Genomic DNA, 71,379 nt, shown 5'->3' on the forward strand with positions numbered 1-71,379 from the left:
GGGAAGCACAGAGGTCCCTTCAGATGTGGCTGATCTTCACTTTCACAAGCCTTGGGGGGGAAAGGACACAGGGAGCGTCTAGCCAGAGGATGAGCCAGGCTAGAGGGGGATGCCGTCACTTTCTGATGGTACAACTGTCCCTGCTATTTGGATTTGTGTTGCCCAAATCAGTAACTACTTGGGGCTATTTTATTTATTTATTTATTTTGACATAGCGCTAAGGGGCCTGGGGAGATAGCATAATGATTATGCCAGTAGACTTTCATGCCTGAGGTATCAAAGATCCCAGGTTCAATCTCCAACACCATTGGCAGCCAGAGCTGAGCAGCGCTCTGGTTAAAAAATAATAAATAAAGGGAGTCAGGCAGTGGCTCATCCAGTTAAGGACCCACTGTAAGGATGTGCGAGGACCCAGGTTTGAGCTCCAACTCCCCACCTGCACGGGGGACACTTCACAAGCAGTGAAGTTGCTTTTCTATCTTTCTTTCTCCTTCTCTATCTCCCCCTCCCCTCTCAATTTCTCTCTGTCCTATCAAATGTAAAAAAGAAAGAGAGGACGGAAGAAGAATAAAGGAAAGAGGAAATAAATTGCTGCTGGGATTGGTGAGTTCATGTGCTGGCACAGAGCCCCAGTGATAACCCTGGTGAAAACAAACAAACAAAAAACTAGGGAATAAACCAAGAGCTTCCAGGATGCACAATACTTTCCAAGGGCTTCCCTACTCCAATTTTGTTATATGTATCACCACGGGGCTCGGGGGCAGCACTGTGAATCCACTGCAGCCATTTTTTCCCTTGTATTTTCTCTTTATATTTCATATATCTTTTTAATATTTTATTTGAGAGGACAGAGAGAAATTGAGGAGAGAGAGGAAGAGATACATCTGCAGACCGGCTTTGCCGCTTGTGCAGTTTTCTCCCGCAGGTGGGGAGTGGGTGTCCTTGTACTTGGTAATGTGTGTGCTCAGTCAGGTGCACCACTGCCTGCCCCCCATTTTATTATTTAAAAAAAATCTATCTACTTAAAGAGAGAGGAGAGGGAAACACTACACACCATTCCACCATGCGTGGACTTCCCTTAGTGCTATCCATGATGCTCCTATGTGTTGTCAAGGCATCGAACCCAGAGCCACGCATGTATTAAGATATGTGCTCCACTCATGGAGCTGTCATCAGCCCTGGAGTTCTTTAAGCCGATAAAAATCACAAACACAGTTCCACAGAGCCCCTGTGGCTAGGCTGGCTGTGTGGGGCAGGGCAGATTTGGAATACATTCACAACCTCAGACAGCTCCACCAGGCAGCACTGCTCTGAACCCCAGGGCTCCAGAGGCTCACCTGGTGGAGTAAAATCACCCAGGGAGCTGGATCTCCAGTGACACGTGGGCAGGGACACAGTGGGCAGTGGGGAGATTTTTTGGAAGCTGGGGCCCAGAGTAGGGAGTGCAGGGTAAGGAGGGGGGCGTGAATCAGTGCGTGGAAGCAACTTCTCTTTCTTTTGCAATCCTCTCCGGTCTGACAGGCTCCCGCAGAGTTACATCACTTCCTAAAAAACAGGCAAACACCTCTCCTTCAAGTTCGCACCAACCCAATGAAGCAGGAAACAGGAAACGTTTCTGGGGAGGCTGCAAGCCGGCAGCATCTCAGAGCAGAGTGGGGAGTTGACATGAAGACTCAGGGCTCCCTGGCTGGCGCCCTCCTGCTGGCGCTCCTGCCTGGCCTCCACGCTCAGGGTAAGCTGCCTCCAGGCTGGCCGCCAGGGCCCAGGGGAGGAACCGAGGGCTGGCCAGTGCCTGGGGCTACAGAACTGAAGGAGTGCAAGCACTCAGCAAATGCAGTCCCTTCTGAGGAAGAAGTGGCTGTCTTTTGTGAGGGGCTGAGGGCTGAGAGGGGGGCTCTGGTTGGGAGAATGAATCTGGCTTTCCTGCCCCATCCCTCCCTCCTTGGAAACTCCTTGCCATCTTTTGTCTCCCAAGTTAGGCTGCTCCCTGTAATTTACCCGCTTTAACGGGCATATTAAGAAAACCGTAAATTCCTGGGCAGTTTCTATAGAAGAATTTGCTTTTCATCACACAGGATGAAGAAGTTTGCTAGTTCCCCCTCAAAAGTCTTGGAAAAGCCCCCTGGGGGTGGAAATTTACTGCTGAAAAGAATACAGAAACAAGCCTGACTTTTAAGAAAAAGGAGAGGAGGGGAAAAAAAGCAAACAGGAAACTATCAGAAGAGTTACCAGATATGACTCTGGCTCATCAAGAGAAGTCTTTGATCTGCCTGTCTTTGCTCTGGATACTTTGGTGGTGGTGGGTGGGAGGTGTATTTACATGGATGGCTCCCCACGAAGTGCTTTTTGAGAGCATCAGGGGATTGTGGCCAATGACACAAAAGATAAAATGTTAAATCTCTTTTTGAGCTAAGAGCAGCTGGCCACCCTCTGTCCTTACCAGTTGCTACAACAAGTGAAAATGCCCTCAATAGCCTCTTGCCGTTGTGTTGACTTACCCCGAGGTAAACAAACTCACTGCCCAGGGGCTCGCTCTGGAGATACCACCTGCTTCTACAGCAGGGCAGCCTGGCCAGCAGAGGGAAAGTCCTGGAACTGCCATGACTGACATAGGATTAGGGGGTGGTAGACAGGGCACCAGGCACTGGCTTAGGAAATGAGATCGATCACGTATCCTGGATTTCAGTCAGTACCTTAGCTACCCCCAACCACCCACCAACTCTCTTTCTCTGTTCTCTACCTGGTTCTCCACCTGGGCAACTAAAGTTAGAATTGAAAAGTAAAAGATGAAATATTCCAGCTGGAAAGATATGTTTTAACTGAGATCAAGGGGAGAATGTAGGATCTTGAGGCACAGGGTCTTGGAGCAGGAAGGGAATGTAAAGATGATATAAGCTGTGGTGAGGGTGCAGATGGAGAAACTGAGACAGAGGAAGGTGAGCTGTCTGAGTCCCACTACCTGTCAGACCCTCTGATTTGGCTTCCAGTGTTCTCTCCACTTCCCACACCAGACCACGCTCCTTGCTGACTGGATCCTTTCTCCAGGGGCACCTGCAGCACCTCAGCAATTGAGCCTCGCCACCCCATCTTCCTGTGTTTTTCTAATATGGCAAAGGAAATGAATCAAGAGCTTTCTGAATGCACAACACGTGAGACCTCCCTGGCCGACTTTCCTATCCTGTATCCTTAGAGAGAGAGGGAAAGACACCAGTGCACCATTCATCATCCATGGAGCTCCCATGGTGCTGTCCATGGTGCTCCCAGGTGATAAAGGGTTCAGCCCCAGGGCCTCCTGAGTAGTAAAGCAAGCACTCTGTCCTCTGAGCTGTCTCCCAGACCACGCCATCTACCTCTTATAGACACTCTTTCAATTCAATTACAGGTGCTTCAAATTCTTTCCTGAGAATAATATTTAACCTTGCCCAAGTATCTTCTTTAATTTATTTCTATCTTAAATACACTCAGAGAGAAATGGGGTGGATGAAAGACACCTGTAGCACTGCTTGACCACTCATGAGCCATTCCCTCCACACCCAGCAGGTGGGGACTAGGGGCTTGAGCCTGGGTCCGTATGCATGGGAACTTGTGCATTTAACTTTGGTTTGTTTAGTTTCTGAAAATTGACTGACTCAGGGTGTTTGGAGTTCAGAAGTGCAAACAGATAATCTGAAGGGATTCTGTAAAAGTTCTCTTTCTGAGGCTGGGTCATGGCATAGATGTTAGAGTGTACATGTTACAATGTGTAAGGACCTGGGTTCGAGCCCCCGGTCTCCACCTGTAGGGGGAAAGCTTTGTGAGTGGTGAAGTAGTGTTGCAAGTGTCTCTCTCTGTCACCCCCTTCCCTCTTGATTTCAGGCTGTCTCTATCCAATACATAGATAAAGATAATAAAACATTTTAATTCACAAAAAGGAAAAAAAAAGGGAGTCAGGCAGTAGTGCAGCAGGTGTACAGGTGGCGAGAAAGTGCAAGGTGAAAGGATCCCAGTTCGAGCCCCCAGCTGCTCACCTGCAGGGGAGTGGCTTCAAAGGCAGTGAAGCAGGTCTGCAGGTGTTTATCTTTCTCTCCCCGTCTGTCTTCCCCTCCTCTCTCCATTTCTCTCTGTCCTGTCTAACAATGATGACATCGATAACAACAACAATAACTACAACAACAATAAAAAACAAGGGCAACAAAAGAGGAAATAAATAAATATTTTAAAAATTTAAAAAAAGAAAAAAAGGAAAAAGAAATTTTTAAAAAAAGGTCCTTTTTTCTGATATTGACCCTGCTACTCTTTTCCTCAAAGCTACCTCCCTCTCAGAGTCCCACAGTCTCATTTCTGGGGCTATTCTCTGCCCTCCCCGCTCAGCTATACCTCTCTGGTCACACTGAAGGAAGCTGAATGACCTTTGTTGGAAGTAGTTGACTGGTTCTCTTTTTCTGCTTGATGAGCCCATTTTGCACCTTACAAGCTCACTTTGCACCTTACACCTCCTTTCCCTGCCCTGGTCCCTGCAGCTCTGCTCTTACCACTCCTTGCTCTGCCCCACGGACTTCAACTTCCTACATCTCCGAGTACAGCTGTGCAGATGTTCATAGCTCACTGGGCTTTGTGGGGAAAGTTCTCAGAGTTCATCTTCAGCTTCCACAAACCCTGTAAGGGCCCAGCGTGAAGCAGGAACTCTATGATTGACAGCCTCTGGAGCATCCTGGGACGTCCATGAGCTCTGAGGACAGGGAGTCTGGGCTGAACACTGTTCTTTAGGAAAGGACAAGGGCCAGCTGTCCTGATGTGACTTTTGGGCTCTGTCTGAGTGCCCAGTGGCTGCACTTAACTAAATCAGTATAGTCTAAGCTTATCACCTGGAGATTAGTCACAGAAAAGGCCATTTTAGCTTAAAAACTAAATACATGGGGCTCAGTGGGGGTGCACCTGGTAGAGCACACACGTTGTCATGTACAAGGACCCAGGTTGAGCCCCTGGTCCCACCTGCGAGAGTATGGCGAGGAGTATCACAAGTGGCGGAGTAGCAATGCAGGTGTCTCCTCTCCGTCTTTCTCCAGCACTATCTCTGTGTTCATCCTCTCAAAATAAAAAGCAAAAGTCTTCATATCTATTTCACAGTCTACAGGTGTCTCCTTCTTTCTTTCTCTCTCCAGCACTATCTCTGTGTTCATTCTCTCAAAAATAAAAAAACAGAAGTCTTAATATCTATTTTATAGTCTACTAAATGTATATCCCTTTGAGCTAATGGTGCCTAAGACTCTGGGATTCCAGTGTAGGTGTTACTCTTCTCTTTCCTTGAATTCTTTTTATTTTTATTTTATTTTCCCTTTTTCTTTTCCCCTTCCTTCCTTCCTTCTTTTTTTTTACTTGCCACTAGGGGTATTGCTAGGGCTGGTACTAGCGCTAAGGATCCACTACTCCTGGTGCCCCACCCCCTTTTTTAATTGCAATAAGGGTTATTCGCTGGGGCTTAGTGCTAGCACTAGAAATCCATAGCTCCTGGAGGTCATCTTTTTCACTTTTTCTCTTTCTGATTTTTATTAGATAGGACAGAGAGAAACTGAGAGAGGATGGGGAGATAGAGAGAGGAGAAAAAGATAGACACCTGAAGACCTGCTTCACCACTTATGAAGTGGACCCCCTGCAGGTGGGAAGTGGGTGGCTTGAACTCAGGTCCTTGCACTTGGTAATGTGTGAGCTTAACCAGGTGCATCACTGCCAGCACCCCCCTATTTTTCCTTTCCTTTCTTTCTATTTTTATTTGATAGGGCAGAGAGAAATTGAGAGGGGTGGAAGATACAGAGAGGGAGAGAGAGAGAGAGAAAGAGAGAGAGACATATAGTTTTGCTCTACCATTGATGAAGCTTCCCTCCTACAGGTGGGAATTGAGGGCTCAACCTCAGGTCCTTGTGCATGTCCTCAACTGGGTGCACCACTGCCTACCCCCCCCACCTACCCCCTTTATCTTTTTACCCACAGTGCCAGGGAATGATATAAGGGCCCCACTCCTGCCTCCCTCCTCTTACACTTAGAAAGAATGAGAGAGGAAGATAGGAGAAACAGCAGGGAGAGGGAGAGACACCAAGGCACTGCTCCACCATCTATGGAGAGTTCCCTTTTCTTGATGCTACCCATAGTGCTCTGGAGTGGTGCCAAAGATGGAACCCAGAGCCTCATGCACGGTCAGGTGTAAACTCTACCCTCTGAACTATCTCCCAAACCCTCCATGAACTGTTAAAGAAAAAAAGTAGCTTGGAGAGGTTTGGTGGGAGAATCCAATCTACTGAACAGGCTGACTCCCTGCGAGCATTTTCTGGGCTGCATTCAAGCCCTTACTAACTAACCACAGGCAAGCAGCAGGGTTTAGTCTCTTAGCTGCCTGAGCCCAGCATTCCTCCCTCTGAGTCAGCGTCCCTTCTGTGGATTCAGAGAGAACCTGGCACAGAAGCTACTGCTTTCCCAGGGGAGAGAAACCATCAGAAGGCTACTGGGAGGCAGTGGAGGAATCAGTGTTTCCAGACCATTGACTGCACAATAAACACAGTTAAGAAAACTCTGGACCTCGGGATCTTGGCCAGCGTGGGAGAACTGAAGACGTTCAGCCTGGGGGTGACACTGCACCCCGAGGGTGAAGGAGGTAGCTCCCTGTCAGTCCCCACCCTGGGCCCTGTCTCTGTCAGCTCAGCATTCATCACCCCACAGTTGCTTAAGCAATTTCCCAGATGCCAAAGCACAGGCTTGAGCAGCTGCTGCAAGCAGGGTGGTTGAGGGGGCTGGGGTTGGGGGAGGATGAGCAGCGGGGCATGCTGCTGGGTGGAGAAGGCTGTGACAGCTGGGTGGTCAGAGGCCCACCGGGAGCCGTCAGAGATCAGAGAGCCTTCTGAGCTGCTTCAAAAGAAAAAGAACCGTGTCATTATCAGATGGGCCTTGACTACAGGAGAAAGACTAGAAAACACTAGCAGCATTATCAGCAGGCTGCCTTCTGCCACTGACCACCTTTCAGTGCCCCTGGATGCCCTGTACTATTTTCTGGAACAATCCTAATGTCAGGTGGTAAAAACTGTGACAGCTAAGCTGCACAGAACATCATCCTATGCCAGGAGCTGTTCTAACCACTGAGCTTCTGCTACATCAATGTTACTCTCACAGCTGCCTCCTAGAGGGGGTTGCTCTTCTTGTTTTGCACAGAAGAAAGCAGAGGCACAGAGAGGTTCTGTGACTCTCCAAAGGATACACAGCTAAGTGGTACATCTAAGTAAGGTTCAGGCTCTGGAGTCTGTGTCTAAACATATATTGTCTCGGGGTTTTCAGGCTCTGCCGTCTCCGGCTTGCAAAGTGTTGTCTCTGGTACTTTCTCAACCATGGACATGTCATTTACACTCTTAGCTAAGTTTCTGGGTCACTGTATGTTAGTGAAAGAGCTTTATTTGCCTGATTGGGTCAGAGACTGGCTAACAGAGAAAGCAGGGTGACAGCTGGGTTAGGCTTTGGCCTGGGAAGGGGTGGGGAGGGGCTGAAAGGGAGCACTGAAAAATCTGGGGACTCAGGTTCACTACAGAGGCAGGAAACACAAATCACTGAAGTCACAGGGTCAGAGGTATCAGGGTGTGGGAAGTAGGGAGAGAAAGCAAGTGTGTGTGTGTGTGTGTGTGTGTGTGTGTGTGTGTGTGTGTGGAGAGAGAGAGAGAGAGAGAGAGCCCTAATGAGAACTGACTCCAAGAACCAAACTGTTAGGGACCAAGAAAAGCAGGTCAGGAGGGATTTCTTGAGGCTTAAAGTCTTTCTGTGGCTGAAGGTCAGGATCCTGGGAAACCAGAAATGGCCAGGTCTCATCTGGGAGGGGTGCCTGGCTGTGAGAAAGCAACACAGCCTGTACTGTGCCAACCTGTGCCAACCTGAGCCTGGTCTGCACCACCCTCCAGCACTGGAGAGATGTGAGGTGCAGGGATTCTGGTAGAATTGTGTAGACATCTGTCTGTCTCACTGCTGAGCCCACCCATTCATTTTTCATCTCAGTTTACATAGGTCTCATTTTTCGATCTTTTTTTACTAGAGAATTTTCATACACATATATATCAGCTTGGAGTTTCCGCTTGCTATTTATTCCTTCTCTTCTGCCTTCTGTCTTTATTTAAGCATGTAATTATCTACATACTGCCTTTTTTTTTTTTTTTTTTTACCAGAGCACTACTCAGCTCTGGCTTATGGTGGTGCAGGGGATTGAACCTGGGACTTTGGAGCCTTAGGCACAAGTGTCTGTTTGCATAACCATTATGCTATCTAACCCTGCACTTTGACTTTTTTTTTTAACTCAGCTCTGTTATTTATTATTATTATTTTATTTTTTGGATAGAGACAGAAATTGAGAGAGGAGGAGAGAGATAGCAAGGGAGAGAGAAAAAGACACCTTCAGTGCCATTTTCAATGCTCTTGACCAGGGCCTCCAACCCAGGTCCTTGCACATGGCAGTAGTTGTGCTCAGCTGGGTGCCTGGCCCCACAAATGCTGACTCACATCTTGTTGCTTGCTGTTATCTCTTAATTCCCATTCACAATGGAAATCTAGGAGCAGAGCCTTGTACACAGAACCCTAAATTTCCTGAACCCATCACCAAATTTCTATAAATACTGCCCCCATTCTGTCACCAACCAGTAGGGTTTGGAAAAAAGCAAGGCAGGACCATGCTGAGCTTGACAGGAGCTCTGACTCCAGCCTCAGATGGAACAGCCTCTAGGAGTTTAAGGCTTGCGGAGAGGCTCAAGCCACACCGAAGAAACAACCACCAGACTCAGCCATGGGCTGAAACCAGGAGACAGGGAACGTAGGAGATGGAAGTGACTTAAGAGAAAGATGTAGATGAAACCACATTCAGACTCAGAGGAGGGTCCACAGGGACGGATGAGGTGGTGGGGTGTATCTCACACTGAGGTTGAACTTGGCCAAAATTAGTTCAAATGCTTTGCTTCACCCCTTCCTCCTCATGGTCTGCTATTAAACCTTCAAAATTACACATGCCAAGTTATTTTCACGCAGGAAAGGTAGCGAGACCAGAGCACCACTCCAGTCTGTGTGGTACCAGGGGTCCAACCTGTGTCCTGGTGGTGCTTGCTGGTCCTATATCCCCTTACTGTACCATCCTCCCAACTGTTCAGCTGTAACTATTGAACCAGTAGATAACCAGCCTTCCGCCCCACCTCAAAGCATGATATAATCTTTCACCTCCCTGCAGGGTCATAAGTACTTTTGGTTCTGAATTTAAATTTTCTCTATGGTACTTCCTCTTTTTTTTTTTTCCTTTCAACAACACTGTCACATTATTGAGGAAATGTTGGTTTACAGGATTGTTGCTGTCCTAGGTTTTAGTCCCACAGCTCCCTGAAGTAGGTGTCAACACAGCCCACCCTACACCAAATGTTGCATTCTTTGTTATTTTGTTTTTATGTTTCCTGGATTCTGGGACTTCCTTCTTTTCTGTCTACCTTTAAAGAGTTGCAACTTTATCTATTATGTCTAGGTGTTGGGTACTGGAAGAGATTTTTGGGTTGCCAGGTATATCAGATGACTAGAAAAAGGCATATATATATATATTTTTCTTTCTATGCAACCATTTCAGGGAACAGTCTGGAAATATTTAGTCAACTGAAGATGGTCATACAGTCCCAACAACTTACTCCTCCGTGTATACCCAGCCTACTCACAAATGTGCGAAGAGTCTTGGCCAAGAATGCTAATTGTAGTAGTATTTGTAAAAATAAAATAGAGAAAACAGAAACAACCTAAATGCCCATTAATGGAAGAAGATACACGAAACTTGGCTTAGTCACAGAATGAGGTATCATAAATCAGGTAAAAATGGATGAACTAGAGTCATCATATGTCACAAGATGAGTCAGTCTCAAATAGGATGTTGACAAAAAAAAAAGACCAGTTGAAGATTATTGTGCGTACAATGATCGAATTGATTTTTAAAACACTCCAAATTGTGACATGCATATTGATTAGGAACATAGCCTTATTCGGAGAGTCTGAGGCTGATGTATGCAAACTGTAGGAAAGCTGGGAGAGGAATGAGAGCACAGAGATATGGCAGGGCTTCCTCTCCGTAATGTTTGTGAAAAACTTGGAAGTTCACGGGTCAGTAAACTAAGCATGTGCTATGTGAACACCCTTGAGTCCGAAGGTCAGCTTTCTGTCTTCTCCAACCCTTGAGCTAAGGATGGTATTTCTTTCTTCTTTCCTTTCTCTTTCTTTCTTTCTTTCTTTCTCTCTCTCTCTCTCTCTCTCTCTCTTTCTTTCTTCCTTTTTACCAGAGTATTGCTCAGCTCTGATTTATGGTTGGGGGGGGGGATTGAACCTGCGACTCTGGAGCCTCAGGCTTGAGAGTCTCTTTGCATAACCACTATGCTATCTACTCCAACCTGGCTTTTACATTTCTATGATTATATAATAGCCATTAGATTCTTGGCACAGAAAAATCTAAAAACATTTACTCTCTGTTTCAAGTTTTAAAACTTTCTTAACCTTTACTCTGGTCAATATGGAAGAATTTAAGATGATTTGTGGGGGTGGGGTGGGGGGCTGAGATTTGATTTGACTTTTTCAACTCTTTCCAGAAGGTTCACATTCATAACAAAGAAACAATGAGAGAGCCTCTGAAGTTGCCCTCAGGTTCTCCTGATCACCCCTGCTTCTCCTCTGTCATTCTTTCCCAGAACTCCCAACCTCTTTGAAAGGCAGTCAACATATCTTCATTTCCTTACCTTCCATTCAGCCCCCCCCCCCCCCCCCAGTCTGGCAATTCTGTCATGCCTGGCACGCGGTCTGCTCTGGGTCCCAGGTGCTCCCTACTAGCTCGGCCTAAAGCACCCCTCTTCCATCTCCGGTTCTTGTCTCTCTGTAGCACTAAATGGAATGCATCAATTGTCAAAACTCTCTTCCTCCTTAGGTCTCTCAAGGCCATGGTCTCCTTCCTCTCCTCCCATGACTGATAGCTCCTGTTCGTTCTTCAGTGATGAATTGTTTGCTCCCACCTGCTCATTTCACACAAGAGCTGATCTTATCTTCCTTCACCTCTTACGTTACCCAGGGACCGTGATGGCTTTCTTCCCATTCTTGAGTGATGGCTCTCAAATAATTTTCTCCAGTCAGCCCTCTCTGCCCAAGTCCAGACCTGTTTCCATCATCATATTACAGGGGCCTTAAGCTCATCCTGTCCCAAACAGAACTTAAGGATAGGGAGAGAGAAGCGTCCGAGCACAGGCCTTGCATACTGAAGCCCCTGGGTTCAATTCCCTGTACTGCCACAGGCCGGAACTGTGCTCTCATTTCTGTCTCCCAATGACCATGAATAAATGTTAAAAAATCTTTTAAAGGGAGTCGGGCTGTAGCGCAGCGGGTTAAGCGCAGGTGGCACAAAGCACAAGGACTGGCATAAGGATCCCAGTTCGAAGGCTGGCTCCCCACCTGCAGGGGAGTCACTTCACAGGCAGTGAAGCAGGTCTGCAGGTGTCTACCTTTCTCTCCTCCTCTCTGTCTTCCCCTCTTCTCTCCATTTCTCTCTGTCCTATCCAGCAATGACAACAACAATAATAGCTACAACAATAAAACAACAAGGGCAACAAAAGGGAATAAATAAATAAATATTAAAAAAAAGAAAAAGAAATAATCTTTTAAAAACAAGGGCATGAATAAAATGGGCCCAGATCATCAGCAATAAGGCATTAATTATTGTTGCATGAGCTTTAGGGCCTGCAGGCTGGTGTGACACCCCCTCCCCCATAGCATCTCTGCATCAGGCTCCCATCCTCCTCCACAGCAGGTGTGGGGGAGGGTCCGAGGGGGCGGGGAGAGTGCTGCAACCTGTAGCTCATCTGTTTCTGTTTTGTTCTGGTCTGGTCAGGTCTGGCCTGATCTCTGCTCGAATCAGACTCCACAAACGCAGAACAGCTGATTTTTATTTACTTATTTTTTAGAAAAGACCGCCAGGTGGAAGAACTGGGCTGTCTGATGGGTGCACACTCCTGGGAAGTTTGCTTCCAAAATCTTTCTGGGTGGGTGTCTCTGGCACCTCTAAGCTTCTCAGGACTGTCAGCATGAACCAGACACAGTAACATCACCGGAGCTCTGCCTTCACTCAGTCACCTGGGCTGCACACTACTGGACTCACTTGAGTGAACTGGTTTATGTATTTGTTCATTGAGTCATCTGTTTAGTTAGTTAGTTTTGATCAGAGCACTGCTCAGCTACGGCTATTGGTGGTGTTGGAGATTGAACCTAGGACCTCTTGCAGGCACCTCTTGTGCCCTGCAGCTTCTTCTTCCGTAGCCAGTCAACAGCGTCAGGTTGAGCCTGATGTAAAGTTTCGAGACCTCCTTTGAATCTGGAGAAGTGGCAGTCGTTGACTATGTGGGTCATAGTCTGTCTGGAGCCACAGGGGCAGTTCGGGTCGTCTCTGGCTCCCCAGCGATGGAACATAGCAGCGCACCGGCCATGGCCTGTTCGATAGCGATTGAGGAGGGCCCAATCCTAACGTGCTAGGTCAAAGCCGGGTTGACCCTCGCAGGGGTCGACCCTCGCAGGGGTCTGTGATGAGGTGTTTGTTCTTTACCTCAGCTGACTGCCAACTCTGTTTCCAAGAGTCTGGAACAGAGAAGTTCAGTGTAGGCGTAGGGGACCAGATTGGATGACGAGAGGTCAAGCGTTGGACAGGGTGGGCGAAGATATCCGCGTATATTGGCAGGTCCGGTCGAGCGTACACGTGGGAAATGAACTTAGATGACGTCTCTCCTCAGCTCCTGGAAGCTTTAAAAACACATTTCATTGCCTAGAGTCTCCAGTTGACAGCTTGGGGTGGGGCTTAGACCCCACAGTGGTGTTGGCATGGAGTTCTTGTCAGGAACATCAAGCAGCAGGGAAGGCTTATCATTGATTACAAAGGAAAGAGATTGCTTGGGCAACTAAACCAACAGTTCTCAAAAATTCCTCTCCCTCCACGCTGCCCAAGACTGCGGTGTTTTTCTCAATGTGTAAATTATTGGGGCTCCCTGCAGACCAGCTCCATGGGAAACCTTGGGAGCAGTGCCAGAAATCCGTGCTTAAGAAGCCCTCCAGCTGCTACTGATGTATGCTAAGGGCTGAGGGCCACAGGCTTGAGGCCACAATATCAAACCTGCAAACTGTTCCGTCAGCTATGACCTTGGCTGAAATGTGGGACTCAAATAATCCCGCCCCCTACTCTGTTCATGCTCACTCAGCCAGGGCATCGCAGAGGACTTCACTGGTGCTTTAAAAATATATATTTGTTTATTTTTATGAGAGTGAAAGAGAGAACAGAGCACTGCTCCACTTTGATATAGATGGTTCTGAGTATTGAACTTGGGGCCTCAAGCATGCAACATCTACAATCTACCCACTAAGCCATCTCCCTTGCACAGTGAATTTTTATTTTTTAAATAACTATTAATTAATTTTTTTATTTATTTGCCACCTATGAATCCACTGCTCCTGGTAGCCATTTCTTCCTCCTCTTTCTTTCTTCTTTTCTTTCTTTTTTCCTTCCTTCCTTCCTTTCCTTTTTCTTTCTTTCTTTTCCTGATAGGACAGAGAGAAATTGAAAGGGAAAAGGAAAATATAGAGGGAAAGAGAGAGAGATAGCTTTAGACCTGCTTCACCATTTGTGAAGTTCCCTGCAAATGGGGACTAGGGGCCTGAACCTGGGTCCTTACACATGGTAGTGTGTATGCTTAACTGAGCGTGCCACTGCCTGACCACAGTGATGGTTTTTAAGCTCTTCTGTTCTAGTCAAAGAGTTGGCAGCTGCCAGGCAAGCCTTTGGCACTCCATCCTCTGAACTCTGACTCTTCTCCATGCTACTGAGGTTGGCTCAGAAAGCAGGAGAGGGGTTCAGGGTGACTGGGGAGGGGGCAGCAGAAGTGGGCAGGGTCTGTTACAGTGGTCCTTCACCTTGACTGCTAGCTGCTGCCAACCTGGAGAGCACTACCCCCACCCCCTCTTCCCTGCCATCTGGGAGCAATGGTTGGGGATGTGGTCAGGGCAGCAGGAATGTTCAGATGTCCCAGATGGTTTTTATGTGCAGTGGAGGCCAAGAACTATTGCCTGATTAGTTACATCTTTGGGGCTTGGTTTCATCTTTTGGGCTCCTCACAGTGAAAAGGAAGTTTAAGCTGATTGCAGTGACTGTATCTTGATCAACTTTTAACAGAAAGAAAGAAAGAAAGAAAGAAAGAAAGAAAGAAAGAAAGAAAGAAAGAAAGAAAGAGAAAAACTTACTGGGGGGAGTTGGGCGGTAGTGCAGCGGGTTAAGCGCATGTGGCACAAAGTGCCAGGACTGGCATAAAGATCCCAGTTCGAGCCCCCAGCTCCCCACCTGCAGGGGGGTCACTTGACAGGTGGAGAAGCAGGTCTGCATCTCCCCTTCTCTGTCTTCCCCTCCTCTCTCTATTTCTCTCTGTCCTATCTAACAACAATGACATCAATAACAACAACAACAACTACAACAACAATGAAAAAAAAAGGGCAACAAAAGGGAAAAATAAATATAAAAAAAATTTTAAAAGAAGAACTTACTGGGGTTGGGATATATTGAATAGCTCAACAGTAGAGTGCATACCCCACGTGTGCGAGCCTCTGGGTTTGGTCCCTGGCACCTCTCCAAATTAATCACTGAGTGACAAGAACAGATTTCCAGTTAGACTGGGCCTTTTCAGAGAACTGTGTAAAGACAACTTCTTTTCCTTCTCTCCTTAGTGATCAAGATCAATTTATCTAAAAGCCAATGAACTCTAAAGTTTGCCACCTACCTATCACCAACTTGACTTCTTGCTCTCATCTTTTCCTTTCCTTCCCAACCCCATCATCTACCTTTAAGACCCCCCTTCCCTGAAATGAAGACTTCAGTAGAACAAAATTAGGGTGACTGCCCAAGTTGATGTTCCCCAATTTACAAGGCCAGAGCATCCAAATAATAAACTTATCTTAGCCTCATTTTTCTTGGTCAGCACTCACTTGGCTGTGTGCTGTGTGGAAGTGGGAGGGGAGTGAGAAGCATGCAGGCATCTTGCGTTTGGTTTCTTGAGTTTCCTGAAACCCACAGATCCCAGCTGCTCCACAGAGGAGGACAGAGTCAGACTGCCTCACCCCTGGGCCGTGTCTTCAATCACAGAGTGAATTCCAAACCCCCTTCGAAACGCCATCTGTGGAGTCTGTGAGACAAACATAGAGGGGCCATCAATTGGTTCTGCCTTTGTGACAGGCTGCGTGGCATCACACGGTCTAGTCTCACCCTTGGTTTGTTTACATTGTAAGATTGGTGTGGCAATACTTCTGCTGGCTTGTAACACTTTTTAAAAAAAGCTTTAAAAAAATGGGAGCTTGGCTGCAATATGTTCCACTTTCAAAAAATAGGGAAGTTAGTGAGTCAGTTTGTTTCACTGAGGAGAGAGTCACTTGCATTTAGTTGATGCCAGATTGGAGCATCTGCCAACTTTACTTAAATGTTGCTCCATGTACCCCCTCACAAGGATCACCCCACCCCCCCGGGGTCCTCTCCAGATATGCTAGCTACATGGCCCGGATGTGTTTGCATGGAGGTTGTCAGCAGTTGCTTGTAAGGGACAGTGCCCTACACAATTGATTATCTCATAACTTTAAGGTCTTAGGAGTAAAAAACTGTTGTAACCAGCTTCATCTCCTGCATAACTCAGTCCTGTTCACTTTCCTCCCAAGTTATTTCTTCCCTTTGTGATTAATAGTGGGTTTCAAGATTTTAAAATTATGCGGTGTAGTTACACACCATACTCACCACCAAAGTTCAAAGTTCTGTGCCCTGCCCTTCCAATGATAATCAGCATACATCTTGCAAAGTTTTAGAGACAGTATGTTTATTTCTGTTTTTTTTCCCACAAGTTTATGTGCTTCAATTTTCTAGATTCTACATGTGAGTGAAATACTAATTCAAAGGGACACATGCACCCCTGTGTTCACAGCTGCATTATTCACAATAGCCAAAGAGTGGGAGCAGCCTAAATGGCTGCCGGCAAATGACTAGATAAAGAAGTTATGGGATAAATAGCCCATGGAATATTACTCTGCAATCAAAAAAGGTGATTTTGTGTCCTTTGGGACAAAATGGATGGAACTGGGATTATGCTTAGTGAAATAAGGAGGTGAAAGACAGCTCCTGTTAATTGTCAGTAATGTTCTGCTCTGGTGTGTGGGGGAAGGTGACAAAGAGGCACTCATGTCACGTCCGTCACTTGAGATAACCCTAGCTGGACCCCTTGGGAGGAAGAGACAGCTTTGCCCCATCCCCCCCTCCACCACACCTTCTTTTGAGCCCCCTCCCTAGAAATCCACATGTGCATCCCATCGGGTAGGGGCTGGGCTCACACCTGTAGCCCTCCTGTGGCCTCTGTTGTCTCTCTTGAGTTCTCTCTCTCTCTCTCTGGCTTGCTCACTTACTCTCATGCTTCTTCCTCTTTGCCTTTATTTCCTGCAGCTTCTTGAGTTCTATCCCCCAGGCCACATCCCTTTTACTCAGAAATATGTCCAAACTTAGATGAGAAGATACAATGAGAAAATGAAGACGTTAGAGATGGCAAATCAGTGGCCTGCGGAGCAGCAAAGCAACAAATGAACCTGGAGAGGGGACAGAGGAGGCAGCCAGAGAGCATGTCACCTATGCAATGTCCTTGCTCTTCACTGAAACACTGAGGGTGGGGAACATCTACTGTTTGACCTCTGAGAGGGGAAATCTTGGAGAATCCAGGGGCTCCCTTCACCCCCATGACTAGAGAAAGCAGAGCCAGGCTGCAGCCCTGCTTTTCAGCATCCAGGCCCTTCCTTCCCTGTGTCAGGGTTGCCTGATCCATCTCCGAGCTACCCCTCCAGCTGCAAAATGTCACTTAACCCCAAAAATACCAGCTGATGCCTGTAGGAAAGTACCACTGACTCTGTGGCCTCACCAAGGGCTTCTTAGGTAAGGTGGGGGCCCAGAAAGACTGAACAGTGGTTTGGGGAGGTGCTTCCACCAGGGTAAGAGCTGCCATTAACCCCCAGGCCATGGGCAGAACTGCTCTGAACATCAGTGAAAGCTACCTACTTCTCCATTTGCATTGCACTTTTTTACCGGAGGAAGAACCTTCACATAAATGGTCTTACTTGACACCTTTTCTATAGCCTAGTACTATTTTTTCTTCAATATGCCACATTTAAGTGACATTTAGCCCATGATGAGATGAGACTCTGCTCCCCTGACAGTGATCCCTCTGTAGCAGGGGATGGGAAGGTGTTTCCATTGACCATTAAGCCAGTACTCCTGTCCTCTCCTGCAAGGTGTCACAGGCTGGTTTGCCAGCAGAGGAAACTTACTCAGAGCTTGCTAGCAGGGAAAATGCTGAGGCTGTGATCTATTAAATAACCTAAAATCTTGGTATTGTTTCTGCAATCTCTAAGAGCACTTCCCCTTGAGAATTTAGCAGATGAAATACCAATTGCATTATTTATTTATTTATTTATTTATTTATTTATTTATTTATAAGAGGAGGAGGAGAGAAAAATGAATCAGAACATCATTCTGGCACATGTAATGCCAGGGATCAAACTTGGAAAGCTCATGCTTGAGAGTCCAATACCTTATCCAGTATGCCACCTCCTAGGTTGCCCCATTGCATTAAAAAAAATAATGAGGCCAGGTGGTGGCACACTTGGTTGAGCGCACATGTTACAGCGCACAAGGACCTGGGTTCATGCCCCTGGTCCCCACCTGCAGGAGGAAAGCTTCACAAGTGGTGAAGCAGGGCTGCAGGTGTCTCTCTGTCTCTCCCTCTCTATCTCCACCTTCCTCTTGATTTCTGGCTGTCTCTATCCAATAAATAAATAAATAAAAATTAAAGAGTTAAATAGAAATTGAGAAAAAACGGGGACATAGAGAGGGAGAGACAGAGACACCAGCTTCATTATTCATAAAGATTCCTCCCTGCAGGTAGGGATCGGGACTTGACCTGAACCCACATCCTTGTGCATGGTAACATGTGTGATCTACTTGGTGTGCAGTGTCCTTAATGCCTTTTATCTAGAATTTATACTCCTTATGGGCAAAGTTGGTTCCCTGAGGAAGGTGACCTGTGGCACCGTAATCTCAGCAGTCACTCCAATTTCAAAGAAGTCCCTCCAGCCGACAGTTCCCTTTTATTTATAATGAGGACACAGTATATTCTCTGGTACCTACAGCCAGTTCTTACCTTCCAGTGGAGGTGAATTTAGCGTCTTCAGGCAACGAACGATATAATAGTAAGTTGATATTGACAGGAGGCTGTGCTGGAATGTCACCTGATGCGCAGCAAAACTCCTCAGGGCTCTTTGCTCCGGGTTAAAGCCATCCCTGGAATACAGGCTAACCCACCCGCACTTGTGGGAGGCTTATCTCCAGGCTCTGACCCTATGTTCAATACTCATCACAGGAGCTCCATTTATGCTCCATCAATATTCTGTCACACGAAACTGGAGACTCCCTCTCTGCCCTCTGCAGTGGATCATCAAGGATTGATTTGCTGGATTCATCTCTATGGAGATCTCAACTCTTGTGTGTTTCCACAGGTCTTTCTGAGGACACAGACCAGTCAGGAGATGATATGCAAATTGTGCAAGTCATGGCGGAAGAGACCACAATCCCAAGTACATTGCCTACAGAGACGGTGGAAAGCTTCATGACCAACACAAGCGTGACCCACAAGGATGAGGATTCTGATCAGCTCGGGCTCATGATGATGGTGCTGATCCCCTTGATTTTACTAGCTGTTCTGTTTCTGGTGGTGGTACTCTTTGTAACCTACCAGAAAAAGAAAAGAACTAAAGAAGGTAGATACTTTGTATGTTCCTGTTTCCAAACAGTTCCTCTGTGTGTCACTGAACAGGCAGTCTAACAAAATATTCTCTTGCTTCTTCTACACAGAACCTTCCAGCCAAGGATCTCAGAGTGTTTTGCAGTCACGTGAGTATTCTCCTGGCATTGAGGATGGGGTGGGCAAAGAGGAGATGTTTTTCAAAGATTGGTTTGTTATTTTAAGGGTTGTGTATTAATGAGAGAAGGGAGAAGAGAGTAAGAAAGAACCAGAGTGGGAGTCAGGCAGTAGCGCAGCTGGTTAAGCGCAGGTGGTGCAAAACGCAAGGACCAGTGTAAGGATCCTGGTTCAAGCCCCTCAGCTCCCCACCTGCAGGGTAGTTGCTTCACAGGCAGTGAAGCAGGTCTGTGGGTGTCTGTCTTTCTCTCCCCCTCTCTGTCTTCCTTTCCTCTCTGCATTTCTCTCTGTCCTACCCAACAACAATGACACCAGTAACAACAATAATAACTACAACAATAAAACAACAAGGGCAACAAAAGGGAATGAATAAATAAATAAATATTTTTTTAAAAAAGCAAGAACCAGAGCATTACTGTGGCACATGTGATGCTAGGGCTCACACTGGGGACCACATACTTGAGAGTCCTACATTTTATCCACTGTGCCACCTTCTGGATTGCCAAGGGCGAGGTCTTAAAGTTAAACAATACAAGGCTAGCAAACAGCTCTCCAGAGAGTGTGCCTGTTATGCCTGGTGTGCGACCCAGATGCAAGCCTGGCCCCCACTGCATAGCAGGGAACGTCTGTGCTACAGTGTCTCTCCTTCTCTCTTCTTCTGTCGCTCTTTCTCTGTCTGAAAAAAGCTGGCCCAGACCAGTGAAGTCATAATAAATAGATAATAAACAAGTATATTAATAAATAAGGGGATGAATGGTGGCGCACCTGGCTGAGCGCACATTACAGTGCACAAGGATCCTGATTTGAGCCCCCGGCCCCCACCTGCAAGGGGAAAGCTTTGTGGGTGGTGAAGCAGGATTGCAGGTGCCTCTCTGTTTCTCTCCCTCTCTATCATCCCTTTGCCTCTTCATTTCTGACTGTATCTATCCAATAAATAAATAAATATAATACAATAAATAAATAAAAGGGTAGGGTAGATAGCATGACTCTCATGCCTGAGGCTCCATAGTCCCAGGTTCAGTCCCCTGTACCACCATAAACCAGAGCTGAACAGTGCTCTGGTAAAATAACTAAATAAATAAATACTGAAATAAAAGGGCTAGGGAGATACCAGTATTGGTGTACCAGGTTGGCATGCCTGAGGCCCCAAAGGTCCCAGGTTCAATCCCTGACACCACCATATGCAGAGATGAACAGTATTCTGGCCTCACTCTTTCTCATGAAACCAAATAAAAATTAAAATAATAAAGTTAAGCAACACAGAACCATCAATAATGGAGTTTTCCACAGTTTAAAACTTCCATATTCATTTCTTTTTAAAATTTATTTATAAAATTAAAAATATTGCCAAGACCACAGGGTAAGAGGAGTACAATTGCATACAATCCCCACCACCAGAGTTTTGTATCTCATCCCCTCCCTTGAAAGCTTTCCTATTCTTTGTCCCTCTGGGAGCTTGGACCCAAGGTCATTATGGGGTGCAGAGGTGGAAGGTCTGGCTTCTGTAATTGCTTCTCTGCTAGACATGGGTGTTAAGAGGTCATTCTCAATCCATACTCCCAGCCTGTTTCTGTCTTTCCCTAGTGGGGCAGGGCTCTGGAGAGGTGGGGTTCCAGGGTAGATTGGTGAGGCTGTCTACCTGGGGAAGTCAGGTTAGCATATTCATTTCTTTATAAGGGTGGGGGGAGTGTTGTTCCAGAGATAGATCACCTGGTAAGGCACACACATTACCATGCATGAGGGCCTGAGCCCCTGGCCACCACACGGAGCAACTGCACAGAGAAAGCTTCAGGAGCCGCATGGTATGGAATGTTGTCGTGTTGTCTCTCCCTCCTCTCTCTCTCTCACCCTCCATCTAAAAAAGGAAGCATCTGCAGGAGTGGTGTAATCATGCAGGTACAAAATACCAGAGCAAATTCTGGTGGTGGGGGAAAGATGAAAAAAAAGAAAAAGGAAGGAAGGGAGAAGGAAGGAAGGAAGGAAGGAAGGAAGGAAGGAAGGAAGGAAGGGAGGGAGGGAGGGAGGGAGGGAGGAAGGGAGGGAGGGAGGAAGGAAAAAAGGAAGGAAGGAAGGAAAGAAGGGAGGAAGGAGTCAGCCTACATGGGAGTAGTGACTGACAAAGTCTTGGGTCAGACTGGGGTTTGGGATGGGAAGGCTGGAGCCCTTAGGGGTCCCATCCACCAGAAAAGGGTCCTTCCATCTCTGCCCCAGATCCTGTCCCCACCCTGAGCCACATCCTAGTTTGACCAGGAAAAAGCCCGAGTAAAGTGTTATCCCTGTTGCCACTTAAACAGTGTGACCTCCATAACAAAGCTCCTTATTGGCTAAAGACTACTGTGCTCCATCTTAGCCCAGTCTGGTGCAAGAGTCCCAAGGTTTTGTCTTGAGGGACAAGAACTTCTCTAGTAAGATTCATGTGCACACCCACTGATGGGGCACCACCTCCTGGTGGTGTGATGATGCCCTTGGCCCTGGACCCATGGCCCTGCCCCACTCCTGCCAACTGTCACTCTACGGGGAGAGCCTTTAAGCTGTGTACAGAGCTACCAATGATGGCTGTCCAGTAGGCCCGCAGCCGTGGCAAACAGGACCAGGGAGGCAGCACTCAGTGCTTTGCTCTTTAAGGCAGGAGCTGATAGGACTGAGTCCAGGGGAGTAGGAAATACACAGGTCTCTCTGCTGCTTGACAGTTCAGGGTGACCTAATCATTCAGCAGTCACATGGGAGCTTGTTTGTAAGCTGACGCTGAAGCAATGGTGCTGTCTGGACTCCTGGTCTTTTTGTTGTTGTTAACCTCAGAGAAAAAATTAACTTCCTGTGCAGACCATCGCCCAACGGCAAATGTGTGATGGAGTCATGTGGTTGGAGGGAGGTTGGTCGGGATCCAGTGGTCACGCTTCCAGGCTTGATGCCTACAAAGTGATGTTTCATTGAACTTTAGCGCGAGAAACTCAAAGCTCAAATGCCACTCACAAGCTAGGATGGATTCCACCCTCAACCCACCTTCAAACAAGCTTTGAGCACCCTACTCCATAGCCAGACTGGGAGCTGGGGAGGGCAGAGCTTGGTGAGCACCTTTGGATGCCTCCTTGCCTGCCTGAAGCTCTGCTGCTCCCCCCAGGGTTCCCTGCTGCTCTGCTTGGCAAACTGCCACCCCATTCTTTCACACCCAAGTCTGGGTTTCTGATGAGGCCCTGCGTAATCCCTCCCCAGGCAACATTCCTCAGCACCGCCCGCTCCCACAGGCATGATCACCCGGTGCACCCCATTTATGCCATCCTAGGTTGGTGACTCACCTCTCCTGGGTCCCTTGCCTTTACTAGGTTCCGTTTTCTCTCAGGCCTGAGGGAGCTGGGGAACCTCAGTGGGTAGCAATCGGGTGGAGAGTGGAAATGCTGCAGTCAGACTCGCTGCCTTTCCCACTTTCTGGTGCTGGCCTCTCGACTGAGTTTCCTCATTTGTGAAGTGGGCAGAATCAAGAGCCAGCTTGTTGAGTTATTATGCCAAGTGTTTCACAAAACATAGTAGCTGGACTATTCTAAGTGCGTACTGTTGTTGTTACTATTGTTTTAAAGATTGGTTTTAGATCTTATATATGAGGGGGGATAGAATTTCAGATAAGGCAAAGAGAAGAAAAGCGAGAGGGGTCGGTTGGTGGCACACTTGACTAAGTACACACATTGCCAAGAGCAACAGGTCTGCAAGTATTTCTCTTTCTCCCTCTCTATTTCTCCCTTCCCTCTCAATTTCTATCTGCCTCTATCCAAAATAAATCAATCAATAAATAAACAAATAATATTTTTAAAAGAATGTCTGTGTGTGTGTGTGTGAGAGAGAGGGGGGGGAAAGAGAGAGAAAGAGAAAGAGAGAAGGACTATGATACCTATGGTGTGTGGAATTGAACTGGGAAGCTTGGACATGATTGTCCATCAGTTGAGCAGTTTCCCAGGAAGATGATATTATTATTATTATTTTAATATTTATTTTATTTATTTATTCCCTTTTGTTGCCCTTGTTGTTTTATTGTTGTAGTTATTATTGTTGTTGTCGTTGTTGGATAGGACAGAGAGAAATGGAGAGAGGAGGGGAAGACAGAGAGGTGGAGAGAAAGATAGACACCTGCAGACCTGCTTCGCCGCCTGTGAAGTGACTCCCCTGCAGGTGGGGAGCCGGGGTTCGAACCAGGATCCTTATCCCGGTCCCTGTGCTTTGCGCCACCTACACTTAACCCGCTGCGCTACAGCCCGACTCCCAGGAAGATGATATTATTACAATTATGCCTTCTACTTCACATAATGCCTGGTCCAGCACATCTAGACATCTAGTAGTTGCTCAATAAGTGTTGCGTTAATGAAAGGATGTTAGGACTTCTTGTTTTATCTTCTGTCTTCTCTGACCATTTTAAAAAGAACTAAAGAATTCAGAGGACCTAGTGGGGGTTGTATTGTTATATGGGAATCTGGGGAATGTTATGCATGTACAAACTATTGTACTTACTGTTGCATGTTAAACATTAATTCCCCAATTAAAAAAAAAGTGAAAAAAAAGAACTAAAGAAATAAAGGAAAAAGAACCGCTATTCTATTCTTAAAGATAAAAACAAGTTTGCACATTACCCTTAATATAAATCAGCATATTTTTTAATCTAAATAAGACTCACTTAAAAAAATACACACACAGGACCAGGAGATGGCACACCCAGCTAAGCACACAAATGACCATGCACAAGGGCCTGGGTCTGAGCCCCTGCTCCCTACCTACAAGGGAGACACTTCACAAGTGATAAAGTAGGGCTGCATGCCTCTCTCTCTCTCTCTCTCTCTCTCTCTCTCTCTCCACTCTTCTCTCATCTTCTCTCTGTCCTATTTAATAAAAAAAATACACAGAGACACACACTCCCTGGTCCCCACCTGCAGGGAGGAAGCTTCATAAGTGGTAAAGCAGTGTTGCAGGTGTCTTTCTTTCTCTCCCCCTATCTCCCTTTTCCCTCACAACTTTTCTCTATCTCTATCCAAAATCAATAAATCAAATATATTTTAAAAATAAATATGCAATGGAGAAAACCCAGAACCTCAAAATAACTGCTTACAGCAAAGGTTTTTCGATGGAGACAGCATTTCAATGGAGATAGCATTATTGCTTCTTTTTTCTTAAGCAGAGACAGAGAAGCAGAGAGAGAAAGAGAAAGAGAGAGAAGGAGGGAGAGGCCCAGCATCAAAGCTTCCTTTACTGCATTGGGGGCCAGCTCAAGCTGGGATGTGCACGGGGCAAGGCAACACACTATCCAAGTGAGCTGTGCCACTAGTCCTTGGGCTGATTTTTTAAGAAAAGAGTTATTTAGGAGGCTGGGTGGTGGCACACCTGGTTGAGCGTACCTGTTAGAATGCGCAAGTAGCCAGATTCAAGCCCCCGTCTCCACCTGCAGGGGGAAAGCTTTGTGAGTGGTGAAGCAGGGCTGCAGGTGTCTCTCTGTCTCTCTCCTTCTCTATCTCCCCATTCCCTCTCGATTTCTGGCTGTCTCTATCCAACAAATAAAGATAATAAAAAATTTTAAAGAGTTATTTAGTTATGAGAGAGAGAGAGAGAGAGAGAGAGGAAGAACCAGAGCATAGCCTCTGGAACATGTAACAGCAGGGAGGGAAGTCAGAAACTCATGCTTGAGAGTCCAACACTTCGCCCACTTCACTAGTTTTCTTGACTCCCTGAGTGAATGAAGGTTGAGCGAGGCAACGGCACTGCTGGTTAGCCGCATAGTGCATGAGCACTACTCAGAGAGGCTGAATGTTGAAGAGGTTAGAAGCTGCTGGCCCCCAAGCCCACCCAGCCCTTTCTCCTCTGGGCCTGTCCAGTTTCTTTTCTTTTCTCCTTTTTCTTTTTTTTGGGGGGGGATGAGTGCTCTGTCCCCTGCTCTGTGTCACACTCTTCCTACACCTCCAGGCAGCAAGTCTGCAGTTGTCTCCTTACACTCAGGGGGTGGAGGAAGGCTGCTGGGAAGACAGCCAGCGGGCAGCAAACCTCAGAAACACACGGAGGCCACAGGACACCTGCTCAGTGCAGGGCACCTCCGGCAGGAGACTCTCTCTTGCTGATTCTCAGTTCTGCGTGGAAACGAGAGCAGTCTCTCGCTGGCATCTCTCGCTGGCATCTTCTCCCTGCCCAGCCAGCCCTCTGTCGATGCACAGAGAAGGGGGCTTTCTGAGGCTAAGTGGGTGGACTATGTGTGCTGGAGGAGGAGGACAGCACACGCAATGGAAGGTTCATGGGGAAGGGGGAGAGAATGGAAACGAGGGCTCAAGGGGGTGGTGTAAGCGCTACACTGGCTCCCAGCTGCGCAGGGCGGTGGTGGCTGTTAATGAAGACCAAGGCCAACGCAGGGGAGCAGGCGGGCGGGTAATTGCTCTCCCTCCGGCCTAATGCTCCGCTCCACCCGAGCACTCCCAGATGTTTCTCCGGTTGCCATGGCGGCCGGGCCAGGGGTAATGGCCCTGGAGCCCAGGAGGCCAGGCCACAGAAGGCTTTCTGCTCGGTTTGAATACTGATTCGAGCAGCCTCCCATTTGGTGCATCTGGAGCTAGGCAGTAATGAGGGGTTTTTAGCTTGGCCACCAGCATCTGCTTGCCGCCAGCCTGCGGGCACCCCCAGATCTAAGAGTTAATGCATGCCCCCCCAACAGTGGAGCTGGGGTGTCGCGGATGAGTTGGGAGGCTAGTAAGCCGGAAGATAGTGGGAGCACTAAAACAGGGTGGTCTCTGTGGGCCACCTGCAAAGGAGGTCCCCTCTCCTAGGGGTTTGTTGACTGCAGGAGCCCGTAGGGAAAGAACCTGCAGAATTCACATGAAAACAGCAGATGCATCAAATAGAAGACTACACAGTTCCTGTCCCCATGGAAGTTTCTGAGGAGCCAGGCTCCAGGCTTCTGTCTGAAGATGAAGCCCAGGGTCCCTCCTGGGTGAGCAGTGGAGGGCCCACCTGTGCTCAGCCCTCTCAGATCAGAGGAGCTGTTAGCAGGGGCCCAAGACACAGGCAGCCCCAAGTGCTCAGTTCCAGGTGTCTGCTGGCTCTGAGTCCTGCCAGGGACCTGCATTCCTGCAGGTAGGACAAAAGGAAGTCTCTGGTGGCCATAAAGAGGTGGGGGGGGGGTGTTCTGCAAAGCCGGCTACTTAGTTTTCAGGGCTGGCCACTGGCTCTGTGCCTTCCCTCATTCCTGGCAGACCCCTGCCAACTCAAACACAGCCTGTGCTGGGCCAGCGGGCTCCCACATGGCCACAGCTTCACTTAGTGTCAGATCTGCATTCAAGCTCTTCTGCTAACAGTGCCTGACTCTGGCTTCCACCAAGGGCAGCCAAGGAAGGCTTCCTGGAAGGGCTGCTGTCTGGGTAAAGCCAAATCCCCAACAGCCCCCAGTGCTGGCCGATGCAGAATCAGGTGTGCTGTTTCTTCAGCCAAAGTCTAGGGGGTGTTTCTCAGGTACTGTGCTAGCTGGGGGGTGGGGGGGATGGAGGGTGAGGGCCCCTGACCAACCAGATGGACAGAGTCCCTTGGCCTTAAAGAACTAAGGTCTAGTGGGAGAAACAGGAAGAAAGGATTAGATGGACGAACCCATCACTGGCCCATTGTGGCAAAAATGCCACAGGAGCTGAGTAGGGGACAATCAGAAGTGAAACACCCCCACCCCATTTCTACAACTAGAGCAGAGGCAGGCTTCCCTGAGAGAGTCCAAGCTGGGGCCCCTTGCTCTGCTCCAGGGCAAAGGGACAGTGTGACCATGTTCAGCTCCTGCTCTCAAGAAGCTGCAGCACCTGTGTTTGCAATGGGGACACTTGCAGGGATGGGCCTTTTTTTTGCCCCCTTTTTTTCTGTCCCTCATTGCTGTTTTCCTCTTAGAGTTGGTGACAAACATGAAAACAAAACAAAACAAACAAACAAAAACAAAAAAAAAAACAGAGATAGGACCCAAAAGATGGCTCACTGAATAGAGTACACACACCTTACAGTGCTTGAGGCCCTGGGTATGAGCACCAGTGACCACAGTGGAGCATCATGGGTAACGCCAAGGGAAAGGTCCAGGGATGGTTCTCCAGGAGTGGTGGATCATCCTCTGCTGTGTCTCCCCCCCTTTGTTTGTCTCTCTTGTCTCTATCTCTTTTACTCTCTGATACCCTCAGTACATGTGTGAGGCCCTGACACACATAAAAAACGCAGAGGGGTTAACATCTGATCTGAAGTCAGGCTCATCTTAGCTAAAAGAGAAGCTAGTTACCACTCCTTAAAAATGGACTGGAGGGCGTCTCCATCTCCACGTGAAGGAGATTTCCGTTGATTTGCAACAAGGAGTTGTCACAGACAAGCAACCCTAACATGACCTTTATCTCCATTCTCTTCTAGATGAACTGGGAAGTGAAAGCTTGAAAGTGTAAGTGCTGCTCACTGCTTCCTGTCCAGCCAGGTGTGGACAAGGATGTTAGGGAGAGGGGGTGAGAAGCCCAGCTTCCTTTATTAATATTTTGCCTCTGGAGCCATGGGAATGAGGGCAGTGACCCCGGGCTTAATTTTCTGCCCTCTGATCTGCCTCCTTAGGAGACAAAGGCACTTGGGTTCTGACACCCATGGGGGTTTCCGACTCCCAGAACCCCAGGAGAGGTCCCTGGCTGTCCCAGAAGGAGTGTCCCCAGCCCCCACACTGCTATGTGGGTGGTCAGGATCTGGGCAGGGGTGGGAGGAGCCTCGGTTCAAACAATCTTTTTCTGTCTCCTACCAATTCCAAATGCATCCTGGTTATGTTAACATCTTACCCAGACACCGTCAAGGGCCTGAGTTAATTTACTCTGGTTAAACGTGTTATCATCAGGGAAGTTGCCTTCACTGATGTAAAGGGAGGAGAGCCCTTCAGAGCCTTAAGTCCATTAGATGGAGAAGTTCAGAGGGTGGAAAGCGGGAGGGGAAGGCATGGAGAAAGAGAAGAAAAGGTAGGAGGGAGGTGGAGAGTGGGGCAGAGAGGAAGCCTGGGGATAGGCAGAAAAAGAGTGATGAATAAAAGGAAGAGAAAGGGGTAAGTGGTGGTGCACCTGGTTGAGTTCACAAGGACCCAGGTTTGAGCCTCCAGTCCCCACCTGCAGGGGAAAAGTTTCATAAGTGGTGAAACAGTGCTGCAGGTGTCTCTCTGTCTCTCTTCCCCTCTATATCCTCCTTCCCTCTCAATTTCTGACTGTCTCTATGCAATAAATAAAGATAATAGTAAGGGAATTAGGCAGTAGCACAGCGGGTTAAGCACACATGGCGTGAAGCGCAAGGACCGGCATAAGGATCCCAGTTTAAGCCCCCAGCTCCCCACCTGCAGGGGAGTCACTTCACAGGCGGTGAAGCAGGTCTGCAGGTGTCTATCTTTCTCTCTCCCTCTCTGTCTTCCCCTCCTCTCTCCATTTCTCTCTGTCCTATCTAGTAATGACAACATCAATAACAACAACAATAAAAAAACAAGGGCAACAAAAGGGAAAATAAATAAATATTTTAAAAAGATAATAATAAAAAATTAATTAGAAAAAAGCCCTGGTGGGAGCCTGCCTGGACCTCCTGGCCTCACTCCCACCCTCACATTGGGCTGTACCCCCTCTTTCAGGGGGTCAGGATTTCCTTTAGACCTCGCTTTCTATTGGCATTTGGGATGTTTCATGGGTACAAACACCCCCTCCCCAGTCACTGAATTAAGACTTCCCCAGATAGACACCAGTGTACTTTCTCATTAAGTTTTCTGTTCTCTCGCTTTTTCTCTCTAGCCCCATATTTGAGGAAGACACACCTTCTGTTATGGAAATTGAAATGGAAGAGCTTGATAAATGGATGAACAGCATGAACAGGAACGGTATGTGGTGGCCTAATGTGTTTCAGTTGGTTTGGGTTTAGCTCATGTTTCTGTCTTTTCCAGAGAGAGAAGGCAACCCAGGAGATGGCATGGTGGCAGCGTTCTGGCCTTCAAGGCAGGAGGTGTCAAGTTCAGTTCCTGGCATTGCATCTGTCAGAGTGCTGCACTGACCTCTCTGTCTCATGAGACAAATCAATTAAATCTTTGAAAGAGGGAGGGAGTTTGAGAGGGAGTTAGTTGAGAAATGCCCCAGAAATCCAAGAGTTTGGAGGTGTGAGCCCACTCCTCCTCAGGCACAAGGATATAATCACCTCAGGTCTGCCCTCCTTAAACAGTTTCATTATGGTACTGGGGAAACAGTGGTCACATGAAAGATTTTCATGCCTGGGGCTTCAAGTTCCACCCAGCATATCAAAAGAAGCCAAAGCTGAGCAGAACTGTGGTAAAATAAAATAAATAAATAAATAAATAATAAAATATATACATATATATCTTTTAAAAATATTTTAATGAGAGAGAGATACCAGTGCACTGCTCAGCTCTGGCATATGGTAGTACTGGGGATTAAACCAGAGCCTCAGGCATGAGATAACCATAATAATAATAACCATTATTATTCTGTCTCCCCAGCCCATAAATGCATTTCTTAAACAGCAGTTTAACTATAGCAGTAGTTGTGACCACATAGTATTTCAAGCAATCTTCTTCAAATAGAAATAAGGCCTTTTTTTTTTCAAGCAAGGGAATTAATCTGGTGATGTCTTTTGTAGTAGAGATATATGGTTTTAATTGTATTTGAATGGAAACTATGACCAAGTATAATTCACATCGCTCTGTGCTATCTAGAGTGATAGACAATAGACATGTGTGGCTATTTAAAATTGATATTTAATAAATTAAATACAATGCAAAATTTCCTTCCTCGCTCACTCTAGCCACATTTTAAGCCCACGGTGGCCACTTAGGGGTGTGGACACTGAGATGATTTCCATCTCTATAGACAGTTCCACTGGAGTGGTCCTGGAGGTGGTGCAGTGGGCAGAGTATGACCTCTCGGGCATGAAGTCCTGAATTTGACCCCTAGTGGCACATATACCAGAGTGATGTTTGGCTGGCTCTCTCTCTCTCTCTCTCTCTCTCTCTCTGTCTCCCTACCCCTCTCATTCTTCTTCTTCTGGTGTTTGCCCTTCTTCCGTAGCCAGTCAACAGGTCAGGTTGAAAGCTGTCAGGAGCTGCTTGTTGCTGGCTTTGAAAGTGACTGGGATCCATGTGGATTCAGTCGGCTAGGAAGGATCCTCAGTTTCCCCAATGAATGGGTACTCACGGGATGCACCACAAGAAGGTCGATCCAATGCATCCCACCCCTCTCATTAATTAATAAGATATCTTTTAAAAAAGAAAAGAAAGTTCTACTGGAAAGACTGGGAAAGTAACTCAACTGGGAGAGTGTCGGACTCACTTGCCTGAGGTCCCTGGTTCAATCCCCAGCACCATATGTACCTGGGCTCTGGTTTCTGTCTTTTTTTTCTCTCGTATAAAACCCTCCCTCTTGTAGTAAATAAACTTTTTTTAGAATGTTCCACTGGACAGCATTAACAGATAGCAATATAAGTGTGCCAGTAGGACTTAATTTCTACCTGATGTTCGACATTAATTGTGGTATTTCCTAGTTTTCATACAGTTGGTACTTGAAATACTGGTATTTAAAATGATGACACTATCTTTTTTTGTTCCTTATCGATCGATATTGTTTAACGCTCTGAAATCCACTATATTGTCATAGCATTGATATTTTAACACTTTAAAATATTTTGTCTTATTTATTTGATAGAAAGAAATCTAGAAGGAAGAGGGAGCTAGAGATGAAGATAGAAAGGCACGGAGAAAGACCTGTAGCACTTCTCACAAAGTTTCCCCCCCCCATAGGTGGGGCCTGGGGGCTTGAACCCTGGTCCTTGCACATGGTAACATATCTTAGAAAGGGCAGGTTCATCACTGCTTGGGAGCTCAGGCCTCAAAGAACCCCCCTACTGCTTCTTAGAAAGGGCAGGCCTGATGAAGCCTTCTTTCTGTGCTGTTAGCGTCTTTGCCATTTCAAGAGCCTGGCCCTCATTAATCTTTCCACCTTGGAAAATCCCCAGTGAGGCTGTTTCTGCACAACTTGTCATACAGAGCAAGGCACCAATGATGCTCAGCAGAATAAGTTGTGTGAATAGAAGAAAAAAAATTGCAGTGACTAACAACATACTTGCTGTTCTTCTGTCCTAGCTGACCATGAATGCTTACCTACTGTAAAGGAAGAAAAGGAATCAAACCATAACCCAAGGTACTTTCAGCTTCCACCGTAGGTGGCACGAGGGTGGGGTGCTGAGCTCTGGTGTTCACCCTTTAACCTGTCTGTAAATTTCTTATGGTTGTGTATATGGGCGTATATGTGAGTGGTGTGGAGTAAAGGAAGCATGAGTGATGGCAAAACATGTTACAGTGCACAAGGACCCAGGTTCAAGCCCTGAGTCCCTGCCTATAGAGGGGAAAGCTTTTCTTCAAGTGGTGAAGCAGTGCTGTAGGTATCTCTCTCCCTATCTCCCCCTACTCTCTCTATTTCTGACTGTCTCTATCCAATAAAAAAAGATAATAATTAAAATTTAAATAAAAATAGAAAGTTTCAAAACACATATCCCGGCAACTGGATAGAGAAAGAGAGAGACAGAGACAGAGGGACAGAGAAAGCAGAGAGAATAGAACAGAGAAAGAACGAGCGGTACCACAGCACCAAAGCTTCCTTCAGTGTGGTGTGGACCAGGCTGGCACCTGGGTGATGCATACGGCAAAGCAGCACACTAACCAAATGAGCCATTTCACACACCCATGACTCTTTTTACCTTTAGAAGTCAGTTAGCACTGATACTTTCTTGTCCTCCGAAAGAGATACTACTGAAGGTTTCAGTCATAAGACTTCCTGATGATGACAAACACAGGTGTGTTGCCTTGGATGGATATTAATAGATGTTTGTCATGGAAAACAGATGGAGGTGGCAGTCTCAAATGTAAACGAGGGTGAGTAAAAAGGACATACAGTAAATGCACAACACAACAAAACCTCACCCAGGTGATTAGATGAGAGAAGCTGGAGGGCGATGAAAAAGTCATACCGCATTCTACCACTAGGTGGCTCTGCTTGATAGAACATTTTAGAAAAAAAAAAAATCAGGCCTTGAGAGAAGTTCGATGCTGTACATTCCCCAGCTTTTGTGAGGGTAGAAATGACCAAATCTGGATGCTTTTGATCAGAATGTAGAAAGTTCTGGCAGGAAATAGGAGTAGTGATTCAGCGAGTGGGGAACTTGCTCCACAGAACACCATTGTGATTTAGGGGACATTGAGTTTTTGGTCGGGGTAACTCAGAAATGGCAAGTGAGCAGAGAATTTGAGCCCATGAATGAGAAAAGTCACTGCTGCAGAAGAAATAGAATGGGAATGGTGAAATAGCTCACTTGGATAGTGTGCTGCTTTGCCATGTGCAAGACCCGGGTTTTGAGCCTGGTCCTCAGCATATTGAAGGAGTTTCTGTGCTGTTCTCTGTTCTCTCTCTCTCTTTCTCCCTCTGTTTCTCTCTCTCTCTCTCTCTCTCTCTCTCTCCCTCCCTCTCCCTCTCCCTCTCCCTCTCCCTCTCCCTCTCTCTCTCTCCATCTCTCTCTCCACCTTTCTCACTCTCTCAAAAAAGGATCATAGAAAATCCTTCAGACCAAGAGAAATGCTTGCCCTCTCCCCCCTTCTCTTGGTTAGTGTTGACCAATTAACTTAAAAGCCTACAGAGTGCTGACACTTGTGGGCTGCGCCTGAGGCTAAAAACTACAAGGAAAAAGGATTTTTAGGCAGTGGCTGGGGCTTTAGGATAACTTGTCTCCTAGCACCTTCGGCAACTTCCTCTAAACCTAAGAAGCTGCCTTCCTGCCTCCCAACCATATCACCATTGGGTCCCATTAGAGCCAACAGTCTACAATGGCATTCTCAAATTCAAAGGTTTTTTAAATCGTTGTAACTACAGGCCTGCCCAGATGGGTTTTTTTGAGAGAGAAGGACCTTACTTACATCCACTCCTTATTGTAGATCCCAGGTACCCCTCCTCTCGAGATAATTTACATACTAAAATTCATCACTGGTCCAGAACAAATTCTACCCTATCTAAATGAGGTCACAGATAATTGAAATTTAAAAACAGAAAGGGGGAGTGTTCCAAAGATCTTGACAAAAGAACATTTCCCCTGCATCTTTATCTTAGTGAAAGTGAGCCACTGTGTATGGGCAGCGTGAGGCTCTGATGGCCACAGTCCTGTGTCCTGTGTCCTGTGTCCTGTCTTCTTCTTCTAGCGTTTGCCCTTCTTCCGTAGCCAGTCAACAGCGTCAGGTTGAGCCTGATGTAAAGTTTCGAGACCTCCTTTGAATCTGGAGAGGTGGCAGTCGTTGACTATGTGGGTCATAGTCTGTCTGGAGCCGCAGGGGCAGTTCGGGTCGTCTCTGGCTCCCCAGCGATGGAACATAGCGGCGCACTGGCCATGGCCTGTTTGATAGCGATTGAGGAGGGCCCAATCATAACGTGCTAGGTCAAAGCCGGGTTGACACTTGCAGGGGTCTGTGATGAGGTATTTGTTCTTTACCTCAGCTGACTGCCACTTGTGAAGCTTCCCACCTCCCAATGGGAGCCAGGGACTTGAGCCTGGTTCAAGTGTATGCTAATGTGTACACTCTACCAGTTTGCCATCACCTGGCCCCTTCGAGGATATATATCTTAAAAGATCTTTTTTGGGTGGTAGCGCAGCGGTGCAAAGTGCAAGGACAAAGCCGGGTTGATGCTTGCAGGGGTCTGTGATGAGGTGTTTGTTCTTTACCTCAGCTGACTGCCAACTCTGTTTCCAAGAGTCTGGAACAGAGAAGTTCAGTGTAGGCGTAGGGGACCAGATTGGGTGACTAGACGTCAAGCATTGGACAGGGTGGGCGAAGATATCCGCGTATATTGACAGGTCCGGTCCAGCGTAGACGTAGGAAATGAACTTAGATGATGCCGCATCCCGACGAATATCTGGCGGGGCGATGTTGCTGAGAACTGGCAGCCATGGAACCGGGGTGGAACGGATGGTTCCAGAAATGATCCTCATGGAGGAATATAATTTGGAATCGACCAAGTGGACATGGGGGCTACGGAACCATACTGGGGCACAGTATTCTGCAGTGGAATAGCATAATGCCAGAGATGATGATCGTAGTGTGGAAGCACTCGTGCCCCATGAGGAGCTGGCCAATCTTGCAATGATGTTATTCCTTGCACCCACCTTTGCTGCAGTTTTTATGAGATGTTCGTGAAATGACAGGGTGCGATCGAGAGTAACGCCAAGATAGACTGGCTGGGCTTCGTGCCGGATTCTCGCATCGCCAAGGTGCACATTAAGCTCACGCGAGGCCGAGGCATGGTGTCCTGTGTTTCTGATGAGCTTCTCAAGGGATATGGAGGGACGGCAGTTTCTACGCCTGCTTCCTCTTCTCTGAAATTACTTGCTGCACAAAACCGCTTAATTTAGAGGCCTGAATGGTAGTGAAAGCTTCTTAAAAATCACATTTCTAGGACCAGACAAACAGCTCCTTGGACACATGACCCAGGTTCAAACCCTGTTCCCACTATGTGGTGGCGGATTTGGTGCTGTGGTCTCTTCCCCTGTCTCTCGACATGTCTGAAAAGTCAGCCCAGAGTGGTGAAGCCATGGTGAGGACCAAACAAACAAACCAAAAAAAGCCTACTGATGACATTTCTTTAATAATAAGAGGTTGGCTGTGGATTAGTTGCTTGTGGTGGGGGAATTGCAAAGTGGTTATGTAAACAGAATCTTGTGCCTGAGGCTCCAAGCTCCCTCGTTGAATCTCCCACAACATCACAAGCCAGAGATGACCAGTGCTCTGGTCTCTCCCTGTTCTCTCTCTGTTTCTTTCTCCCTCTATATCTCGCTAGTTAAAAAATAAATACAATACAAAAACAAAGAAAGAAAAAAAAAGAAAAGGGAGGAAGGAAGGAAAGAGTAAACAAGTGCTTGCTGATTTCATTCTGTAAAGCAACAAGACTTAACCTATTAAAAACCTGCTTTAGATGAAATTAATGGAAATTTTCATCTTTTTTATTATTACTGACTTAATATTGGTTACAAGCGACTCCCCTGCAGGTAGGGAGCCAGGGGCTCGAACTGGGGTCCATACACCAGTCCTTGTGCTTTGTTCTGCCAGCTCCTAATCTGCCCAGCTCCCTATTATTTCTGTAATGACATATCTGTCTGTCTATCTATATATATTTGTGCCCATTTTTATGGTCCTGCCTTTTCTTCCTTTCTAAGTCATACCTACTACTACTGTACCTACTACTACTTCTTAATGTCTTTCCTTTTTTCCTCTTTTCTCTGTGGGTCCTGATGAAATTGGGGTTCAGAGCCCTCTAGTCATCTTCCCTTAATAGTTCCCCCCATCTGGGAGTCTGGACCAAAATTCTTTTTGGGGTGAAAAAGGTGGGAGTTCTGGCTTCTGTAATTGCGTCTCCGCTGGACATGGGTGTTGGCAGGTTCATCCATACTCCTAGTCTGTTTCTATCTTTCCCTAGTGGTTTTTATCATTTTTAAAAAAGATTTCTTCGTGTATCTGTTTCAGTGAGAGTGAGTGAGAGAGACTGCAGTGCTGGGCATGGAACCTGGGGCCTCACATAGGAGAGTCTAGCACTCTCCCCACTGAGACTCATCCTTGGTTGCCTAATTCCTCCCTGGTTGCCTAATTACCTTTTGTAAAAAGAAGGCTATTTGCATTTCTCTCTTGGTCCATAGTGACCTGACCTCAGGCAATGGGACAGCTGCTAGGCCTTCACTTTACCCCTCCTCTGTGAAGTCAAAACCAATGTCGTAGAACCAAGGGTGATGAGTTCAAGTCTTTGCTATCATGAGCATTTTCTCATGATTCCAAAGGCTGTTTTCCTACGTACGGCAGGTCAAGATTAGTTTTCAGACCCTGAAAACTCAGGAGTGTGCAGCACATTCAGGGCAGAGCCTGGTACAAAATAAGCTCTCCATAAATATGGGTTATTATTATTAAGTTAAAAGTAATCAGCTGAAGCTCACAGTTTTTTGACTATTGGGCATATGTCCTAAAGTCCAAGGTCATCTAGTGCGTGTGTTTGTTTTGTTTTTTAAGATAGAGACAGAGAAGCAGGAGACCACGGCCCTGAAGCTTCTTTCCGTGCAATAGGAGGCGTGCATGAACCCAGGTTGCACACATGGTGAAGCGGTGCACTACCCCAGTGAGCTCTTTTATCAGCCCAAGGCCAACTATGATAGATTGTGGGTGTGGGGCATTGTAGCCCGGTTTCCCTGGTGGCTGCTTCTCTGAACTTCACCAATTCAGAGAAATCAGGAATTTAATCTAGAAACCATGAGGAGATTGTCAGCTCCTCTCTGTCGTGACCCCATTTATCCTGGTGACGTCAGTACAGCCCCTTCCGCAGTATGAAGTTTTGGAAACAGCTCCAAGATGATGGGATGTGGATAATCCAATAATGGCAAGGAAATAAGATTTGTCTTCTTTTTCCTCTGAAATCAGGTAACTTGTTAGTGTCACAGGCAGAGGAGACAGGCTTGAAGACCTGACTTTGACACTCCTAGACTCTTTATTCTGAGACAAGTCATGTTCATCTCCGAGGTTTGGTTTCTTCATCTTGAAAAAAAGAAACTGTGTCCTCCTGGTTTCAGAGTCACAAGAAAGAACAAACCACTTCATACAATATGAAGCACCGTGCAAGTGACACTAACTCTTATGTTCTGGGTATAACTCTCCCCATTGGCTATTTATTTATTCATTTATTTTGCACCTATAATTTTGGGGTAATATTTTATTTTATTTTAATAAGAGATACATAGAGAAAGATATATAGAGAGAGGCCCAAGCACTGCTAAGCTCTGGCTTACGGTGGTGCTGAGGATTGAACCTGACACTTCAGAGCCTCGAGTGTGAAAGTGTATTACAGAACCACTACGCTGTCTCTACCACCCCTCACTGGCTTAAAATTTTTTTTTTATTGTTATCTTCATTTATTGAACAGAGACAGTGAGAAATCAAGAAGGTTGGGGAGGTAGAGAAGGAAAGAGAGAGAGAGAGAGAGAGAGAGACCTGCAGCTCTGCTTTAACACTCTCAAACCATTCCCCCTGCAGGTGGGGACCAGGGCTTGAACCTGGGTCCTTGAGTATTCTAACATATGCGCTCAACCAGGTGTGCCACCACCTGGCCCTTCATTGACTTTTTAAAAATATATATCTTTTTTTAAAAGATGAATTTTAGGTTCAGAGCAAAATTGAATGGAAAGTAGAGAATTCCCACTGCGCCCCCCCCCAACACACACATGCACAAGCTCAACCTCCTCCACTGTCACCACACCCTTTCCCACACATTCTCAAGGATCAATTAGTCTACAGTGACATGTCATAAACACCCAAGGTCCCCTTCCATTCTTGACCTCCCTGCATTCCTCCCTCCATCAGGTAAATCATCTACAGGTGAAGCCAATAATGCAGGAAGTATTTATCTGTCGATCAATCCATTAACTGATTGGTTGTCTCTTCTCTTGGGCTTCACTACTTCAGGCTGTTTTTTTTTTTTTTTTCAGATAGAGTGATATGGGGGCTGATGGTGGAAGGGATCTCAGAGCACCAAAGCTTCCTTCAATACAGTGGTGGCTGGGCTGGAATCTGGTCTTGCACATGGCAAAGAAGTACACTATCCAAGTGAGCTATTTTGCCAGCCTGCAAAGGTAATACTGATTAGTCACTAAAGAATGGCCTCAGCAGTGAACACATCTACCCATCCTCTCACTGACACAAAATGTTTTAGGATTTATGGTTCTGAACTCAGTGGCAACAACAACAGCACACACACAAAAAAAACCCAAAAACCGAAAACCGATCAGTCAGTTTTTCGCAGAACAGTCCAGGAGAGTTAATGGACAACTTTGTGAATTTCTTACCTTCTCTTTGTTTTGTTTTTTTCTTTCATTACTTTTGAGAAAGTATGACTGCAGGTGTAGGCATTTGAAAGATATCTGTTGCATACCTAATATGTCTCTAGCTCTTTCTCCATCTTGCCAAGATAGAAGAGAAGGAAAGGAGGAGAGAAAGAGAGAAAGAAAGGAGAAGAAAGATTGTCTGAACAAGTCAGGAACTCAGAGAGGTTAAGAGTGTGTCCAAATCCACACAGCACTGAGTGTTATCTGGGATAATAATCAGGGAGTTTCTTTAAAAACATCCTTTTTTTCCTCATTTAATTTTATCAGCTAATTAAAACAAAAGATATTTTATAAATTAAAAGACAAATTAGAAATGGAAAATAACCCACTTAGAATCAAGAAGCCAGCTAACCAGGAGCTTAGCGTGGGAATGTATCTGGCTTCTGATGTCTCCTCCACCCAGTGCTGCTACTGGGAAAACTGACCCTTTCGTGTCAAGAGCACAATTTGTGCTGAACCAGAAATTCTGGCCTCTCCACCAAGTACATCTCTCCGCCTCTTCCAATTAGTTTACATTTTTTCCCTCTTTTCCTTTCTAGTCCCTCCAAAGGAGAGACTGAAAAAGTCAGCAGTTACCCCATAATGAGCCGGGGTCCATGCTCCCAGAGGGTTAAAGAATAGGAAAGCTATCAGGGGAGGGAATTGGATATGGAGTTCTGGTGGTGGGAATTGTGTGGAATTGTACCCCTCTTATCCTATGATTTTGTCAGTGTTCCCATTTCATAAATAAAAACTTAAAAAAAGAAAAGAAAAAAGTCAGCAGTTGGGAGTTGGGTGGTAGCACAGCGGGTTAAACGCACGTGGCACAAAGTACAAGGACCAGCATAAGGATCCAGGTTCGAGCCCCCGGCTCCCCACCTGCAGGGGAGTCACTTCACAGGTGGTGAAGCAGGTCTGCAGCTGTTTATCTTTCTCTCCCCCTCTCTGTCTTCCCCTCCTCTCTCCATTTCTCTCTGTCCCATCCAACAACAACAACAATAACTACAACAACAATAAAAAGCAATAAGGGCAACAAAAGGGAAAATAAATATTTTTTAAAAGTCAGCAGTTTTCTGCTTCAGGGCAGAAAGTAGCTTATCTGGTAGAGTACACACTTTACCATGCCCTAGGACTCTGGTTCAAGTCGCCAGGTATCACATAGAAGCAACATGCAAAGACAAAGCTTCCTGAGTGGCAGAGTGGTGCTGTGGTATCTCTCATCTATGTCTCTCTATTATTTTATCACATTTAATCTATTTATTTTAGATAGAGAGTGCACTATCCAACTGAATTACTTTGCTGGCCCTCTCTGTCTTTCACCCTTCATTGGGGAGAAGGAAGGAGAGCCTACTGTGAGTGATGTCAGTTTGTGTCTCTCAGTCATGAGCTAAGTACTATGAGGGGTACAGAGTACCAGTTTATAATCTTGCAGTTGGTGATTACAAGTAACAGTGTTAAAAAGCAGGTGTGTGTGTGTGTGTGTGTGTGTGTGTGTGTGTGTGTGTGTGTGTGTGTGTGTGTGTGTGTGAGTGAGTGGCAGAAGACGTGCTACATTGAATGAACTACAGTACTGTTTGTAAGGTAGCCCAGGTAGAGTATGTCCTCACTCTGGCACGACCTGTGTGTGCCTCCTGGCCTAATTTCAGGCTGGGCTGGAATGTTCCCTGTGTGACCTCCGCAGCTCCCCCAGGTCAGGCGTCTTTCAGAAAGAAGAAACATCAGACATCAGAGTGATGCAGAGAGAGGTGTCTGATCTCATAGCTACATGACTCTGGGTTCAAGTGAATTCAACAGTCCACCCCCCAAAATCCAGCTAGAGCATCACATCAAGTTCAGACTTAGCACAGGGTTCCTGCCATCTATTGGAGATGGGACATTCGCCATGGTCATAAAGAGGGAGTGTGAGATGAGAAATTGGTCAGGAGAAGAAAGATGGCTGATTCCCTGTGGTGCTCGCAATAGAGACAGGCATCAGGGTTTCAGCTGGCCTCGTTTAACTGTTGGCAAGCCAACGAGATACCATGTGTGTGACCCAGGTTCCAGCAAGGCCCCTACCACATTAATGGAAGATTGTGTGCTACAGGATGGCTCTCTCACTCTTTCTCAAAATAAACTAATAAGTAAAAAATTATAAGAGGATGATTTTTTAAAATTTCTTTATTGGGGAATTAATGTTTTACATTCAACAGTAAATACAAGTTTGCACATGCATAACATTTCTCAGTTTTCCATATAACAAAACAACCCCCACTAGGTCCTCTGAAGGATGATTTTTAATCAGTCCATTTTTACAGTGTTGGGTCTGTTCCTATACAGACTTTGGGGAGAGGTGTCTGTAGTCTTAAAATAGCCCCCCAAGAAAAGCCGCTTGTTAACACCTCCATCATAGATCAGTTACTAGGGCTGCACATCAAGACAAGCCAGAGAGGCTAATGCAGGGCCTCTCATCTACTGTCACTGTGTGGCAATCACCAAGATATTCTTAATAGGGAACTCTAGAGTTCCCCACTGGGACAAATCTCTGGCCTTAGTTGATCATTTTTCAGGGGTGTTAAATAGCTAGGAAGACAGCAAGAACATGTCTAACTAGATCAAAGAATGAGTGAGTGTGAGAGAGACCCAGCTGGTGGGCTGAGCCCAGCTTGTAGGCTTGTTCCCTGGGCCCCTGGTCACAACATTCTGGCAGAAATTTGCAGCTGGGAACTGCTTCACTGTGAATGAGCAGGGTCCCATAGTAGAAGCAACTCATGCCCACACTGGGGCAGGCTCTTTTGGTGGCCATGTCAAGTAGTTCACAGTACTCAGAGCTGTAGCAAGAAGTACCACACATGGACAGTGAAACCTACTGAAGGTTCTAACTGGACCATGGACCTTATTTAAGTGCATCTTTTTATTTTTTATTTATTGGAGGGTTAATAGTTCACAGTTCACAGTAAAATACAGTAATTTGTGGGGGGGAGGGCGAGTGTTAGTGCATTGGGTTAAGCACACAGAGTGCAAAGTGAAAGGACCAGCAGCAAGGATCCTGGCTTGAGCCCCAGGCTCCCCACCTGCATGGGGGTCACTTCACAAGCTGTGAGGTTGGTCTGCAGGTGTCTATCTTTCTTTCCCCCTCTGTCTTCCCCTCCTCTCTCTGTCCTATCCAATAACAGCAGCAGACCTGAACCCTCCCCCACACCCCAGAATCTCTTACTTTGATGCTCTACACCAACTCCAGTTCAAGTTCTGCTTTGTGTTTTCCCTTCTGTTGTTATTTTTCAACTTCTCTCTATGAGTGAGATCATCCTATATTCATCCTTCTCTTTCTGTAAGTGAATCTTTCTAGGGTGTGGCGGTTTGCTTTTGGAAGCCGGTGTCTTTAAGCCTTTTGGTCTTTGGAGCAATGTTTATCCACAAACACTTATTAATGTGGAATCTGCAGACTAAGATGAATGTGTCTGTCATACAGTCATCACATGCATTTTTTTCATGTGTTCTCTATCACAACCCTTTAAGGTATATGGTAATGTAATACAGCATTACAGTATAATGCTATTATAGTGTGTGGGAGGGCAGCCAAGAAAACAGAAAATTTAGGCTCAGAAAGGCAACACGTTCAAGGTCACATAGGAAGGAATTGACTGAGCCCTGATTCAGTGGCTGCCTGACTCCATGCTCTTAGCTGCTCTACTAAGAAGGCCACTTGCAAACACCCATGACCTATGGCCAGAAAAGCAGAGCAGGATGGGAACCACCCAGGCAGAGACAAGTAAAAAGCACGTGGAAGAGAGCTAAATGAACTAGGTCAACTCTCATGAAGGGAGGTAAGAGATTTAAGCAACTGGAGAGACTGTGATCCCGGATGAAAGAGAATAGAGTGACAGATGGTCATTCTGGACCCAGAGCAGTCTCTTACAGAGTATAGTGACGGTTTCAGGAAGCTTCAAGACGCTGAGCTGTGCACAGTTGGCCTTGACAGTTCTAAAATGAAGCAGAAAAGATGCAATTGAGGGGGGAGAGGGTGACGCAGGAACTTGCAGCAAACTTGTTCTAGTAATTAAAACTGTGTATACTCAGAGCCAGATAAGAATTATTAATGACTTGGACTTGGAGATTCAGAAGCAGCCTTCTGTCAGCATCTAATTTATTATAAGAGAAGTATCAAATAGCAACTGTATTCTTCACTAAATAATCTTGGGACAATTAACATTTAGAGAGAATACTTAGAACTCTACCTTCACATAAGAATACACACCAGATAAGTTTCAACATTAAAAAGAAAGAAAAGTAGGTAAATGTTATATTTAATCTTAAATATATGTTTAATCTGGAGATTCGTTTAAAAGTGTAGCATATGAGTGGGGAACCATATTAGAAACCATATACAGGGCAGGTGAGAGAGCTCCCTTGGATAGTGGGCTTCTTTGCATGTGCATGACCCAGGTTCGAGCCACGGCCTCTACTACATTGAAGGAAGCTTCAGTGCCATGGTCTCTCTCACCCTCTCTCTGCCTCTCTGCCTCTAAAGAGAGAGAAAGAGAGAGGGAGGAGAGAAAGAGATAGGAAAGAAAGGTATAAAGAAAGGCACATAATTAACTATAGTAGAGCTCAAAATTTCTACACTTCAGAAAATACAATAACGGATCTTCAGTGGCACAATCGGTTAGCGCGCGGTACTTATACAAAAAATATAATAACAAAAATAAGGGAGGTGAGAATCGGGCAGATACATATATGTTATGAGCAAAAGTTATTACTCTTAATACACAAGCTGGTGAAAAGATAAGTGTCCCATTTTAATCCTGAGCAAAGAATATCAATAAGCAATTCAGCAGAGGAAATGAAAATTATCAAGAGAGCTTTGAGAAAAATGTTTATTCTTCCTAACAACGACAACAAAAACCATAAATACACCATTTTTACTTAATGGATTTACAAAATAATGAAAATAATATCCAGGACTGAAGAACCTGTGTGTATGGCGGGGGGGGGGGGGGAAGGAGGCTGTTTCCATAAAAGAGTGTGTTTATACATACATTGTATAAATGATACCGGAAGAGTGGTAATTTGAAAATGAACTCTTCAAGCTTTAAAACTACACTTGAACCTCCCCTAGGTGTGTATGTAAGGGTGAAAATCGGAAGTGTACACAGATGTAGAAATTTGTCTAATAAATAAAAATAAAACTAGATTTCATCTAAATGTTTAATAATAATGATATAGCTAAAAAAAATCAATCTAGAGAAACAATAAAATGCTCTGGAACCTCTTAAAAGAAGCAACATTAGTAGCCAGGAAAGATAATTATATACCAGTGACAATAAGAAAATCAGATTATCGTACAAGAGGTATACTATGATTCCATTTTGAGACAAAAAAAATTAATGTAATTCATCAAAGGAAAAAAGTTGGGGGAGGAGGAAGAACTCTAAAAACATTCACTGCAGGGCGATTGTCAGTGCCTTTGTTTTGCTCACCTGTATTTTCTATTTTTTTCAACAATAAATATGGATTGGTGTCATAATGATTCATTTAAAAGATCACTCCTCTTATAACTGCCAGACTCAGATCAGTGCTGTGGACAAAAGAAGACTTGTGCCCACTACCACCAGCTTTGTAATAGAGTCGGCCTAGGTAGCTGAAATTTCAAGATAAGGCCACATGAAGGAAACATGAAATTCAGAGGCTTATGTTCTATGGAGATGAACTCCTGGATCTCAGAAATATTATCTTATTACCACCCACTTTCCAAGAAATGAGATGTCGGGTTTTTTTTTTTTTGGGGGGGAGGGCCTTTGGGGCTGCTTTGGTGAAGTGGGTGGTGCTGGCTTTTGTCCCTGTTCCTCTTCAAATAAAAAATAAATTCTTAGTCCTTAATGGGTTTCTAGTTTAAATAAATTTGGGTACGGAGGTTGTCTTTGCCTGCCCTTAAACATGGGCTCTTCATAAATATATTTGAAGCTACATTTATCAACATCACCTTCTTTATTTTTCTTTATTGGGAGATTAATGGTTTATAGTCAACAGTAAAATATAGTAGTTTGTACGTGTATAACATTTCCCAGTTTTCCACAAAACAATTCAACCCCCTCTAGGTCCTCCTCTGCCATCATGTTCCAGGACCTGAACCCTCCCCCTACCCTAGAGTCTTTTACTTTAGTGCAATACACCAAACCCAGACCAAGTTCTGCTTTGTGTTTTCTTATTCTTCAACTTCTTTTTAAAAATTATTATTGATGATTTAATAATGATCAAAAATATTGTAGGATAAGAGGGGTACAATTCCCACCACCCGAGTTTCATATCCCATCCCCTTCACAGGAAGCTTCCCTATTCCTTATTCTTCTGGGAGTATGGACCAAAGATCTCTATGGGGCACAGAAGGCAGAAGGTATGGCTTCTGTAATTGCTTCTCTGCTGGACATGGGCACTGACAGGTCGATCCATAACCCCAGCCTGTCTCTAACAAACATGGGTCCTTCTTACACAATTTCTTCTCAACACAGTAGATAAACACACAGACATAGATATCTTCCCTCTCCTTTCATCTATTGGTTTTCCTATTTCTCTCCCTTTTTCTCACCTACTGATGGACCCATTCATCCATTCATTCCCCCATTCATCCATCTACCTACCTACTTACCTACCTATTTATCATGTTGCTTCAAAGCCTCTTTGGAAATCTGTGGTGTTCAGCTTGAGTAACACTCAAATGAGTCTCTTACAGCCTAGACTTGCTTGTGACCTAAGGATATTCAGTTCACACTGACTGTAACTTTCCAGGTACTTCCTCTGAGACAGAGGTCACTTATAGCAGAGGTGTGCATTAGGGGCACAGCCCTAAAAGAGCAGCAGGTCAGCCCCATTTCCAGGGCATTTGAGTAAAGGTGTGGCCTCACCTGAGAAAACCCGTGACACCAGCTCTTGGGCAAAGGTTGCCAAGTCAGTAACAAAAGCACAAATTAGCCAATAGCAGGGCTGTGTGCAAATACCACATCCATAATGTCCGTCTCCTCAGACTCAGGACATGCCAAGTGGATTCGAAGTGACGCTGAGGAGGCATCTCTTGGTCCTCTGTGGCTTTGAACAAAACGGGCTTTTGAAAGCATGGGTCATAGAATCTAGAGGGAAAACAATATATGGGAAAAAAAATTAAAGGAACTAAAAAAAAAAAAAGGGCAGTTTGGCATATGTTCCTGGAGCAAGGGATTGGATTTAATTAAAGGGGGAACTCCAATTCCATCTGCTCCCTCCACATGGGCCACCCTGGGCAGAGATGTGGGAATGAGAGCTGGGGACTGTTTCTTGGCTTTTGTAAATCTCCTTCTCAGGGATCAGATACAAAACCCACAACTGACTGTTGTCTGGGGGACTGCAACCTCGACATGACAGCTTCCTGACCCTTCTTGTCTGCCACTTCCACCCTGGAGGGGTCAGCTCTCACTCACTTCTTGGAAATACACTATTGTTTCATTTTGTTTTCTTTTCACAGTGACAACGAATCCTAAACATTGAACAATGCTCATGTTTTCCAAGAGAAGCAGCCCTGGAGGGAGCCGGCTGGGCCTGCCAACAGAGGATGAAGAGGATACGAATTTAATTAATTTCAAAGCAACATAGATGCAAGAAAACCTTCTGCTATTTCTTCCAACGCCCACTCTGCCTGGTAATGGCATCACCCTGGCCTGGAAGAATGTGTGATTGAAAAGCACAAGAAAAAGGTCTGGCTGCCAGCCACCAACAGCCTCCCCTCCACACCTGCCTGGATTCCTCTTCTTATAGTTAACAGCACCCACTCTGGCCCTGTCCTGTCCTTGTTACCTGTCCACGTCATTTCTTAGGTCTTAAGTCAGGAGGATGGTTCATCTCTGGTTTCCTTCTGGGACATCACTTACGCAATTCCCTTCTTACCCAGCTAGCTTTGGGTCTTTTTTTTTGGGGGGGGGGGTTCTTCAAAAGCCTCTGGCAGGCCACTTAACCTTCAGCAGGAACTTTTTTCACAAAGAGTGAAGACCAGCGAAAAGACATCCAACAAAGCAATTGACTCACTAAAACTTCTAGACTCTGTGTGTGTGTGTGTGTGTGTGTGTGTGTGTGTGTGTTGTATTAAGCTTATTACTCCCAACAAGAAGACACAGTGCATGACTTGTGGCTCTTGAGTTGACCAGACCCAGTTGGGAAGTTCTCAAAGGAGTAGGAAACTCCTCCACCTTTCCCCAGAGCTTATTCCTGCCTCTGTCACCTCACGGTGTCTCTGAGATCTCTGAGATGGTTTTAGGTAAGCAAGATTTAAATCACAAATACCTGTCCCGGCAGTTAGTCACACTCAGCCTTTCCCAAGAAGGGTATTCTGGCTGAAACATGCCCAGGCCTCCTGTCCCGAGCCCCTCTTTACAAGTACTGGCTGCCAGGAATACGCTGATATGCTTAAAGGCTGAGTTCCAAGCTGAGGAGGTGGGTAGAAGATGGAACTATCTGGTGGGTCTCACCGCCACTGTCAGGCTGTTTGGGGACTGCTGAATGCCTTGGCAAAGGATTGTCTTTGTGGCATCTAGCTTCGACAGATTTACCCGTCAACTTCTCATTAGCACATCCTAATGTGGTGCGTGTTTTCACTTCTGATTTGAATATTCAGATTCAATTTGTGGTCCACAGTGACTCTCAGCTACTTGTGCCGAAGCTGCCTTTTCCTCTGAAGCCATCATTCCTAGGCCTATTTTACTACTTTCACGGTTGTTTGTTTTCATTCTGGAGCTCAGAATGAGTCTCAGCTTGCTTCCCTCTCTAAGACTCTAAGATTTTTTTTTTTTGTCATCAATGGAGTTTCACTGCTCCAGGTTGACAGGAGAGAGAAAGAGAGAGAGAGAGAGAGGACCACAGCCCCAAAGCTTCCTCCAGTGCGGTAGGTGCTGGGCTCCAACCTGGGTGCATACATAGCAAGGCAGGTGCACTGTCCAGATGAGCTATTTTGCTGGCCCAGTCTCTAAGATTTTTGCTGAATACTTTAGCACACAAACTCCACCCAACATGATGCAATAATGATCTTTACAATCCAGAGAGGTCTGAGGGATCCTGGACTCTCACTTTCATGACTCAATGTTATATGTTATGGTTAAAAAAGGAAGAAAGAAAGAAAGAAGAAAGGAAAGAAGGAGGGAGAAAGGAAGGAAGAAAGAAAAAGAAAGACGTCCTTGCAGCATATGTAAAATAACCTCCAGTTCCAGAAGAAGCAACTGTCAGCAACCTGCTACTAACTTGATACCTGAAAAATGTCCTGATGTCTAGCACTGTCAGGTGTCCAAGGCATTTATTTTAGAAAGACAGCTTCTTCCGCCACAATCTATGAAGTTAGCGGTCAAAACAGACAAGGGTCAATTCTAGCATCTTATATCTTCTTATTATGATCCAGTCAATAGGCACCGTATACTAACAGTGATTTTATAAGAATTGATTTTAAGCCCAAACTGAATTCTGCTTTTACTTATCATTAGTTAAAAAAAAAGTTGCATTAATTTGCCCAAGTGTGTGTGTGTGGGGGGGGGGGCCAATCAAGAGCAAAACCTGAATTTAGACTATTTTAAAGCTATGACTGTTTTACGCACTTTAGTACATTTTAAGATACCCAGGTTAATGCTACTGCCTAGTCAAACTCCTCGGGAAACCTGTTTCATATGGATGTAAGGGTCAGCCTGTTCCTTTTGATTCAGTGATGTAATCCTCTGAGGAACTCATTCTTACCCAAACAGGAGCCCAAATAGTGAGAACTTCCACCTGAATGTCTGGGTAACAGAAGCCACTGCAGGTCCAAGCGCTCCTTCAGAAAAAGATTCTCCTCTGCTCTTTGCCTTCAGTTGTCTAAACTCTTCAACCTGGAAGGAAGCCCTTCTGTTAAGTAAGCATAGAATGTAGACTTCAATTGTGTCTTCTCTTGGGATGTGTACAAGTTCTGGAGGTAGTGGAGTGGTGAGACGTGGCTTCACACTGGGAAGACACTGTTGAAATCTCAGTGTGGGACTGAAATTTTATACTGAATTAAATATACATTTGCTACTTTTTTTTTAACTCCTGTGTCTATTCAGAATGAAGTCTAGATTTTTCCATTTAACCATCTGCAACCGGTAAACCAGGGTCATTTCATTCACATGCAGGCCACATTTCTTCACTGCATGCACTAAAAGAGTTAGTGTGGACTGGAATCACTCACCTTGGTTAAAAAATGTATTTCCTGGGGGCCGGATGGTAGAGCAGCAGGTTAAGCGCACATGGCACAAAGTGCAAGGATTCCGGTTCGAGCTCCTGACTCCCCACAAGCGGTGAAGCAGGTCTGCAGGTGTCTATCTTTTTCTCTCCCTCTCAGTCTTCCCAGACTCTCTCACATTTTCTCTGTCCCATCTAATAACAACAACAATAACAGCAATGACAAAAATAACATTAGTCACAACAACAAGAGTAGCAACAAGGGCAACAAAATGGGAAAAATGGCCTCCAGGAGCAGTGGACTTGTAGTGCAGGCACCAAGCTCAGCAATAACCCTGGAGGCAAAAAAAGAGAAAAAAAAGTAGTACCCAAACAACCAATTGCTTCAATTATTTTTAACAGTTGTTTTTTTTTTTTTAACGTATTGTCTTGCATGGCACCAAAATATTTTCTCTTAGTCCTCAGGAAGGTGATTATTTGTAGGTGTGTGTATGTGGGGGGCTGCTTGTTTGTTTTGCTCTATTGCCATTTCAGACATGTCAGTTTCATGAGCTAGCAATCCATACACATATATAAAATAACTTTCTTTATCAACTCTTAATAGTGCTCTAAGCTCTTTTCAAAATGATATTTTAAGGGTAAACATCTCTAAACCAACGTGCCTCCAGTGATATACAGGCTTTCATTTCAATGCTAGATGTTGGTCTGATTAACAGATAAATGGGAGTCCCCCGCCCCCACCCCCACCCCCCGCACAATTAGACTTCAGGTGCTGGGGACTTAGTTGCTCAAATACCTTGGAACTTAACACATTATCATCTCTGTCTATGGCACTTTATGAACAAGTAATTGAATCTTCTACAAAAAAAAAAAAAAGCATTTTCACATTCATGTTTTTGTTTTAAGTTTTTAAAAAATCTAAAATTTTTTTTTTTAATTTACTGATGAGAAAGATAGGAGGAGAGAGAGACAGAACCAGATATACATTTGCTGGTACATGTGCTGCCAGGGATTGAACTCAGGACCTCATGCTTGAGATTCCAGTGCTTTGTCCATTGCATCATCTCCTGGACCACACTTTTTTTTTAATCCCTCTGGAGTGAATGAGATGGATGATTCATAGATATTACAAGCAAGAAACCACATTTCTTTTTCAATATGAAGATCCCAGTTGAGGCCAATATTTATACTATCCTAAGGTGAAACTCCTGAAATTATAAGAAGCATCAGGAATATGAAAAAAAAAAAAAACCCTGTGTGCTGAGTAAATGTCAAATTTCAGAAAAGACATGAACTATATTTATTAATTCGAAAACTATCTGGCAAAACAGTAATGATCGTTTTGGTAACTTGTTTTTAAAGTGAAATGAGAATAATGTTGCTTTTTTTATTTTAAAAAAATGCTGCATTTGAGGGACAAGGAGATAGCTCATCTGGAAGAGTGCACGGCTTACCGTGGGCGAAAGTTCAGGTTCAAAGCCCGACACCACATGCAAGTACCGTGACACTGAGGGAAAGTCCCACATTTTGAGGTGACTGTCCTTTCTCTGTGTCTTTATCTTTCTCTCTTGTGGGGAGCCACATGTGCCCTCAAGGTTGCTATTGGCATGGCCATAGAGTTTATGTTAAAAGATAGTTCCTGGGAATCGGGTGGTGGCGCAGCGAGTTTAGCAAGAACTGGCTTGAGGATCCCAGTTTGAGCCCCCGGCTCCTCACCTGCAGGGGAATCACTTCACAGGCGGTGAAGCAGGTCTACAGGTATCTTTATCTCCCTCTGTCTTTCCCTCCTCTCTCCATTTCTCTCTGTTCTATCCAACAACCACAATATCAGCAATAACAACAGTATAATTATAACAAGAACAACTAGGGCAACAAAAGGCAAGATACAAGATACAAAAAAAAAAAAAAAAAAAGGGATAAGATAGTTCCCGCTTCCCTACACCTTAGAGTCTTTGTTAAAAGATAAGGTCTTTTTCCCCATGAATCACCCAGGACCTTCCAGATAAACGGCTGACTACCATGACAAATAATATAAAATATAATCATAAATGAATAGGAAAGATACATCCCCCAATACTCAGTTGGTCAAGGCACCAAACCTCTTCTTCTATAAAGCATTCAAATCAGATGCCCTGCTAACCACGAGAAGCAGATTGTTTGTGTTTCTTTCACAGGAATCCCGGAAAAACCATCTGAACCCCTGCACACCCTGACGTCACTCACTAGATGGCACGACTACCGTGGCACACCCCCCAAAACCCTAGATGTCACTCAACGCGATCTGAAGAATCTGATTCGCAGACTCCAAGGACAGAACCCTTTTACTGCTTGTCTGCCTTTCCTGCTTTTGCTTTGACCTGTCACGTTTTGGCGGTTCCAGCTCACAATCTACAGAAAAGCAGAATTCCAGAGGCTGACCTTCCTCATGCAGCATTTCATCCCCTGCCATTTCTCCCCCAGTCGCCTACTTTGGACTGAGACTTCTATCGGACTTGCTGGTATACCCTTTGGACACTTTTACAATTTTACAGCAGCTTTTACAATTTTACAGCAGCTTCCTTCCCTTCACGTTGCTGGTTTTTCATAGACTGATCCTGAGTAATTCATAGACTTTACAGACTGTTGCCTTGAGGACTATACAATGCCAAATAGCCCCTCTGTTTGGTGGGTCATGCCTCCCGCCTCCCCCTCATTATGTACCCTTGCCCCTTTCCCCACCCAAAGAGGGAATGCTCCTTTACACACCAATCCTTCCCTTCACACCACACTGGCTTTTACTTCTCCCCTACTTATCTCTTCCTATTTTGTTATGTCATTTAGGCTTATGCCCAAAAGGTTTCTGCCCCATGATAGTCTTTTATAGACTTTGTACATCTTATGCTATTACTAGGTAGAAAGATAGAAAAGATGTAGAGATATTGTGAAGAGATGGTTGAGCAGGCTGCGCTTAAACCTATGAGATGAGTCTCTCCAGGTAAGTCTCTCTCTCTAAAGAGGGGTTGAGCACAGGAAGACGCATAAATCTCACAAGGTTGGCAGCCATTTAAGCCTTCCCTCCTCCACAGAAAGTCCTACATCTTCCCACCTGAGCATGGCATTCCTCTAAAACATTTAAGCCTGCTCCATTCCATTTTTCTTTACTGTGTCCATTTAGATATAAAGGGATAGGAGGAGATGTTGCTGAGGACTTATTCTGATGCAGTCTCCGCCCCCAGGTTTTTCTATGCTCCGCTAAATCCTAGAGTGCCCCCTTTCAACCAATCCTGGCTCCGCCCCCAGGTTTTTCTATGCCCCGCTAAATCCTAGAGTGCCCCCTTTCAACCAATCCTGGCCCTACACGTCACCCCTGGTTGTCGCCCAATAAAAAGCCCCCTCATCCCTCCCTTCTCTCTCTCTGGGCTCTCGGCTCTCCCTCTCTGAGGTCTCGCTCCCTGCTCTCCCCCCGTGGTCGGCCATTGCTGGCTGGCTCCACGTGGTCTGAACCAAACCTCCCCCCCCCATCCTATAATAAAGATCTGTGTACCCCTTTGCTCTGGACGTCCGCTCTCTTCTCCGCGGTGCAGCCCGACACCAGACCGCCTCAACAACACTCTCTTTTACTGTCACTCTCTCTGAAATAAAAAGGAGGAAAAGTTGGCATGAGACCAACTGACTCCAACTTGGGCAAGACCCTGGCACAGCAAAGTGTTGATGGAGATGGTGGCGATGCCGCTGTCACCTCTACTTCTCATTTCACTTGCAGTGTCAGTACGTCTATCACAGGTCAGTCAGGCCCATCACATGTCATATTTATCACTTGGCTTTTGTCACAGCAACTTATAAAACCTACCGTATACACCTTATGTAAGAAACAGTCCCACTGCTACTAATTCAGATGGTTTTACAAAGTTAACAAAGTTTTTTTTATTTATTTATTTTATAGATCTATTTATTAGAGAATATGGAAGAGATACACAGAGAGGATCGGAGCAGCACTCTGACATCTGCCATGCCAGGGTTTGAACTTGGCATCTCATGCTTGCAAATCCATTGCTTTATCTGCTATGTTACCTTCTAGAAACACTGCCAATATGTTTAGACCAGTTGAAATTTGTAGGTTTTTCTCTTATCTTACACACTATAAATAACATATATTTTTTCCTGAATGACTTATGACTTTAGGAATGCAAGTGTAATGTATATATACATGTAAATTATTCTATTTCCAGCTGCATGATTTTTGATAAAAATAAGTATACATGTCAATATGCTAACTTGTGTATTCAGAAATGATAGGTTGGAAAGTATTTCTGAATTTTGTTTAGATAGTAAGAAAAATCTTCTATGTTGGTTTCTACAATATGTGATAGTGTGGCTCAATTCAGAATAAACATTTATTGTAAGGTAAAATATTTGTTCACAAAGTGTACTAAGGATAAAGGGGTGAGTACACAGCCTTACAGAGGAAAATTATTTTAACTTCTGTGACTATGAGAAAGAATCATGTGTGGGGGTAGATAGCATAATGGCTATGCAGAGACTGTCATACCTGAGGCTCCAAAGTCCCAGGTTCAATCCCCCATACTACCATAAGCCAGAGCTGAGTAGCGCTCTGGTTAAAAAAAAAAAAAAAAAAAGGAGGAAATTACTAATGTCTTCCAAATCTCCCCAGAGAAAGGACTGCTACCTTTGTAAGGTCGCCTTTGAACTATGGAACTCTTTAAATAAAACTCTACCACATTTTTTAAACCTATAGAGTTGAACTTCCCTTATATGAAATCGTACCGAGTAAAAATAGGATTTTCTGTGTATCTAAAAGATGGTCTTACACATTGTTGACATTTATACACGGGATATTTTTAAATTGAATAACATTTGGGTTGTTGATATAGCTCACTTGGATAGTGTGCTGCTTTGAGTTAACCTTGGTTTCTAGATTGTAGGATTCCAAGGGCATAGTTGCATACCTTGTGCACGTATGTATACAACTCCCTCACCCACCACCAAAGTTCCTCTGTTCAGTCTCTGATAACTATTATAGTCTAAAGCTAGCTTGATTACTTTTTTTTTTTACTGCAAGTTCATTTGCTTTAGTGAAAATAATTTAAACAATTAAAATGTTATTTTTTTTTTTTTTTTTAGATAGAGTGGAGAAGTCCACAGTACTGAACTTCCTTCAAGCGTACTGGGGGCCAGGCTCTATCTTGATCTCCCATATGGCAAAACAGCTCCCCAAGCTTGACTGAGGCACCAGTCAAAAGTGAGGCAGGACCAACTCTGGTCCTGGAAGGGGCTTATCAATTCTCCATGGTTAGAGAACCTTCTCTAGCATCCAGCTCTCGGTCCGGGGCATGATTATCTCCACAGAGCAGACCCTGTGCTGGGGACCCTGCAGGGAATGACAGAGAGGCTTCTTCATTGTCTAGTCTTCTAATTTCTAGTTTCCAGTTTGGGGGTGGCCCATAGAATTGGTTATTGGGGTAGGGGAGGAGGAGCCAAGGCCTCAACTGCTTAGTGGAAGAAGTTGCAGACATAACAGCAGAGGCTAACACTGAACTTGCATCAGGTAAAATCTCTGCTGACTGACCTGTACTCACTCCTTGAAACCTTCCAGCAGGAGGAGGGAAGAAGAGGGGGGAGAGAAAGAGAGAAAGAGAGAGAGATTATGCTTCTTTTTCAGAAACAGAAGTACAAGGGATGTGAGCAGCTTGCTAAGGATCCCCACTCTGGAAAGCAGAAAACCCAGAATCCCTGCAGGGCAGGGTAGGGCAGAGCAGGCTGCCTCTGCACCCCACGTTCATACCCATGTAGCTTTTGCCTTCTACCTGGAGGTTTGGAGGCCTCTCAGGCCTGTGATCCTGGGGTGGGAGCATTCTCATCCCTGGCTCCCTTACTTTCCTGGTTTGCTTCTCAGTTCTGCAGGAAGGCTGTATGGGGGAGAGCCAGGCCAGGAGGAATAAGTGCCCTGGGGATAATGGGAGGGGATGGTAGCAGGAGTAGGGTACAGTGTCTTTACCCTACCTCACTTGAAGGGGGAGGGAGGAGGGGATTTTACCGTGTTACAGGAACTGCCAGCTCCCCAGTGAGAGGCACAGTCCCTGTAACTTCCTGAATGAAGCTCTATCTGGTGCCATTTCCTGCTGAAGGCTGGGCTTTTATTCCCCCTAAGTGTACCCCTCATACGCCCTGACTGATGAGATAAAGCAGACAAAATGCTTCCTGCATGTAAAGTTGCCTCTTGCAGGAGGTGAGTGGCCAGGAGAGAGTCACAGCAATGATGAGTCACTGGCTGACTCTGCACCTCTCTCTCTCTCTCACTCTTCCATTCTCTCTCCCTCCCCTACAAAGGCATGCAGATGCATAATAACCAGCTGACTGGTGCTTTTCATATCCCTTGCTAATCCCCTTTCCCCTAGCCTTCAACTGTCTCTCTCTCCTGGGTGACTGACGCCTGGGGTGTCCCAGGAGCCGAGACTGCGAGCAGAGGGGAGAAATGAGGGTGAGGCTCAAGAGGAGCTGAGGGAAATAAATGAGCCATTCATGAGCAGGAGTCTCGTTAGTGGAAGGAGCCGCCTGCCAGCCTCCTTGTGTATATTCACTCGTTGGCGGCTGGGCCAAGGCAGCATGTTTCTAGCGGCTGCTCAGCCATGAGCTCCAAGGAAGCTGGTGAAGTGAGCAGCTCAGCCGCCCTCCCGGTGCTTGGGTGGGGGTGGGGGCTGGCCCAACACTATTCTACATGCTGTGAGCTCAGGAACAGGCCAAATGGGCTCCCTGGTGCTTAGTACATCCTTACAGCTAAGAAAGCAGGTAGTCACATTTGGGGTTTGGGGTGGGGGGTGCTTCTCTATTTCACGCATTTGGAAAGCTGGCTCCATCCATCTATAACTGAATACATCTTTCCCTGGAAATCTGAAATGTCAGACTGGTGGGCTTTTCGCTGTCAACGCAAACTACTGCAGATGGCTTCTGTCACTGCACTGGGGGAGGATGTATACGGAGCGGCTGTCTCTGTGACAGTGTGCTGGGAGACTTCGCCTGACAGTGCAGGCCTGGGGACACTCCAGCACCTGCTTCTTCTTTTTTTTTTTTATTTTTATTATTTTTTATTTAAGAAAGGATTAATTAACAAAACCATAGGGTAGGAGGGGTACAACTCCACACAATTCCCACCACTCAATCTCCATATCCCATCCCCTCCCCCGATAGCTTTCCCACTCTCTATCCCTCTGGGAGCATGGACCCAGGGTCATTGTGGGTTGCAGCACCTGCTTCTGCTCTGCTTTGCTGGGTGTTTTTTTTTTTTTCCTGGGGAGCAAGGGCCTGTGCATGTGTGATTTTACTACTCTCTCATGAAAGAGAGAGAGAGAGAGAGAGAGATCCCAAGAACCAGAGTTTCCCCCACGCCATGACACCTCCATGTGCTGCCCGGGGTTTGAACCTGGGTTGCTGGAGTCCTTTCATGCTCATCTTCCCACAGTGGTTCTCATACCTGTGTATGCCAGCCCCTCTCACATGGGTGGTGCCCCTAAGGAAAAGCCACTGATCTCCGCACACCCGCAGCTGGCACCCTCGGTGACCCCTTGTAAACCTCTCCAGGCTACAAGCTCTTGTCTATCCCCTGTGGTTCCCAGAACAACCCGCTGAGCTCGCTGACAGGAAGGGCCATTAGGGTGTGATGTCCTCCATGTCCTCGCCATCTGGACTGCTCACACCCGTCAGGCTGTGCCTGACTCACCGCTGGGAACAAGGACTGGGAAGCTTTGCTCTGATAGAGCTGCCATGAGGAGTGATCACCCCCACACCCCCATAAGGAAGGTCACACCCCTGGGGAATCAGGTAGCCGGCAAGGCCACTGCCCTTGGTTCCAGTCACACCAAGGGCCACCACCTCTGGCCCGGCCACAGGGTGTATGTAGGCTGGCTTCCTGAGCCATTGTCCCACCCATGGCAACCTGTGCCCAGGAGTCTGGGCAGGTCTCTGACAAGGCCGCTGGGGGGAAGCTTCAATGCTGTGGTGTCTCTCCTTCTCTCCCTCTGGCTCTTGGTCTCTGTTGCTCAAAATCGATCATAAAAAGTCAGTTCAGAGCAGTGATGCCAAGTGACAAAAACAAAGCAAGAAAGAGTGAAGCCCACAGAATTTCCTTTCAGAGTCCTGTGCACAGCGTGAACTCCAGGCGGCCTCCTGAAGTGCAACCGAGGGAAAGTGCCACCAGCACCAGCAGTCAGGTGCCACCTTCTGCTACTGCTGCACCGGGACAAGCCTGTGTGACCAAAGCTCTAGTCAACTTCTGTGACTCCATCCAAAACAAATACATAAAAAACATTTTTAAAGTAAATGAAAGTTACTGGTTATTTGAGTTACAGAGCAGGGAGGAATCTGTATGACTCAACTTCTTATCTTGTGGATGAGGAGGACAAAAAAGAGGTTTGTAAGCATATTTGGGAAAATTCACCAGCCCCTAAAAGTGAGACTCCTTCTCCCTGTGACATTTTCTTATCTTCTCGCCTGGCCTAAGATGAGAGAAGCTTTGAGTTATTTCTAGTGAATGATCTGATCTGAAGTCAACGGGCCTCCTTTGCATGTAACTCCTTCCTGCCTTGCTTATGGTTGGAGAGAGTTCACTTTTTTTTTTTTTTTTTTTAAGTCTCAGGGCTGGCTGGTGGCACCATTACTCAGTCTACCGGTGAAGGAAATGTCTAGTATGGACAGTTCTCAACTGATTCTCTCTCTCTCTCCTTTTTTTTTTTTTTATTGCTTTTGCTTTTTGTTAATTAAATCTCTCTTAACTTTCTGGCTAGCTTCCTGTGTTCTCTCTGCTATGCTAAGAGCCAGGAGGCCTGGACTGGAAGCTTAATCCTTCTATTCTATCGTGGTTTGAAGTTGGAGTTGTCGCTTAGACTCGTCTGCACCTCATTTCCTCATGCAAATACAGTGTTCATGAACCACAGAGTTTTTAATTGAATGAGATCTTAGGTGCTTCTCAGCACAGCAGCAACATTCCCTCCTTCTACATCTTCTGTCTGTTCGCAGATGAAGAAATTGAAGATCAGGGAGTGCAATGAATTGCCTGATACTGCCATCTCCCAGGGCTGAGAATAAAAATGAGGTAATAAGCCGAGGATAACTTATTTAATACTCGGAATTCATAGCTGCCTTTGGCCAAATATTGAGGCAGATAAAGCCCGTTTACTTATCTGGCCTTGCAGCTCCTCACTTATCTCTGAGCACCATTTAAATTCGCAGCAGCCATGTGCCAGGAAGGACTGGAAATGCAATCAGAGCATGTCTAGCGTGCCTTTGACATTGCACTTGAGGGCAGCTGCATCTGTAGACCTCAGGAAGCACGCTGCACAAGGATTATTAATTATGCGGCTCTGAGGAGGAGGAGGAGGAAGTGCTGGGTCCTTCCCCACTTCAGCCTCTCACTAAGCTCCAGAATCTCCTACAAAGGTGGCCGTGCAAGGAGCCAGGCCTGGACACCAGAGGCCATAGTGCTGGCAGCTGGCAGCACAGTTTATGGCTGTGAAGTCCTCCTCTCTCCCTCCTTCCTGAAAGCAGGATCATTTGGAAAGCAGCCAGCATAAAGAAAAAAAAAAGTTCATTTAGAAAGTGAGGTGGATGAGATATACTTGACTCTCAGACACCAGCAATTCAGGAGATGGCGGCTGTTTTGCTTGGAAGGTGTCTGTCTCCAATCTGCTGGCAGACCTGTGGCTCTGCCTTGCTGCAGAGCTGCGGACAAGGGCTCCCTCACCGGGGCTTCATGTTAGACCGTGGGTCAACACTTAGAAGCTTCTAGAGAATTGAAAATGAGGGCTTTCTAGGGCCAGGGGAATGTCAGGATCCAACCTGGGTCTTGCACATAGCAAAGCAGCACACTACCCAAGTGAGCTATTTCACCAGTCCCCAAATCCCAGTTTCATCTTCCTTCAATCCGCCAGCACATGAGCAGAGCCCCCCCGCTGGTTGGCCCCAACAGGAATGGGTGGAGCCAGGGAGCCCAGGGTGCAGTTTTCTGTACCAGACACAAAGCAGGGCAAGAGAAGAAGCAGAGGAGCTGAGGGGACAGATGGAGGCCGGGTAGTGTGAGCCCCGTAGTGCAGTCCTCTGTCCTTCCGGGAAAGCACTGGAGCAGTGACCAGAAGAACGATGAAAGGACACTGGAGTGAGCAACCCCCGGGTACAACCCAGAGCCAGTTGGCCAACACTGGCCTCGTCCACACAGCAGCCTGCATTCCAACAAACCTAAACAATTCAAGCTTCAATGCCAGAATGCTCACTGGCATCGTTTGCTCTGGAAATGCAGCTTCTAGGAATCTGCCCAAAGGATGGAATTAGACCTGAAGACTGGAACTGTGTGTGAGGAGATTCGTGAAACATTGTGAACACACACACACACACACACACACACACACACACACACACACACACACACACACACACACACACACGGCAGCTAAATGCAGGACACGTAGCAAGAAAGACCGAGAAAGCAGGTGGCAGACAGAATCTAGGGGGTGATGTCAGCAGTGGGAGAGGCCACAGAGCGCACGGGGGTGTCAGGGGATGTCTCTGGATGATAGAATTAAGAGTGACTTTCTTTGCGTTCTCAAGCTGTCAGGTCTCCCCACGTGTCTGCATTGAACACCACTTGCTGTGACAATCAAGAGAAGGGCAGCACATTCCCTGGTGTCTGCCTCACCCCATAAACACCCACCCTCTAAGACCCACAGAATCTTCTCTCCCCTTCTGTGTGGAAGGCATGGATGGCCTGCCAGCTGTTGTATGGATTTGCAGGGAAGCTGCCAGAAGAGGGGCAGTCCACCCTCCCCCCCTGAAATCCACAGCTGAGCTGGGGCTGCCTTGGAGGGAGCATTGCATCTCCTGAGACTTGGTTTCCACTAGGCCAGGCTGCGGTGGGTTTGCTGTGGGTTTGTAGCATGAGCAGAGCCCACCCCCTCACCCCCCCTAACCCCCACCTGGCACCCCCCTACCTTCTAGTCACCCTGGTGGGCACACAACAACCCAGCTCTGAGGGGATCCAGCCTAGTGCAATTCCTTCTCATCTCACCTTGTGCCCATTTCTCTTTTCTCTTTTCTTCCTTCCTTCCTTCCTTTTTTTTTTTTTTTTTTTTGCCTCCAGGGCCATTGCTGGGGCTCAGTGCCTGCACTATGTATCCACTGCTCCTGGAGGCCATTTCATCCCAGTTTCATTGCGCTTGTTGTTGGTATTATTATTGTTGTTGTGATTGCTGCTGCTGTTGTTGGATAGAACAGAGAGAAGTAGAGAGAGGAGGGGAAGACAGAGAGGGGGAGAGAAAGATAGACACCTGCAGACCTGCCTCACCACTTGTGAAGTAGCCAGGGCCTCATGTGCTTTGCACCATGTGTGTTTAACCCTCTGTGCTACTGCCTGGGCCCCTACCCATGTTTTTCTTTTCTTTTCTTTTTTCTAGAGTCATCTAGCTCAGGCTTATTTAATAGGTTTTTCTATTCAGTCTTTTTTTAAATAAAATGGAAATTTTGACAAGACCATAGGAAAAGAGGGGTACAACTCCACACAATTCCCACCAGCAGAACTCCGTATCCCATCCTCTCCCCTGATAGCTTTCCTATTCTTTAACCCTCTGGGAGGATGGACTCAGGATCATTATGGGATGCAGAAGGTAGAAGGTCTGGCTTCTGTAATTGCTTCCCTGCTAGACATGGGTGTTCCCCTGCCCATTTTTCTAAGGGGTCTTTGCTTTCTCCCAAGAGGAATTGCTTTTTGATCAGGTGACTTCATAGTTGAGCAAAAGTACAGTATAAGAGTCTCAGCTGGGTTCTATCTTGCCTACCATTTAATTTTTTTTTTTAGTTTGATTGTTCACAGAGACATTGAGATGGGGAAGAGGAGATAGAGGGAGAAAGAAAGGAAGAAAGGGGGGGAGAAAGGAGGGAAGGAAGGAAGGAGCCAGGTGGTGGTGCACCTGGTTGAGCACACATTACCATGCACAAGGACCTGGGTTCAAGACCCCCGGTCCCCACCTGCAGGGGAAAAATTTCATGAGTGGTGAAACAGGGCTGCAGGTGTCTCTCTTCCTCTCTATCTCCCCCTTTCTCTCAATTTCTGGTTGTCTTTATCCAATAAATAAAGATAATTTAAAAAAATAGAAAGAGGGAGTCAGGCAGTAGCGCAGTGGGTTAAGCACAGGTGAGGCAAAGAACAAGGACTGATGTAAGGATCCCATTTCAAGCCCCCGGCTTCCCACCTGCAGGGGGGTCGCCTTCACAAGTGGTGAAGCAGGTCTGCAGGTGTCTGTCTTTTTCTCTCCCTCTCTGTCTTCCCCTCCGCTCTCCATTTCTCTCTGTCCTATCCAACAACAACAACAACATCAATAATGACGACAATAATAACTATAACAATAAACAACAAGGGCAACAAAAAGGAATAAATAAATATTTCAATAAATAGAGAAAGACTTGTATGTCGCACTGCTTCAGTGCTCCTAAAGCCTCCCCCCACCGCCCCCTGCAGGTTGGGTGCTGGAGCCTGAACCTGGGTCCTTGCTCATGGTGACGTATATGCTCAACCAGATAAGCCACCAACTGGCTCCTTAAATTTTATTTTGTTATTATTATTTATTATATTTATTTATTGGATAGAGACAGCCAGAAATCAAGAGGGCGACAAAGAGGGAGTGAGACAGAAAGACACCTGCGGCACAGCTACACCACTCTCAAAGCTTTCCCTCTGCAGGTAGGGACTGGGGGCTCGAACCTGTGTCCTTACAAACTGTAATACATGCACTCAACCAAGTGTGCCACCACATGGCCCCTGTTATTATTATTTTTAAGATTTATTGTTGCTAGGACTGGAGTAATAGCTCACTGCTAGGGTGCCTGCCTTGTGGCGTGCAGAACAGTTTCAACTCCCAACACCACATGGGAGTACTCAGGGTACCAGGGAGAGCTCAGTCTCTAATGAAATGAAAGGCCCCAGGAGAGTTGAAATTATACAGAGTGAGGCTCCCAACTGATGAAATAAAAAATATTTATCATGACTAGTTTCATATGAGACAGTTTCCTTGAGGGAGGGGGGTACATGAGGCTCCGGTACATGAGACTCTGGGGATCAAACCAGCAGTCTCAGCACACGAGACCTACACTCTACCAGTTGAGCACACACATTACCTCACTCAAGGACCTGGGTTCAAGCCCCCAGTCCTCACCTGCAAATGGAAAGCTTCACAAGTTGTGTGTGAAGCAGTGCTACAGGTATATCCTTATCTATCTATCTATCTATCTATCTCTCTCTATCTATCTTTCTCTCTCTCTCTCTCTATCTCTATCTATCGCTCCCTATCCTCCCTCTGCTTCCCTCTCAATTTTTCTTTTTTCTTTTTCCATTTTATTGGACAAGACAGAGAGAAATTGAGAGGGGAGCAGAGACGGAGGGAGAGAGACACCTGCAGACCTGTTTCACCACTTGTGAAGCGACCCCCCTGCAGGTGGGGCTTTTTTTTTTCAAACTTTATTTATCAAGTAATGAAAAAGATAGAAGGAAAGAGAGAAAGAAGCAGACATCACAGGTACATGTGCTGCTGGGGACTGAACTCAGGACTCCCTGCTTGGGAGTCCTGTGCTCCATTCATTGCTCCACCTGCTGGACTACCCCTCTCAATTTTTCTCTGTTCTGCCAAATAAATAAATTTTTTAAATTGAAAAATAAAAAATTGGGGTAGATAGCATAAAGATTATGCAAAGAGACTCTCATTCCTGAGGTTCCAAATGTTCCCTGGAAGTGGTAGATTTGTTGTGTAGACACTGAGCCCCAGTGAGAAATCTGGTGGCAATAAAAATAAATACATAAATAAAAAAGTAATAAATGACTTTATTTTTATATATTGCATATGAGAAAGAATTTCTCTTGAGAGCAATTTAGAGAGAGGAGCAAGAGCACCACTCTGGTATCAGTGGTGCTGGAGGTGGAACTGGGAATCTCAGACACGCAAGTCCTGCACTCTACCGGCTGCGTTATTCTCCTCCAGTCTCTGTGTATTTATGACAGGGAGAGAGGGGAAGAAAGAGACACTGGAGCACTACTCTGGCATATGTGGTACCAGGATGTCAACCCAGGGTCTCACACATGCAAGTCTTGTGCTCTCCTGCTGAGTCCACTCCTCCTTCATGTCCTGTATAAAACATTTCTGGTCCATTGCCCTCACTCGAATCAGCCTTGGGAATTGTGGGGGGTCTTCCTGAGGGGAGGGGGCCCACCCTGCAGAGCTCACAGGCCATGTTGGGCCTTTCTGCACACTGCCCACCAGGCACGCGGCTTCCATGGCTGCTGCCTTGATGCCCAGCCTGAGTGTGAGGTGTCAGCAGGGGCCTGAGGGAGCTGCCACAGAAAGCGGGGTTCCCTTCCTCAAGTTGTCTCCATTTCCCCCCCAAATAGTTTTTTTTTAACAATTATTTATTTATTCATGAGAAAGATAGGAGAGGAAGAACCAGACATCACTCTGGTACATGTGTTGCCCGGGATCGAACTCGGAATCTAACGGTTGAGAATACAGTGCTTTATCCACTGTGCCACCTCCCAGACCACCACCCCCAAATGCTGTTAATTGCCAAATCCCTCCTTTGAGTCATCCTCTGAAGCTGCAATGCTTTCACCAGGAACATTTCTTTTGTACTGGGTGAAATCAATAAGCCACTGCAGCAAGGCACACGAGTGCTTTCCATTTAGAAAAACTGTTACATGACTGGGCTGGTGAGTTTGTGGGTGGAGCACATGCTTTCCTAACATAAGGCCCTGGATTCACTCCTGCACCACATCCAGAGTGGCCATCCCTCCATCTCTCTCTCTCTCTCTGTAAGTAAATTTTTTTTTAATTAACCTGTAAAACTGAGCCATCGAGAGAAACCACTCTTGGCCAGAGTGGGTGAGAACAGCAGAAACCCTGTGACAGCTTTGCAGCAGGCCTCATGGGCCACACCCCAAAAGATTCCAACCATAGAGGTCTTGGGGGCACGCACATCTGTGTATTAAAATTGCTTCACTTATGAGCAACTGCATCAGAAAAAATATATATATATACTAGGGGGGCCTAGGTGGTGGCTCATCTGGTTGAGCGCACATGTTAAAGTGCACAAGAACCCAGGTTCAAGCCCCTGGTCCCCACCTGCAGAGAGAAAGCTTCACAAGTGGTGAAGCAGGGCTGCAGGTGTCTCTCTGTCTCTTTCCCTCTCTACCACCCCCTTCCTTCTCAATTTCTGCCTCTCTATATAATAAATAAATAAAAATTTAAAAGGAAAAATCTGCATGGCAAGAAAAAAATCTTTAAAAAAAACACTGGAAGAAATGAGGTCAGCCTGATAGCCCGTGTTGTCCATAGACCCTCTCCTGAAGGATGGCACATAAGCACTTTGCTTTTATCCTTGGTTGTGTCAAGAAAGAAGGCGGTCACCCACTGCATAACCCCTGGACAGTGCTGAAGATCTAAGGGGGGAAGACAGCAGCCTGGACTCAAGCAGGAGGGTTATCCACCCACATGCATAATGCCTTTCTCTTTTTTTTTAATTTTTATTTATTTATTTTCCCTTTTGTTGCTCTTGTTGTTTTATTGTTGTAGTTATTATTGATGTCATCGTTGTTAGACAAAACAGAGAGAAATGGAGAGAGGAGGGGAAGACAGAAAAGGGGGAGAGAAAGATAGACACCTGCAGACCTGCTTCACCACCTGTGAAGCGACTCCCCTGCAAGTGGGGAGCCGGGGGCTTGAACTGGGATCCTTAAATGCATAATGCCTTTTTTAACCGGGCGGTTCAGTTTGCCTACAACTTCCCAAGCTCTGGCTGAGGGCCCCTGTCTCAGGCCAGAGAGAGGGGGGTCCACATCCCTGACTAAAGTGGCATAGAAAGGACCTATGTGTGCATATAAATAGCTCGGCCAACTGCACAGAAGAAGCAGGCCTGTCTGACATGCGCTGTGAGGAGGACAAAGCTCTGTCTGCACTGAAGGAAGATGAAGATTTATTTATTATTCTTATTATAATTTTTAAATATTTATTTTCTCTTTTGTTGCCCTTGTTTTATTGTTGTTGTTATTGTTGTTGTCATCATTGTTGGATAGGACAGAAAGAAATGGAGAGAGGAGGGGAAGACAGAGAGGGGGAGAGAAAGATAGACACCTGCAGACCTGCTTTACCACCTGTGAAGTGACTCCCCTGCAGGTGGGGAGCCTGGGGCTCGAACCAGTATCCTTAGGCCGGTCCTTTCACTTTGCACCACGTGTGCTTAACCCACTGTGCTACCCCCCCCCCCGGACTCCCTATTTTTATTATAATTTTTACTAGAGCATTGCCCAAATCTGCCTTATGGTGGTGCTCGGACTGAACCTGGAAGCTTTGCTGCCTTGGACATGAAAATCTTTTTGGAGAACCATTATGCTGTCTCCCCAGTCCAAGATTTATTTTTTGCTAAATATTTATTTACGTAATTTGATAGGACAGAGATAAATTGATAGGGGAAGAGAAGATAGGGAGAAAGGAGGGAGTGAGAGAAATGCCTGCAGCATTGCTCCACCACTCGGGAAGCTTTCCCTCTGCAGTTAGGGCTGGGAACTTGAACCCAGGTCCTTGTACACTGTAACATGTCCACTCTACAGGGTGCACCACTGTCCAGCACCCTGAGATTTTTTTTAAAATTATTTATTATTGAATAAAAGGTTAACTAGGGGATAAGCAGTGGCACAGATAGCTGAACTCAAATTGTACAATGTTCAAGTACCCATGTTCAAGCTCCCAGTCCCCACCCATAGAGGGAAAGCTTCAGGAGTGGTGAAGCACTGCTGCACGTCTCTCTCTCTCTCTCTTTCTTCTTCCCCTTTCACTTGCTTTGTCTCTAACCAACAAACAATAAACAAATAAAAATTTTAAAAGCTTAACTAGTTTTTTTCCTCTATTCTACCTAAATGTCGAACACTCTCTTTTGTTGTTTTAGATGGAGACAGAGAAGGAGAGAGAGAGAGAGAGAAATAGAGAGAGGGAGAGAGAGAGAGAGAGAGATGGAGAGACCACAGCAGCAAAACTTCCTTCAGTATGTTGGGGGCCAGGCTGGATCCTGGGTCACTCACATGGCAAAGCAGTGCAAATCCCAGTGAGTTATGCCTATGGCCTGTGTCTTACACCCTTTCAAAAAATATTTAATTTATTTACTTTGGATAGAAACATGAAGAAATTGAGAGGGAAAGGAGAGAGAGAGAGAGAATGAGAAGCACCTGTAGCACAACTTCACTTCTCGTGAAACTTTGCCTCTGCAGGTGGAGATAGGAGTTTGAACCCAGTCCTTGTACATTGTAACATGTAATGCAACTGCCTGCCCCCTGCCATGTCTTACATCTTAAAGTCGTCAAAACATTATCACACAAGGTCAGAAAAGGAATCAAGTATGCCTGGGGTTTTTGTATGTTGCTATTGTTCAATTGGATGGTTCTTTTTTGCTTTTGGTGTCAGGGATCAAACCCAGGGCCTCAGGCATTCAGTGCATGTGCCCTACCTCTGAGCCACTTCCCCAGTTAGCCAAGGTTCCTTGTGCATTGGGCCGAGCTCTGAGAACATTGTGCAATGACTGTGCCAGGTAGTAAAAGTTCAGTTTCCACAAAGGAGAGTGTCGCAATCCCAGAATTGCTCCTCTGTGAGCTGAAAGACACAGAGCGGCAGTTGTCTGTTACCATGACTTCATGGCCGGTGACTCCGTCAGTCTGTCTGGTGGGAGCCCTAGGCAGAGGCCTTGGTAGCGCCTGCCTGCAGGAAAAGGAACAGCTTCACTTCCCAAAACAATGCTGCTTTGTGGGCCCTGTACAAACACAAAGTGTCCCATACAGGAGAAGCCAGGGACTCAGGCATCCAGAGAGAGAGAGATTACCAGCTGGAAGGGGCCCTTCAAGATGTTTCAGGTGGGTTAGGGTTCCTGTTCCCCAAATCACTCAGGGTGGGTCAGAAGGATGGGAATCCTCAGGGTGTCTGGACGGCAGAGTGGCTGAGAGTTGTCTTGGAGAAGACAGGCACTGAGGGGAGCTCAGGAGCAAGGCTGCCAGCACCTGGCCCACCTGGGAGTTCACGTGGAATGCTCTGACCCAGATCTTTCCAGAGAAAGGGCAGCGAGCAGGGGCAGGATGATGGCATCATTCACACTTGGAGGCAATGTGATGAGCGCATTTGTTTGCCCTCATTAAGTGCAGAGGAGCAGATGTGGGGGACATGCAGGAGCAGCACACTGAGCCAGGGCCAAGAGCTGGTGGGAGGCAGTCAGAGCCTGTGGGAGGTGCTGGGAGGCAGTCAGAGCCTGTGGGTGGTGCTGGGAGGCAGTCAGAGCCTGTGGGAGGTGCTGGGAGGCAGTCAGAGCCTGTGGGAGGTGCTGGGAGGCAGTCAGAGCCTGTGGGAGGTGCTGGGAGGCAGTCAGAGCCTGTGGGAGGTGCTGGGAGGCAGTCAGAGCCTGTGGGAGGTGCTGGGAGGCAGTAGGAACCCACTGGAGCCAATGGGAGTTGGTGAGAGTTGAGGATTTGAATGGGAGCTAGGAGGTGGCAAAGGGGGTTAAACGCACATGGAGGAGTTGTGGAGTTGGTGGGAATTGGTGAGAGTTGTGGGAGTTGGTGGGAGCCCATGGAAGGCAGTGGGAGCCAGGCTTCCTGGCCTGGGGGAATCAGCTGCTGAGATCTGCTGGGAAACTCCTCAATGAGAAGAAACACTTGGGACGTGGGTTTCTTGGGAATCCTCTGGGTCCCAAGAAATGCCCACAGCCACACCAGTGATGCCAAGCAGACCAAGCAGAGACACTGGCTCCAATCAGGGCATCTCTGACTGGACTCATGTATCTGGAGCTCTAGGTAAGAGTTGTTGCAAAACTTTGAAAGTCATAACTATTTTTCCTCTTTTGTGGGGCTCAGAACATGTGTGTGCATGCAGTTTCACCACTTCTGGGAAGACTTTTTTTTTTTTTCTTTCAAGCTTAGAGAGACACCACAACACTGGAGCCTCCCCCAGTGCTTTGGCTCTCCCACGTGGTTTTGGGACTCAAACTTGGGCCATACACATGGCAAGCCCTACCCAGTGAGCTATCTCTCTGGCCCCTAATCTTCACATTCTTTTTAATTAATATTTTAATTATTTATTATCAGATAGAGACAAAGAAATTTCAAGGGGAGGGCATAGAGAGACAGAGAGACAGACACCTGCAGCCCTGCTTCACCACTTGTGAAACTTTCCTCCTGCAGGTAGGAACCAGGGGCTCGAACCTTGGTCCTTGTGCACTGCAATGTGTGCTTGGCTCAAGCAGGTATGCCACCACCTGGCTGTGGCTCCATCTTCACATCCTTTACTTGCAAAAAAAAAAAAGCAAAAGCAAGGTGGACATGTGATCATGACTGAGCGTGATGGCTGAAAGCATGAACTCAGGGCTGAGGACATAGCTCACTGGATAGTGCGCTGCTGTGCCATGTACACAGCCCAGACTCCTCAGCATTGAAGGAAGCTCCAGTGTAGTGATTTCTTTCATTCTCACTCTCTCTCTTCCCCTTTTTTTCTTCCTCCACCCTCACCCACCCTGTCTCTCTGTCTAGGAAAAAGGGAAGGGTGGAAGAAAGGAAGGAAAAAAAGGAAGCACGGAGGAGCTCTATGGGTTTAGGAGATGACTTAGCAGGTAAAGCAAATTGCTTGTATGTACAAGGCTCTGAGTTTGATCCCTGGCGTTACATGTAACAAAACAGTACTTGTCTCTTTCTCTTTCTGTCTCTCTCATAAAATAAATGAACAAGTCTTCTTGGGAGTCGGGAGGTAGCGCAGCTGGTTAAGCACATGTGGCACAAAGTGCAAGGACCAGTGTTAGGGATCCTGGTTCCAGCCCCCAGCTCCCCTGCAGGGGAGTCGCTTCACAGGCGGTGAAGCAGATCTGCAGGTGTTTATCTTTCTCTCCTCCTCTCTGTCTTCCTCTCCTCTCTCCATTTCTCTCTGTCCTATCTAATAATGATGACATCAGTAACAACAACAATAAAAAGGTCAACAAAAGGGAAAATAAATAAATAAGTAAATAAAAACAAAAAACCCCAAATCTTCTTTACAGCATTATTCTGTTGATCACATATGAGAGAGAATTTCACATGAGGCAGCTAGACGGAGAGAACAAGAGAAAAATCTAGAGCACCATTCTGGCTCTGGGGTCAAACCGGGAACTCTAGGCCGGAAAGTCCCATGCCTACAAGCTGAGCTCTCTCCCAGGCCACTGACAAGTAAATTAAAAATAATAATAATAATAAAGCAGCAGGAACTCTGGGGGTCAGCTGGCCTGGATTCAGTCCCATCTCTGCTGTGGGTACATTTCTGCACTTTTTCCATGTCTTCCCCAGCTGTGGTCTGGGTCACCCAGGACTGGCCTCCTAGGATTCCCCCAAGGATGGGGTGAGGTAAGACTGGTGAGGGCCTCAGCACAGGGCCTGGGAGACACACACACACAGAGAGATGTTTCTCAGTCTGGCTGGTCCCAGCGCTTCCCCCGCGCTCCTGGCATTGACTAAGGACATCACAGGAGAGCCTGCTAGGCCCGCACAGAGGTGCTCAAATGCATAATGGGATTTTCCAAAAGTGCATTTAAAGAGTGGAACTGTCAGTGTCTGCTGCACATTTGGGAAGAACAACAGAACAGAAGGTGATAAATTCCTTTATGGGCTGACTTGGCAGGCAGGGCAGATGCAGCTGTGAAGCTAAATGGAGACAGGGAGATGGGCCTCCGAGACTTAGTTCTCCCTCTCCAATTTGTAGTGGTGATTCATCCCTTAGGGATTCTGGAAGGCCCTCGCTGGGTGGCTGCTGGCCCTGACTTGGCCCTGCTGGCGATGATGTCAGCATGGAGTTTATGGGGTTCTGCAGCCCTCACGGGGTTCTAGGAGCTTCTGGACCATCCCTGGGCAGCCCACCAATGCTCTGGAAGCCCAAGACCACTGGAATCTTCTGTCACCCATCTTGTTTGTCTCTGCAGTGAGTTTTGCTGTTCTCATTATATGCACTGAGGCCTGAGAAGTTGCCTCGCAAGTGCCTTGCAGAAGACCGATGTCTCCAGTCCTCACAGCTTGAGTCTCTGAGAACTCAGGTCTGTACTTAGTCCCCTGTCTCTGGTTCCTAGAAGACAGGGGATGAGATAACGCTAGGAATCCTCCCAGTCTCGATTCTCAAGAAATTCAGACTGCAGGATGTCTCATTGTTTTATGGACATAGAAGAAACACATACCAGCTAGTCAGACTGTCCAAGGCAAGCTTTTTTCTAGAAAGAAGGAGAAGAAGGAGAAGGAGGGAGAGAGAAATGATTTATAAGTGCTCCTTCAGGGCCAGGGAGATAGCACATCAATATTATACCAGATTTATCAGCCAGAGATGAGCTGTGCTCTGGTCTTTTTCTCTCATGAAAAAAAGACGTGTGTTTTGTTCCAAGCAATTCAGAAAACTCAACTAAATAAAATGTGAGGAGTTGTGGTAAAGAAGAGTTGCTATCTACGTGAATCCCAGTCACCATCTTGGGAGAGTGACCAACTGGGCAAACAGGCTTGGGAAGGAGGCAAACAAGAAGCAAAGAGACCAGAAAGTAAGGACCCTCTACTGGTTCTTCTATGGATTTCTCCATCCTCTCGCTGTAGGGCTGGAAGCTCTATGTTTTATAAACATCCGTTTGTGTGCAAGAACTGAAAAGATTCATGCCTGGTCCCTGGAAAATACTGCTGACACAGTCCACCAGCTCTGGGTCTCTGACCATAATGAAAGCTGGGCTCATAAAAGGCAGTGTGCTTTCTTTAACAAATCCTTTATATTTCTTTTTAATAAACACCTCTTTAAAGACCAATAAATAAATAGAATCAAGAGTGGTTGAATTCATACTCTAGTCATTAACAATATAGACTCAACCAAATAGTTAACCCAATCCAAATGTTTATGTACTGAACATATTGTAGAGATACAGAACTGTGGGGGGGGGGCTGGGTGGTAGCTCACCCCTGGGAAGTACACACTTCACCCTGCATGAGGACCAGGGTTCAAGTCCCTAACACCACAAAGGAACAGCATGCGCTGGGGAAGTGGTGCTGTGGTGTCTCTCCTTTTTGTTTCTCCCTCTCTGCATTTCACCTTCTCTGTTAGTTTGTTTTTGTTTTCTCTTTCTGAGATTAAAAGGAGTATTCTGGGCATGGCAGAAACATGCAGGTATCATGAACCTTTTCCATCCTAAAGGTCTGGTGTTGAAAAAAAAAAAAAGTAAGAAACACAGAACTGTTTCGGTGTTGACTTTTTTCCTTTGTTTAACCAAGCACTATCAGCTCTGTTTTATGGTGGTGCATGGGATTCACCCTGGGACTTCAGAGCATCAGACGTAAGAATCTCTTTGCATAACCATTATGCCCCACTGCACCCCCTTATTTTTTTCAGAGAGAGAGAGAGATAGATACCTCAGTACTGAAGCTTTCCTCAGTTCCGTGGAGGGCTGACCTTGAACCTGGGTCATGGATGAGGAGCACACTATCCAAGTGAGCTATTTCTCCAGTAGCAGGGTCAACTTTGTGTCCTTTCTCACACTGCATTCATGAGGTTTTCAGCAAGACGTCCACTGAAGCCTCTCCATCTGGGCTGGGCTGGCCTGCCAGCACCTTCTGTCTCCCTGGATATGCATAGTGAATAAATCCCCCACAGGTGTGTTTCTCTTTCTCACCCAGGCTTGCTGTCTTCAAAATGGTGGGTTCCTTGCAGGAAGAGTTTTCACTAATTTGCTCTGTGTCTGCAGTGACCCATGGTGCTAGCCTTTAAAAACAAGGGCAACAAAAGGGAAAATAAATAACTTTTAATAAATAAATAAGTAAATAAATACACAACCTCCAGTGGTCCGGGAGGTGGCGCAGTGGATAAAGCATTGGATTCTCAACCATGAGGTCCTGAGTTTGATCCCCGGCAACACATGTACCAAAGTGATGTCTGGTTCTTTCTCTCTTCCTATCTTTCTCATGAATAAATAAATAAATTAAAAAAAAAAAACAGAACCTCTGGTGGTGGTGCACCAGGTTAAATACACGTAATACGAAGTGGAAGGACCCACACAAGGACACAGGTTTGAGCCCCCAGCTCCCTACCTGCGGGGGGGGGGGGTCACTTCACAAGTGGTGAAAGGTGTGTAGGTGTCTATCTTTTCTCTGTCCCTCTCTATCTTCCCCTCCTCTCTCAATTTCTCTCTGTCCTATCCAACAAAAATGGAAAAAATAGCCATTACGAGC

At 46.1% G+C, this 71,379-nt stretch overlaps 1 protein-coding gene across 1 annotated transcript; it reads left to right on the top strand.

Annotated features, from left to right (window-relative positions):
* Positions 1 to 1,547: 1,547 nt before the first annotated feature.
* On the top strand, positions 1,548 to 49,486 carry TMEM154 (transmembrane protein 154). The gene is made up of 7 exons (XM_060178952.1): positions 1,548 to 1,732; positions 18,604 to 18,864; positions 18,959 to 18,997; positions 27,411 to 27,438; positions 28,799 to 28,884; positions 31,153 to 31,210; positions 45,415 to 49,486. Exons 1-7 carry the CDS (start codon positions 1,591 to 1,593, stop codon positions 45,428 to 45,430), a joined length of 630 nt encoding a protein of 209 aa, XP_060034935.1. The 5' UTR covers positions 1,548 to 1,590; the 3' UTR covers positions 45,431 to 49,486.
* Positions 49,487 to 71,379: the final 21,893 nt, after the last annotated feature.

The sequence above is a fragment of the Erinaceus europaeus genome, chromosome 19, assembly GCF_950295315.1.
Source record: "Erinaceus europaeus chromosome 19, mEriEur2.1, whole genome shotgun sequence".
NCBI classification, from domain to species: domain Eukaryota; kingdom Metazoa; phylum Chordata; class Mammalia; order Eulipotyphla; family Erinaceidae; genus Erinaceus; species Erinaceus europaeus.

Bases quoted from the DNA above. Each gene is read 5' to 3' on its own strand.
- TMEM154 (XM_060178952.1), top strand. From the start codon at position 1,591: ATGAAGCAGGAAACAGGAAACGTTTCTGGGGAGGCTGCAAGCCGGCAG. The intron at 1,733-18,603 runs GTAAGCTGCCTC...GTGTTTCCACAG, and splicing joins GCCTGGCCTCCACGCTCAGG to GTCTTTCTGAGGACACAGAC. The intron at 18,865-18,958 runs GTAGATACTTTG...TCTTCTACACAG, and splicing joins AAAGAAAAGAACTAAAGAAG to AACCTTCCAGCCAAGGATCT.